The following is a 72089-nucleotide window of genomic DNA, read 5'->3' as shown; positions in this document are numbered from 1 at the left end:
AATTTTTCTGGGGCATGGCCTGAACATCAAGATTTTTAACAGCTCTCCAGGTGATTCTTGTGTTCAGCCAGGATCAAGAACCACCAATGTAAAGGGAAGAGACTAATGCCCACAGCTCCTTGGGTCTTCATCTAGCCAGGGTCCTATCAATGCTTTCCACTTAGAGAGGCAGGTAGGAGAACTGGCTAAACATTTGACCTGGCCCTTACAGAAACCAAAAACCAGAAAGCAAAGCTGCAACTTCAAAGTCCCTACTTTTCCTCATATTGTTGGGTGGACATCTGAGCAAGAGGGAGGTTTGGTTAAGCAAAACACCACTATGGCTTCCTACTTATGGACAGTGAGCAACATAATGGTTTGGAAGGCAAAAATTGCAAAAAAGGAAAATAAAATGACTCTGTACAATAATACAAGATGAATTTGGGAGCTGTCTTCCTATTGTTCTAGAGGATGGAATTGGCAGATCCAGAAAACTCAAGAAAGAAGGGAAAGAATAAAATTATCATCATAAGAAGAAGGGATGCAGGGAGATGGCAGAAGGCTGGAGCCTAAGAGGACCCAACAAAGAGAAATTTCTTGTATATCAGGCATGACTGGTGAATATTTAACATCAGTGAATGAGGTTGGACATTTGATTTAAAGTTGGTCCCTATACAGAATGTGATTGCCATTCATCCTATTCTCCTCCAATTGTCACTGAAGGTCATATATACAGCAAACTTGGATTATGGTGCCATGGAGGAATCAAAGGTTACAGATGTACATGCCTGGTGTAAGGAGTGAAGGGACGTGTATAACTCCGTCTTCTGAAGCCAAGGGGGTGGGACCGGCACAGCATCAGGGAAAGAAGGTGATCCTGGGGCTTCAGGAGGTGACTGCCCACAAATTAAGTGGAGGTCCAGGGTGGAGATGAAGGTGAGATGAGGAGAAAGTGGGTGCAGTGCTAACTGTCCAAAGATAGGAGGGAGACGACTCATTCATTCACTCAACAAATACTTTTGGGTGCTTATTATAGGCTAGATAGACACCATGCTGAATACCTAGGATACATCAGTGAGCAGAATAAAGATATTAACTCTTTTGGAGCTCACATTTCAGAGGAGGCAGACAGACAATAAATAACAAAGTCAAAATAAGCAAATTATATGGTAGGTGAGAAGGTGATAGTCAAACAAAGTGAGTTAACGGGGGTCGGCGACGTCATCATGGGCACGGGGGGGCAGGCAGTTTGCAATTTTACGTAAGGTCATCAGGAGGGGCCTTGTAGAGAAGGTGAGACTTGAGGAAAAGATGGGAAGGAGGTGAGGGAGCCCACCTGGAGGTTCTCTGGGGGACCAGCCAGAGAGCAGAGCAGTGCAGAGGTCCTAAGTGGGGGATGTGCTGGAGGGGCTTGAAGGATACAAGGAGATGAGTGTGGCAAGGGCACAGTGGGTGAGGAGACTACCCACCCCCATTTCTACCTAAATATATAAGAGAATGGTAGCTCTCACCAATGAGAGGGGAAAAAACCTATTCACACAGCTGAGATATGCATTATTTGGGGATTAAATAAAATGATGTGTGTGAAGTGCTTGGCACGTAGGAGCTTCTCAGCATACGTGAGTTTTCTTCTCCCCTTCAGACATTTCACATGTTACTTGTTAGAAATTTGACATTAGGGTTCTGTGCCCAAATATAACCCCTACTATCTTCTTTCAAGTGTCCTGAAGATGGACAATACTTCGAAAAACAGAGCAGCAACAACAGACAGTAGCGTGGGACCCGAAGCTGGGTTGGGGCTGATGGTGAGGTGGAGTCTCCTGCTCACATCCAGAATCTGGACCTTGGGAACTCCCTGGGGGCCCACAAGCTGCTTCTTCAGAGCAGGCTCCACGCTTGCTTCCCATGGAGGTGACTGCAGGAGGGCCTCACACCCAAGTCACCAAATGACAAAAGAGAATAAGAAGCGGGCTCATGGTGCTTTCAATGCAATGGCACGTCTACCAGTAGACTGTGTCCAGCGGATAGCCTGTCCTGAATGTTCATATTAGCTACTCTCCCTCTTTTGCAAGGGGAGTACCAGAGAGAGGAGAGAGAGACTGGGTCAGGGCAAGAATATGGTGGGCAAGGTTAAGAATTACGTCCCTAACATTGTTCGTCCCTGTGGCCTAATTAGTAGGTGATACCCAGCGGCTGGGAGGTAGGCATTTCAGTCTGAAAAATAGGATCTGGGAAAAGGAGTGGAACAGGTTTTAAATGGTGAGAGTTGGATAAATGTTTCCCTCCTTCCCTCTTTCTTTTCTATCTTCTTTCTTCCTTCCTTCCATTCTTTATTTCTCCAGTTTTCTTTTTTTCTTTGTTTACTTTAAGTTTGAGATATATTTGAGAGCTGTAAGTGGAGACGGTGGGTAGTAGCTATATGTACAAGACTGAAATTGAGAGCAGAGTTCCTGGCTAGAGACATAAATTTGGAACATATCCAACACAAAAGAGAAGAATACAGTTACTATGTATCCCCCACTCAGAGTTAACAATTGTTAACATTTCTCCCACTTAAAAATGTAGAGACCTCCCAAATTCAGTGTTCCAATCACTGGTTTGACTCCACTGCTGTTGGAGATTTCTTTGGCTTTATCAGTGATTACGGGAGAGGTCATGGGCACAAGAACCTCACTCGCTCTTTCTTCCTCTCTCTGTTTCCTGTTGCCCCTCACCAAGGAACCATATTAGAAATAAATTACAAATAATTGTTTTGTATCAAGAAATAACATTTTTGGAGAAAGAATTAAGAGTGTCAGTAAATGGACTGGTAATTTCTGCTGTCTGCCTGCCGGCCTGAAAAACACTTCTTTGCTTTGTAAAAACAAGGAAATTCAGATGAAACTCTTGATCTTGAAAAAAAACAGTCATTTGCCCAGTTTAACTGATGAGAAGAAAATGTTTCAGGAGGTAGAAGGTAACCTGGGTTATGACTTGGCTAACACCATATGAAACATAGCTGAACAATGGCATGAATCTTTCACTGCAGCCCTGGCTGGAGTGGAAATTGACACGCAGAAGGCTAAGAGCCGATGTGTCCAGCTTAAAAGGGAGCTAATAAGAAAGTGGACAAAGAAGGAAGCAGAGGGAGGGGACAGTCAACTGGTCCTAAGAAGTTCTGAGCCTGAAGAGAATTCAAAAGAGCAGCTAGTGGTGAAGGTCTTAATTGCTCTCTCCACAAAGTCACACAAAAGACTGAGTTAGAAGAACTTCTTCCTCTGAGGTTGAGAAAGTTCTGTGCACAAATCAGTGCACAAATCCTGGAACGATATGTCCTAGGTCAGACTCATGGCCTGACCTCACTACTTGTGTGAACTTGGTGAAGAATTTTAACCCCCGAGGCTGATTCCATTTATCAAAGTATATAGATCTCCATTTAATCAACACCACACACTGTTTCTAACCCAAATTCTTGCCAGAAAATGTACCATTGAACTTTATGCCATCTAATTCTTTCCAAAATCCTAGCAATAAGAAATCATATTTATGGATAATTTCCTAGGATATATAGTTCATCCATTCCTGTAGATTTGAGGTTGGCAAACTTCTTCTGCAAAGGGCCAGATAGTAAACATTTTTTATTTTGCAGACCATTTGGTTTTGCACATCTCTGGTGCAGAGACTCAGCCCTGATGTTGTAGCTAGAAAGCAGCCATAACTGATAAGTATACAAATGTGTGTGGCCATAGTTGGTCCTTTCTTGACTTAGACATAACATTTTGCTGCCAAGAAAATTGAGTTTTATGACTCTGCTTCCCATAATGGTGAAGCAGCTCACATCACCAATCCTCCCATAGATAATAACTATATCCTCTGGCGAGATAGGTAGATAGATAGGTAGGTAGGTAGATAGATAGATAGATAGATAGATAGATAGATAGATAGATAGATGGATGGATGGATGGATGGATGGATGGATGGATAGATAGATAGATAGATAGATAGACAAATAGATAGATGGATGAATGGATGGATGGATAGATAGATAGATGGATAGATAGATAGATAGATAGATAGATAGATAGATAGATACGTAGGTAGATAGAAAGATAAGTAGATAGATACAGATACAGATATAAGCAAAATATATATGAAACAACTGCCTGAAGGTACTGGAGAGTGACTAAAAGCAGGCAGAAACTAGACAGGAGTCTACACATGGAAAAAGAGAATGATGCTGGATGAGCTTCCCATTTTTATGGCTTTTTGCCTGAGGGCAGACCCAGTCGGTTCTTCATATGATGCCTGAACATTCAGCTTCATTCTTGCTCCTCTCTCAGAATCTGCCACATCCCTCAAGTACGTCTGTGGTAAGAAACTCGTCCAATTATTGCACTGTTTCCTGAACCAAGCTGGTCCAGAGGAAGTTCTGCAGTCTTGCTACTTTCCAAGAATTCACCTTGGGTGTGGGGCACAAGGCCTTCCTGTTCCTAGATTCCCTACACCTCCCTGGAATCAGTTTAGTTCTTTGGATTTGGATATAGGCTAAGTTGCTGCAGCAATGGCAACAACAAAAATCCAGAACTGCCATGGCTTCAACAAGATGGAAGTTTGTTTCTCTCTCATCCAAAGGTTAGGAAGGGCATGGCCCAAGGCTGGTAGGTCACTCTGCCATTCTCAACTCCTGTGTGAGACCAAAGCTGCTTCACATTTTCATCATCTCCCATCCAGCAGGAAGAAGGGAAATTGTCTACACCCAACGTTTTTAAGGGCAAAACCAGGAAGCAACACGCATCACTTCTATGTATATCCCATTGGCCAAAACTCAGTCACATGACCATACTTAACTGCAAGGAAAGCTCAGAAATATAATATGTAGCTGGGTACTCATGTGTCTGCCCAAAATGTTATCACTGAGGCAAAGGGAGAAGGGATATTGGGAGATGCCCAGCAGTCTGCCACATCTCTTCCAAGTCAACAAGACTGACCTCTGGGAGGTAGGGACAGGGCACAGGGACTTGGATCAGGGATCCACTGGAGCTCAAAGCATTTCCTCCCTTATTGTCTCCCTCTTCCAAATGGGAGCGTTTTAACCTAGGCTTACGAAGGGAGTAGGTGGCCTGGATCTTCCTCTATTTCTTTGATCTATTATCTATACCAAAGTTTTTTCCCATTCCGCAAAAGGCTTACTTTTTTTTACATTAAAATCCAAGAAAGGATTTCTTTTTCTTGGTGTTGTCCCTCCCCAGAGGTCATGGAAATCCCGGGGGTCACTTCCATTGATATTTAAAAATGTTATTTCACCATCTGTTAATTGACAGGATAGAATTGGAGATTGTGCCAAAGATGTGCTCTTTTACAAATCCTGACACAAGGAAGTAGAAGAAGAGGAAGAGAGAGAGACAGAGAGAGTTTCGGAGAGAAAGGTAGAGGAAAAGAGAAACGGACAGATAGAAACAGAGAGAGAGGGGAGAGGGAGAAAGAGAGGAGGGAAGGAGAGAGACGAAGAGTGAAGAAGGGAGGGAGGGAGGGAGAAAGACTCAGCAATGAGATTTGGTTTAATTGGTTACTTGATAAACCACTTCATCATGGATATCTGCAAGATCAGATGTTGTAGTGTGGGGGATAAACAAGATTGTCAATACCTTGGTTAGGTCATCACACACACTTTTAAGCCTGTTACAGTCTCCCAGTGATCCTATGAAAATCCATGCTCTCCGACACCTCTTTCATGAACAGCTTACTTCTTCTTTGAATCTTCTTCCTGGTGATCCAGGCTGGGACTGCATCATTAAGTGACTGATTCAGTCTTAGCAAAATGGCCAGTGGTTTGCAAAGAAGTTTCCAGTGCTTACCCACTTTTGACATCCTCAGTCGAGTCCTGCACCATCACCCTGCTGGATTCTTGTGCTCAGCCATCCCAGGAATCACCCGCATCACTGCTGCTCCCGCCCATGGCAGCATCTCACCTTTTATGTAATGATCTCCCCACCTCTGCCCCTGCCTGGGAGTCCACTCGGGATGGATTACCCCTGGTTGCCTTTTGGGGTCCAGAGCCCTCTCACCCAGCAAAATAGCCCCACCCCTGACTCACTCCCAAGCCTGGTAACAGGACCCACATACTTCCCGCTCCATCACTGGAGACATAATTGTTCGTGTCCTATAACACTGGCTATTGTCCTTTGTATATCAAATACATACAATTACCATGACTTTTATAAATTTGTTTTTACACCATTTGCTGTCATAGTTCTGACTGAGTGTTCCCTTCTTCCCTACTCTTAAATCAAATTCTCTAGGTTTACCTTGGATGTGTGTTTAACCAGATAATTCATTTCCAATTTCCTACCAGTGATACAGAGGGAGTGGCTGACATTTTGAAAGGGGAAAAATACCAACCGTACTGCCTGACATTAAGTTGACACTGACATTTAAATTAATTGACTTTTACCCTTAAAAAGGCAAAAGGTGTGACTTTCTTTCTAAGGATTCTTTGCTTCAGGGGATGAAGACAAAGAAATCAAGAGAAGACTCAATTGGTCAGTTGTATAAGCCAAATATTTATCTTTGGCAGAAAAGAAAAAAATAAAAGGAGAATTGGAACTAACATCTGTGCAGTATCTCTTCATTGTTTCTCGACTTTTCCACCAAAGTAAAAGAACATGGGAACACACATCCCCAGAGGGTCTCGACGGGAAGAGAGAAACTCCAGTGAAGTGCCTGTCAGGTAAAGTTGACTATAGAACACATTTATTTCTGTTCCCCTTCCAAAAAAAATAAAATAAAACCCACTAAAGGGAGAGTAAAAGGATTCCTAAAAGGCATAAACTCATATGCACAAAGAGAATGGGAGAAGAGACAGCAGGAAAAGAACTTAGGAGTTGCAGAGCAATGGGTGTCTATTCAAGCACAAAGGTGCCCCCAAAGCTATCAATGGTTAAAGTCAATGAGCATCCGGAGTGATACCCCAGAACCCACAGAATGCCTGGAATTGACAGTAAAGGTGAACTTGAACACCAGAAGGCTCACGGAATTCTGTTTTAGGATTTGTTGAGGTCCTAGATCCCCATGAGTGACTGTCCCTTGCCCTTCCTGACAGGAGACTGGAGCTCTAGACAGAGGCTTCTGGACTGGTAAACAGTGAAAGGGGAGCAATGAAAACAGGGACTTGAGTAAATGTTTGAAGATTGAATGGTCTCTGGTGAGACAGTTAGGCCTAAAGTCTCAAGGCAAGAGCTCAAAATACCCTTTTCTGGATAATCTGACCAGTTCAAGCAGAAAAAGTCAAAATACTGATAGCAGTGGGTTCCCCTAAGAAGTGGTCCAGTTACATCACCCCACAGTAACTCCCAAAGTCCACAAGCCCCACCGTTGGGTTCAGAACTTCCATTCAGCTCTTTAGGGTCCCTTTCTGATGCCAGATACACATTAAGAGAATCTTCTAACGTGAAAGACAGTAATCAGAACAAAGTAACTTAGAGAAAACATAAAAATAGAAACTATGCAAAGAGAAAAACTCCGCAAAATTTTCACTGGTATCTCTCGAAGAGATAAGGGAAGATAATTTTTTTGCAAAACAAAAGTAAGTTGCTATTTGTAGAAAGGAATATTCAGAGAACACAAAAGAACTAATAAAAATTAAGACTATGACAGGAGAAAGTAAAAACTCAATACAAGAATCGGACGATTAGGAAGTCTCCCCGAAAGCAGAACAAATATAGAAAATAGTCATATGTGTGTGTATATATATATATATATATATATATATATATATATATAAATATATGTAATAGAAATATAGTAATATATATATTTATAGAGAGACACACATTTGGAAAGCTAGCCCAGGAGGTTCAATGTCCAAACAGTAGGCATTCCAGAAAGAGAGAAAATAGAGGAGAGAAAATCATCCAAGAAATTATTTTTAAAAATTTCCTAGAACTGAATGTCTTGGTCTCTGGATTGAAATGACTCCATAGGAGCCCAGCTCAATGGGTAAAAAGAAACCCGACCAAGTTATGTCATCAGGAAACTTCAGAGCATTGGGGTCAAACCACCATCATATAAACTTCCAAAGAGAAAAACAAGACACGTCATGCATACAAAACACTTATAATCAAGATTAGTTTAGATTCTTCAATGGCAGTACTTAAAGCCAGAAGATGATGGAGAAACACTATCAAAATTCTCAAAGAAAATTGTGTCCAACTTAGAGTTATATACTTTCATGATAGTGTGAGAGTAGAACAAAGACATTTGCAAATATTTAAGTTCTCGAAAAGTTTATCTTGCCTGTACCCTTTGTTAGGAAGCTGCTGGAGGATGTGATGATTGACTAAAGTGAGGGAATAGATCAACAAAGAAAGGACAGGGATTATGGGAAGCAGAACAAGAGAGGCAAGAAACGTCCAGAAGGTGACAGTGAAGGAAGAGCCCAGAATGGCCTCTGGATACCGGATATGGGGCCAACACAGCCATATTGGCACAGCTAGGAAGACTTCAGAAGAGAGTGCTCCAAGAAGTGAAGTTGATAGAATACCCAGTGGTTTGAATATCTTAAGAGGAGACTGAGAATCCAGCAGCTCACCTGATGTCATCAGGATTTAGTTGCCCTCCATTTCTTAACTCAGCCTTCCCCTGTGTTGACTTTACCCCCAGGGCTCCATATGGTGGCCCCAGTCAGGCCTTACCTTCTCTCATCCTTACTGCCTGCTAATGGAGAGGGAAAGTGTGCATGCTTCTCTATTAGCAGTTCCAGCAAATGTCCCCTTGTGTCCAATTAGCCCTGACTCAGCCACGTGGCATTTTGAACCAATAATTCTGGCCAGTAGGACATGGAGGTGCAATTGGCCTGGCTTGATCACATACTCGCTCTTGCAGCCGGAAGTAGAGTCTACTCATCCAGACCATATGCACCAAGCCTGGGAGAGGAGTGATGCTCCAGAAGGAATTTGGGAAAGTGGTACCAAAAGAAAGGCAAATGGATGCCAGGAAGCAAAACCATATCAGAACTGAGCCTTGTCCAAAATTATCCAGTTAGAAATGAGAAGTTGGGATTCAGAGAGAGTGGGCGACCCCATGACCCTGCAGTGAGAGGTGATTGTCAGGGAAGGGAGCAGTGAGATAAGAGGGAAAGTGAGCACTGAGAGGATGTGCCCAAAGGGAACCCCTCTTGGGACTGTCCCAAGATAGCTCTTTCCAGGTTACATCCTCATGATGAGGGGTCTACAGAGAGGAAGGGGAGGGCAAGGCTGTGCGTGAGAGCAGGGCTGAGAGTATACTTGTTTCCTACGGCCGCTGTGACAGATTACCACAAATGCAGCAGCTTAAAGCAACACAGATTTATAATTGTACAATTCAGTAGTTGGGAAATCCAAAATGGATCTCACAGGGCTAAAATCAAGGTATCAGCAGGGCTGTGCTCCTTCTGGAGGTTCTAGGGGAGAATGCTTTTTCTTTGCCTTTTCCAGGGTCTGGAGGCCACTTGCCTTCCTTGGGTCATGGCCCCTTCCTCCATCTCAAAGCCAACAATGGTAGGTCCAGTTCTTCTCATATTGCATCTCTCACCCTCTCTTCTGCCTCCATTTTCCACTTTCAAGGACGCTTGTGTTTACATTGGGCCCACCCAGATAATCCAGGACAATCTCCCTATTTTAAGGTTGGCTAATTCACAAACTTAATTCCATCTGCAACTGAGTTCCTTTTTGCCTTTTAACCTGACATATTCACAGGTTCTGGAGACTAGGTATGGACATCTCTGCCTTCCAGAAAGAGAGTAGGAGAGGTGGTAAGCGAGGGAATGGTGCAGCAGGCAGGATGGGGAATGACTGCAAACTTTTGGGTGAGCAGAGCTGGGTTGGAACCCCAGTACGGCCACGCTCTCTGAGTTTTCTCTCGCAGTTCGCTGTACCACTCTGTGCCTCATTACCAAATGGGATGGTAGACACTCACAGGCTCTCTGCAAAATCTGGAAGAGAAGGCGTTCATAAGGCGTCCAGAACGGCCCTCTCCCTGGAGTTGAAGAGCATTGTGTGGTTCACTTGGTCCAACCACAGCATTTTACAGAGGAGGAAATCCAGCTCAGAAAGGCAAAAGGACTTGTCCAAGGTCACACCACTAGCAGGCGATAGAGCCAACTCAGTCCTTCCTTCCAGGACTGTGCTCCTCCCACCCTGCCCTGCTGACATTTTTCTTTCCCTCCTTTCAGTTGTCCTAGTGCGTGTTCCACTTTAACGGGTAATCAGGCATCTCTCGGCTGTGGGGCCCCTGAGGCCTCGGCTCTATCCAGCCACCTGGCTGAGGGGTCCAGGAAGGGGTGTGGCAGCAGGGCGAGACCCTTCCCCAAAGTGAGCATCAGACTTTAGGGCTCCTCAGAGGCAAGCTCTGTATCCTCCTAAAGCGCTTACCATAAACATAACGACCGCGTATCCCAGAGCGGGCAGAGGTGGAGAGAGGACACAGCCTCGTGAAGAGGGTGGGCAGACAACCAGAAGGGAAACACAACAAGGAAGAGCCTGAGATCTCCACTGTACCATGAATTACGAGAGAGAGAGAGAGAGAGAAAGAGAGAGAGAGTGTGTGTGTGTGTGTGTGTGTGGTTTAGCAAAGTCTTCCTCTCTTGTTGGCAGGCAGAATTCTGGGGAGAAGGGAGCCAATTGGTACAACGTGTCCTGGCATGGGTTAAACAAGACGCCTACCCCTCTTTCCCAAAATTCAAAGTTAAGGAGACCAGTTGAACGGACTCGGTAAATCCTGGCCCAGAGCCACGGAAGGAAAAAGCAGCCCCTGAAACAAAACTGCCCTGAAGGTTGAGAGAGCTGTGGACCAATACACCGACACTGGCCCTAGGTTAGCAGGAGGGACGAGGATGTGTGCCAAATATTTGTCTTTTCCTTGAGCTAGTTTGAATTCGACTTTTGTGGCTCACACTAGGAAGAATTCTGACCACATCCTCTCAGTGCAAACACCAGTGAGCGAAGGGTGTTAATCTTATTTCATGGATGCAGAAATGAAGGTGCAGAAAAGTGTTTACCCCCAAGATACACTGCGAGTCCTGTCCTCAGACATACACCGCGCTGACCTCATGTTCTGCACTTCAAGGGCTCCTGTGTTCCCCTAGCTAGACTGTGCTTCTTGTCCACGGCTCCTAAGCCAAGTATTTTTCCAGAGTCTGGTCAAGGACACTCCCCCTTTCTTCTCCCACCACTGATATCGCCATGGCTCGCCTGGCCAGAACCCACTATTAAAAACGTAGCTGAAAAAACAATATCTGAAGGTGGTCTTGTGGAGAATTAGTTCCATGGAATATTAATAGATGTTACAGAAACGCTTTCTAGAATCAATTAGTTTGAGACATTCTGCAGTAACAGTTAAGAGAGTGGATTTTGGCATCAGATTGAACCAGGTTTGAGCCCTGGCTTGGCTCTTTATTAGCTCTGTGACTTGGTGAGAACTACTTAAGCATTTGATGGCTCGGTTTCTTCATCCACTAAATTGGAATGATATTAGTACCCACCTGCGGCAGGCAGGTTTCAGCGCGGGAAGCAGACAACATTGCAAGCGCTCTAAGTGGGAAAGAATTCAGTAGAGGGAATTAAGTGCTGACAAAAATCCCTGGGAAGGTTGGAGGAGAAAATTCTAGGCTGGACCTCCAGGACTGATTCCTAGAACACCAAGAAAGTGGAGCTGACTTGCTGGGCAGCCACAACCTTGGCCACGATCAGAAAGGTAAAGAATCATAAGGCCATGCTCGAACAACCGTGGTGGCTGCCAGTCAGGGCTCAGGAAGCCGCCAACACCATCGCCGCACTGGTTTGACCATGAAAAAGTCCGTGCAGTCACTGTCACCACCAAAACTGCTTCTCTGTACCCAAGACAGCCACTGAACACTTGTCCCCGTGACCATACCCACCGGACAGTAAAAATGGCCAACACACAGGAACATGGCTCCATCCTCGCTTCCTCCTTCCCTGTCTCATAACAGGGCATCGTGTTGGTGGAATTTTTCCCCCAACTAGAATCTCACATGTAGGACAGTGTAGACCATGCCATTTCAGAGTCCCAACCAACGTATTTCAGGCAGATACACAAGAAGGAGGGGACAGCGGTACCAGATCTCATTGACTGTATCCCACGCTCTGTGTCATATGTCATTGTGAAATTAAATGAGACAATATGGGCAATGCACTTAGAACAGTGCCTGGAACATAGAGCCACAAATGGCAGTTATTTTTGTTGTTGTTGTTGTTAACTGCTGCAGGACTTCTCAGAGCCTTTACTGTGCCAACACAGAACTTTTTCTTCCCTGTTAGTGAGTATTGTATAACTGACCATGTCTTCTATTTTGTTTTCTCAGCCAAGAGACAAATTTTAGATTCAATTATAGCACTTATATGCATGCTTATGCCCTTCACATTTGTGTTATTTTTACTTCTCTGTAACTTTCTACCTTTATTTCTACTTGGTCCCGTTGAATTCTTCTTTATGCCTTAGCTCATAGTAAATGTGTTCTGGTGAGGTACTTAAAATTCTTTATGGTATGCAGTCTGGTATAAATAAACACATCTATTAAGTGAGTTGATAAATCATTCGGGCATCAAGGCATGACTTATAACGATGGAAATCCAGAATGAAGGTGATATTTTGAGTGGGTCCCTTCCCCACTTCACTCAAATAATATTACATGATTGCCCGTGGAGTTGGTCTCAGATCAACTCTGAATTGTCCTCTAAGTGGAGGAGAGGGAGCCACTGTCAAAGTTACACAGTTTTCCAGTTTTGCGCCCCCCCCCAGGCGGGCAGCCCCTACAGAGCACAGCCCCTGACTTTAGTTTTGTGGGTCAGTTCTTTCCTTGTCAGGCAGAGAAGGTCTTTATTTCTGCTTTGACTTTGGTGAAAAACTTAGCATCTTTTCCTGAGCTAGCAAAATGGCAGAGTTGCTGCCTTTAGATTATCAAAACTTGTCCTGGGAGACCAAAACTCCTGGCCCGCTGAGGCACCGGACAGCCTTGGGCTTTGATGTGCTCTCCGGCTGGCTTCCCTGTCCCCCCGTCACAGCAGGTGGGAACATTCTGAAAACCCTTCAAAGCATCGGCGCTCCCTGGGTTTTCTGCAAGGTGACATTTCCGCAGACTCAAGCCTGGGGAAGAACGAGGGAGTCACTCGCTGCTCCGCCAGTGCAGGGTTTCATTTAAAATCCGTCTAATCTGATTCCTGTGAGCACCACCTTATTCTTTCAGCTTTGGCCTCCATCTCGTTTAAAATTCTGCAGCACTTGTCAACCCTACCTCCACTATCTAGACTGCATTTTTTTCTCTTTATAAACAAGGATGATAAAAATGTAAAATTTTATTCTGGATATTCTATGCTGGGTGAATTGCTAGATCTCAGAGTAGTAGTCCACTTAGATATGAGGACCTACAGAAGAAGGCAGCAGACCGCAAGCGCTTATTAGCGCTGTGCTGAATACTTGAGATGTCTTGCCTAACGCTGATGAGAATGCCGCCAGGCGCGATCGTGCTCATGTTGCAGATGAGGAAACTGAGGCTCAGTGATTGTTAAAGAACTTTCCCAAGGTCAAAAACCTGATTGAAGCCCAGGTCGGTCTGGCTTTATAGCAATCTCAGGCACTCCTACCAATGGTGTGGTGTAGTTTGTGGCAGGCATTTTTATCTGGGCCCTATGGAGGAGAAAGGGCTTCCTCAAAAAGCTTACAATGGAGTTGAGAGCCAGAAGAGCAAAAGGCAGGAAAGATACTAAAGAAAGCATCGCAGAAAAAAACAACAGGGAAATGGGCTGGGGGTGGGGGGGGGGTGGTGGTGCTTCACGTGGCGAGAGGGGCCCACGCAAAGGTACAGTGATGGGAAGCCAGAGGAATTTTCCAGCCAACAGAACATCGGGTGGGTCTCCTTTGCCTATGTCCACACTCAGGTAAGGGATGGCAGGCAATTATGGCAGAAAACTAGGTGGTCAGACGTTGGGAGTCTTGAATGGGACTCTGAAGAGTTAGGACCTTATCGTTTGGACAAAGTGGAGTCACGGAAGGTCTTTGAGTGAGAGGGGTGATGCAAGAAAAGCCAGAAGATGTGTTGTGCTCAGATCATGCTGATGCAGGTTGGAGGCTGGAATTAGGGCTGAGACCCATTTGATGAAATGTTCCAATTAGTGAAGTCAAAGAGGAAACTGACCAATTTTTTTTCTAACTACAAAATACATGGTGTCGGAATGGAACTCAGAGAGGGTTCTGCCCTCGATTTATGGATTTATAACAAAAGTGAGTCCCCAAATAGAACTTGCCTCCATCCCCCAAGATTAGGATAAGTTCCCCGCCTCTAAAATCCTGCAGTTCTTAAAAGTGAAACATCCACTTTCCCCAATAATTTTATTAGGAAAATATCATGTTCCCTTGCACTGGAGATGAGCTATGTGAGTTTCCTCCTTGCATCTTTCATTAGTGAAGGAAGAGTCCCAAGAACTCCATAAATAATTGCGTACATATTCTCATAGATCATTTAGACTTTTTCCCCCACAATCAGTCATTCCTCTTTTCTGAAGCTGGTCTTTCTGCAAACACAGCTTTACTTTAAAACGGTATTTCACTCCAGTGTTTACTTCATTTCTAGGACAAAAAGCACATGAATTTAGGGTCACTAGAGACCTGTGCCCATTTCCCCTGCAGAGTGGAGCTGACCTCTGGCTTCATTTGTGGGTTGTCCGTTTACGGGGTTAATCTTTCCCAGAAATTCCTGGTGCATTGTGCTCTGGCATGGTTTCTGCGATCGCTCCTGTGCTCTTTCGTTCTCCTGACAGTTTACAGAGATGGAGATGTGAGGTCAGCGAGGGCAGGACTTTGCCTCTGCTGCTCACTGCTGGAACTCATGCACAAGACAGTGCTTGGCACTAGATGATGCCCAAGAAAGACGTTGAATGAATGAATGAACGTGAGAAGCTGAGTGGGGTCAGGACGAAACATTTTACTCAGCCACATCCAGCCATGAGCTTTACCAATCCTCTTATGGTTTGGGTTGAGCAAGTAGCTTGCGGAAGAGAGGGGGCCAGCACCAGGATTGCAGCATGAAGAGCATGTGCTGTGCATTCACACGCTCCTGTGTGCAGACACATTCATGGATGTCTGCTTTATTTCACTGTTTAACCAGCTGCACTGAGTCCATTTCATAGGATGGTTTAAAATAAAGAGCTCCACACAGTGCCTGGGGTGGAGTCAAGGCTAAATACATGTTAGCAAATTAAGGTAATTTGATGAATTATTTTGAGTTTTTATGTTCCTGTGTTGAAGAATTCCTATCCGTCCCCTTACAGATTGATACCTGGAGCATGTGGATTCCATTGACAATTGAAGGCAAGAGTTTGTACCCAGAGAGGGTAGACTAGGCTTTTTCCTGACTGTTATGGAATAAATGTTTATGTCCCCAAAAATTCATGTATTGAAGCCATGACCCCCAATATGATGGAATATGGAGGCGGAGCCTTTGGGATATAATTAGTTTTAGATGAAGTCATGAGGGTGGAGTCTTCATGATGGAGTTAGTGTCCTGATAAGAAGAGAAAGGGATTAGATTTACGGGTCTCTCTTTCTCCTATGTGAGGACACAGAAAAAAGTTGGCCATCTTCTAGCCAGGGAGAGGACCCTCACCAGACACTGAATCTGCCAGCACCTTGACCTTTTGCACGCCCAGCCTCCAGAACTGTGAGACATAAACTGTCTGCTTTTTAAGCCACCCAGCCTATGGTATTTTGTTACAGCAGCCTGAGCTGGCTAAAACACAAACCACGGACTTAATAACTGTATGAAATGTGCTCGGCTTCATTAGTCATCAGGAGATTCAAAGTAAAACCACAATCTACTACAATCTACAAGAATGGCTAAAACTACAATGACAGAAAATAGCAAGTGTTGGGAAGGCAGCTGAGCAATGGGAATGGTCATACGCCGCCAGTGGGAATATATTAGTCCAATGCTTTGTCTGGCAGTCTCTACTAAAGGTAAATATACGCCCACCCCATGACCCAGCAACCCGACTCTTAAGTATGAATCTCTCAGAGTGTGTATATATATTTACCCAAAGAAATATTACAATGTTCACAGTAGCACTATTTGTAATAGCCATAAACTGGAAACAACCCAAATGCCCATCAATGTAAAATGGATAAATTGTGGCATATTCATAGAATAGTACGCTATCAACAATGAGAATGAACAACCTACAACCACATGAAAGAAACTCACAAACATAACGTTGAGCAAAAGGGACTGCCTTACTCCATGTATCTAAGGCAAAAACTAATTTAGGCTGTTAGAAATCAGGACATGGTCACTCTGGCAGGGGACAAAGGCTTACATGTTGCAGCATGTTCAGTTTCTTGATCTGGGTGCTGGTTATGTAGGTATGGTCCGGTTGCTAAAATTCACCCAGCTTGTATTCTTATGACATATGCCTTCTTCTATATGTATATTTCAATAAGACGTCTTTAAAAAGACATATTCCTCTCTGGGGAAAAAATCATTCTGAGACCAATTGGCTCATTGATAATAAGTTGAAAAAGACTTCACTGGCCAACAGGAAAGGTGCATTCTACAAAGCATCTAGGTGCCCTTGGCTGGCTTACTTCACCTCTGTACCTTAGCTTCTTCATGGGGACAATATCCAAAAATATCAGTAAATGCTCCTTGGAAAAACCAAAATGAAAGTTGGTTATTGGGGGAGGAGGAGGAGTATTAAATAGAAGTAATGTTCATAAAGGAAAAAATGTAATTTCGACTCGAAATGCTCTCTCCTGGGGGACCTCCAGGGGCCTGTGAAGTCGAGAAACCCTCCCTCTTAAGGTATTCCCATTTCCCCTTCTTAACTTCATCAGGTGACCGCTGCTTTTGGCACGTGGGACCTGGAAGATGTACCCATCCCTATTCTCCTTGATTCCATGATCTCACTTGAGCTGATCCCAAGCCTTTTACTGACGACTATTCTAACCCTTTCATTATCTGCCATTCCCCTCAATCAATCCATTAATTCTCTTGTGAACACTTTCACTCATGAATATTTCTGCTTGCTTATCGGACCTCTGAAGTCTGGAAGTGAACAGAGTTCTTGCCAGCAATTAGCCTCCCGAGGTTTCTAGGGCTTTGACTCAATTAACGCCACGAGGCAGAGAGTGCTCAAACTTTGCATGGCTCATCCTGGGGAGGTTTCCAGAACCTCTCATCAGTGAATCCCAGGAGCTTCCAAATCACCCTGGCTACTGGGGCCTGTTCACATTGTTCTAGGTGAACGAGAATCAGCTGGAATTTCAGACCATCTTTTCTCTCCTTGAGCTGCCCATGAATGTTACCTTGTGTATTTTAAAGACACAAATTCAACTTTTCTACTTTGGTGTCTACTGGACCTGTGTGACATCATTATATGTGGAATAAAATTTAAAAAGTAGTAGCAGATTATATCAATACCACATATTACAAGTCAGCACCTATACTGTAAATGTGAGATTTCAATGGGTCAAGCTTCCTGATAGTCAGAGCTGGTTGGTGCTGGTAAAAAAAACTTTCAGAAAAACTGATCAAATCTCCCCTCATCCACCCATCCATCCATCCATTAGCTCATTTATTCATACCCCAAACATCCATAGTGTCTGTCCCGTGTCAAATGCTGGGATAGGCATGGGGATTCAGAAATGTGTGAGCTTCAGTCTCTGATATTAAGGAGCTCATGTTTTGCTTGAGACAGGCATTCATTCCCAGAGTGCACAGTGATGTGGGCTTTGTCAGGGATGGCACAGGCTGAGAGGAACTCAGGAAATGTGCAAATCGTCTTTTGATTTGCATGGGTTTAAGATAAGGGCAGCAGAGCTGGGGAAGCATCACAGGGCAGGTGACATTACAACTGGGCTCTGGTGCTTGAGAAGGAGATGGCTGGCTGGAGAAGGGTGGAAAGCACCTCAGACAGAGCGGACCAGACCGCCTCAGCAAGGTGTGGAAATGTGTCTGTGCATGGGGCTGGCGCGGAATGGAGAGCGATCTAGTCTCAGATGGGCTCAAGGGATGCATAGAAAAGGCTGTGTGCTGGGCAGCAGAGTTGAGGCCTAGTTGGCAGGGGAGGCATCTGAATAATATGCTGAGGCATCTGAGCTGTATTCTGAACATCACAGTGTTTTAAACAGGAGACGACACGGTCACATGTGCCTTTTCAAAAATTTGAGCAAGAGGCTGCATGGAGTATGAAAATAGACGAGGGAGAGGCTGTAGACTGAGTCTGGGCAGGAGCTTCTTGGAATCGTCCAGGTCCTGTATGATGGAGACAACAGACCAGAGGGAGAGAGGAAGGGCCGAGACTTCACTGCATCATTTCGGAGTGTTATGGGTTAAGTCGTGCCCCACTCCCCGAAAAGTTATGTTGAAATCCTAACCCTGAGTACCTATGAATGTGACCTTATTGGGAAATAGGGTCTTTGCGGATGTGATTACTTACCCTCATCCAGCATGGATTAAATCCAGTGGGCCTCATCCCGATGACTGTGTCCCATAGGAAGGCCACCTGAAGATCCACGGGGAAGAACACTACGTGGTGATGGAGGCAGAGTCTGGGATGATGCATCTAGGAGCCAAGGAAATGCCGAGGACTGCCGGCAGCCACCAGAAGCCAGGAGAGAGGCGTGGAACAGATCCTTCCCTCCCAGCCCTCCAAGAGGAACGAACCCTGCTAACACCTGGACCTTGGACTGCTGGTCTCCAGAACTGAAAAACAGTACCTTTCTGTTGTTTCAAGCCACCCAGTTTGTGATACTCTCAGGCAGCCACCGGAAACTAATGTGTGGAGAGAGTCCAGATGCAACCCAATACTCAATGGGGTGGGAGCTGGAGGTGGGGGGGGGAGGATCGGGAAGAGCAGGGAGGGAGGAGATGCCTAGGTTTATGGCTTGGGTGATGGTGCAGTCATTCCACTTGCCAAGATTTAAAAAAAAAAAAAAAACAGTCAGGGAGTTTGGTTGGAACTGGAAAAAAGTACATTTGGCTTTTTGTTGATGGAGTCAAGGTGCTCAGAAGGCCAAGGAGGGCAGGCTGGGCTGGGGTGTGTGGCAGGACTGAGGTTATTATGTTTTCCAGTGGATGGGATGAAGTTCTCTTGCCTTCCCCAACCCTCCTCCAAACTCTTCTTTAAGCAGAACACTAAGCACCTGCCTCCAAGCCCAGAGGGGAAGCTGGCCAGCACCAAGATAGGCTGATGGAACAAAGTCTCTAATAAGTCAGAGAAAAGACTCAGAAACTGTCACCATTATGTTGCCAGCTACACAGTAAGAGTGGGTCATTATGAGCAAGAGAAAGCTGCTCTGTTGGGTTGATGTTTCTCTCTGAGGCGGGACCAGCAAAGATCTCCTTCCTTCCTCTGATTTTTAGGTGGGCACAGACTGCCCAACTTGAAGTCTGCATTTCCCAGACCCTTGTGCCATGTGGCCTTGTGACTAAATTCTGACCACAGAGATGTCCTCTGGAACCTCCCAGAATGGTCTTCAAAGGAAGAGGGTATACCCTTCTGAGCCCTTCCTTCTTCCTGCCAGCTGGAATGCAAACATGATGGCTGGAGCCCAAGAATCCTCTTGAACCATGGAGCTGCAAGCCAAGCTTCAGACAAGAACCCAAGTCCCTGATAGTCAGGGAGCCACACACAAGCCCTGTAGTGGCCTCTGCAGGACACATTCAAATGAGAGAAAAGCGAGTTACCATCTCAGTGGAGCCACCATCCCCTTGGCTCTCTCATGTGTCCCTGAACCTAGTCCTGCCCAATATATCTTCCTCCTAGGAAGGAGCTGAGAGACTTGAATCTCTCTCTTGACTCACCAGCCACCAGCTCCACTGAAGGGACTGGAAAGAAGTGGCTGATGGAAACTGAGTGACAGGACGAAGAAGCAGGACTCAGGGGGAGGACAGAGGAATTGAATGAGTCAGGGGACTGTGGAGACGAGGGAGACAGAGGACAATGATCACAGAAGAGGACCCCCTGCTCCCCATCCAAACTCGGTCAGAGAGGTAGCATGAGGGAACAAATTAAGGACTCATTGCAGCATCCTCTGGACTGTATGTGTCCACCGGATCATCTAAAGATGACGTTTGCTCCAGCCACAGAACAAGCCATCCTTCTCTCCCAAAGCTTAGGGCACAGGTGAGGGTTGATATTCACAAGTGACATTCCGTTCAGAGGGGAAATTGCTCTGGAGAAAGAGCATGTGACAAGTACTGCTTCCTGCTGCTTTGAAACCTGTAGAGGAGAAGCAGCTTGTCCGTGGTCACAGAGGCGGGTGGTGGTTGAGTCAGGGATTCTGCAGAATAGAGAGCAGTAATCTGGTCCTTGGACATGCATCTCTGCCTCTGGTCAATTCTGAGCTGCCTTGTCTGTTCCCAGTTTCTTTCACACCTCCGTTTTTGCACTCACTGATTCCTCTATCTGGATTCCCTCCTTCCTTCTCTCCCTCTGAACTTGGTGGCAGGCAATGAAAGCTACATAACTGAGAGGAAAAGAGTTTATTCAAATGAATCATTGAGAGAGCCAAGGAAACAGACTCCAGGCTTGGCTTGCAGGAGCAGCCCCGTGACAGCCTAGGACTGGTCTGATGAGGAGACCGTGGCTGCTGCCAGCACGGCCAGAGAGAAAGACACCCCCTCCCTGCCTCCTGTGGCTCCTGCTCCTGGTGAAGGTCCAGCATGGGTGGGTCACATGAACTGGCCTCATCTAAGTTGTGTGCCTGGGGCCAGGCTTCAAGGAGACCTTGGAGGATGACCTCTGGTTTTGTCCTCGAAAAGATGGGACTCACAGTGTGGGAAATTCTAAAAATACACAGTTGGGAATACTAATCTTTGCCTCATAGGGTCTTTCCTCCAGGGGACATGAGTTATTCCCCAAGATGTGGCTATAAGGCCACCTCTTCTAAAAAGTTTTCCTTCCCTCATATTTGTGTATTTGGGTCTGCATGCTTGGGTGCATCTGCCTTAGGCTGGGTTCCCCTAAAGCAGAGCCTGAGATGAGGATTTGTGTGCAAGTAATCAATTATCAACATGCTCCCAAGGGAAACTGGAAGGAGGTGAGGGAAGCAGGGTGGGAGGGGAAGCAGCTGACCAATGGTGTGAGTTCAGAACCAAGTCCTGAGGAGGATGGATTCAGAGTTGTCCCAACCTACGACAAGAGAGCTGGGCTCTCATGCTCCCAAAGTCTCTGGTCATAGACTGAGCGCTGCTGATTGCCCAGGGCCCCTAGTACCCTGAGCCTGGGAAAGCAAAGTGGCCTCAGTAGCCCAAGGGCTGTTCTCTGAAGAGTGGCAGGTTCTGGATGAGGGAGGCATGCATGGCATGGAACTGGGATCCCGGGGTGTCCAGACTGAACACCCACCGTGTTGGCTCCAGTGCGTAAGAATGGCAGTGGATGTATTCACTCATGCCTGCGTTCATTCATTCCTTCACTCATGAGTCTTCTCCACTGGGCTGTGGATCCACAGAAGCAAAGACCACGTCTCTCTTGTCACTGAGCCTACTTTGCTGGGCCCATTGCAGGTGCCCCCTGAACTCCAAGGAAGGAGGGCGGAAGGGCGAATGCATGGAGGGTCCTGCACTCAGAGCCTCTCCATTTGAAGTTTTCCCTCTTTCACTGAATCACTCAGATGCAACCACCAAACTATAATGTGATTATGCTGGAGTCTTTAGTCCAAGGGACAGAGAAAAAAACTAATGAATCAACAACTTTAATAGACTTCTAGGCACCCACCCAATTCATTCATTACTAAGAGAAGCAGACCCTGTAAGCAAAGGTACTTTTCCCAGAACCCAGCACTCTGCTGACAGTGAAGAAGAGCCCGGGGCTTTTGCCATGAAGAGGTGGCCGAGGTTGGGAGAGGCAGGGCTTCTGGAAGCCAAATGGCAGGGGAGATGCCCAGGAAGTCTGCCCTGCCTTCCAGGAGCTCAGAGGACCTGGAGACTGCGTGTTCCTGCCACCCTCACTCAGGAACCTTGGCTGGAACAGGTTAGCTGCCGGGAAAGGCAGCCTTGAGAAAGGCTTAGAAGGAGTGGGAGGGAATAAGGACAGGAAGAAGGACAGAAGCAGAGGACACATCAGTGTAAAGTCCAGGGTTGTGGGCAGTCTCTCTTTAGCTGGGGTGGTTCTTGTTAAGAATCTTTGTCACTATTAAGTCTAAGCTGACTATCTTGAAGACTGACTGAGCCTAGTATACAAAGAGCAAAGCATGGAATAAGTGCCCCCCAAATTTTCTTTCTCTTTTCCTTTATTTCATCCTCTTTACACAAACTAGCCCTGGGAGCAAGTATTCATACTCCCAACTTTCTATCTCCTGTAATGACATTTAATTCAGTGAGCCCCTCACCTCCTCAGGTTCCTAGAGCTTCTCACATCCAGTGGGGACTATCACAGCTGCTGTGCCCCCTCAAAAGTTAATATGGATCAGGACACAGCTATTTACTGAGCACTGTCTGTGTGCCACTTACTGTCACTGAATTCCTAAAATTACCCTAGAAGGTAGACATCGCTATTCCCAAATGAAGGGTGCTGCTCATTTAGAAAATGACTGAGGTCCCCAGCTTTTCTAACTTCATGAGGATTTTTTTAAAATTGTCTTCTTAAAATACCTTCTACGACTTCCAGTTGCCTGTAAGATAAAGCCAAAACTTGTCATCGTGGACCCCAATGCCTGCAATCAAAATCTAGATTCTATCACCTTCCAGCATTTTCAATCCACGCCACCCACAGCTTGCCCCAATCCTATACACCCTATTATCTGGTTAGCAAAGTTTTCTCCCTCCCTAAACATACCCTGTGCTTTGGCACTCTGTGGTTGTTGTTTTTTATTTTTAATGCTCTATTTCTATCTCGAACGTCTAGTCTGACTCTCAATGTCTTCTCACCTCTTAAGGCCACTAGACATCAATTAGAGCAATGCTCTGGAAAGTGTCATCTACCTGAATTCATCTGGGTTGCTCCACAATAGTGAAGGTTCTGAAGCTGCTCTCCAGATTAAATTACGCAGATTTTTAGAAGTGAGTTTGGGAATCTGCATTGTCAATAAATTCCCTAGGTGACTACTATTAACGTTCAGCACAATTAGGGACCTGACTTCAGGAGACTCTAAGTTCTAAGAGGATGAGCTCACTCCCACACCTGTGCCTGGAACAGAGGTTGACCCACAGAAGACCCTAAATATTTGGGAAACCGTTATATCCAGCAGTCGGAACTCATTAGGGACGAATGAATTTAAGCACAATTGTTGGATGGATAGACTGATGGGTCATGGGAGGATAAATGGATGTAACTGTCCAATAATGTTACCTCTTTGTCCAAAAAAATGTCACTGACCCTCCATGCCCAGGTGGCAATAGCCATGCCCTTCTCATGCTCCCAAAAATTCGTTGATTGGATAATGGGAGCTGGGAGCCTCCCACAGGGGTCTGTGAGCTCATGGAAAACAGAAAATGTGTGCCTTATTCTTCTCTTAATCCCAACACTTGACAGAGGACCTGGCTCAGAGCTATTGTTCAAAAAATGTTCAGTGAACTAAAGCAGTGATTAAAAAACTGTTAACAAAACAGATGAACATATGAACGCATGAGGAAGGACCTGGGTGAAGGAGGAACAGATATGGGACAGTTTAGACAGGAATAAGAATCCTGAGACCTGCAAAGTTTCCTCCATTTGGCAAAAAGAAAGTACATCTTTTTCTGCCCGGTCCCCAGGGCTGGGAGCAGAGGGAGCCTCCATATGGGGAAGCGAGGACACGACGTCTCCAGGAATAACAGATTTAAGAGGGTGGTGTCCCTAACGTGCTGGCAGTGGGGTGCTGTTGGCAATGCCCAGAGCTGCCCACCAGCCCCCGCAGGGAGCTGTACTTTGAAGAAGTGCAATTCAAGGGCTTCAGAAGGCAAGAAGTTGTAATGCAAAAGGAGGGCGGGAACTCTGGAACCATACAGGCCTGGGGGAGAGTCCCAGCTACTCTGTTCACCAGCTTTGTGATTTGGGTCCTCTGCTTTCTCATCTGTAAAAATGAGCCCAAGACAGCCCTCCTATGTCTTTCGTGCTCTTGCCTTTGGTTAGAATGACCATGAACCCCAGTTTTGCTCATGAGAGTCTCAGTAGATGCCTCTTATCCTGGTAAAATTATGAATAGCACCCACTTTCAGTTCCAAAGCTGTCCCGGCATAGGGAGGAAATTATACAGTCAGCCCACCTTCAACCCATGCTTCTCCATCCCGTCTTCGGGTTTCTGAAGTTAGCAAGTGCCTTTTTGTTGCGTCTTCTCTTCTAGCTAAGCATCTCCCATTTAGGCAGGAAAGTGGTGGATCAGAGCACAGGCTTCAGTGTCAACGGATCCAAGTTCATGTCCACACTTTTCTACAAAGTGGTTAATCCAGTTTACTCGACTGCAAAATGGAGATGGCATTGCTTTCCTCTCACAGTCACCAGGAGGGTTATATGAAAAAGCACCTGGCACACAGCCTGACAATGGAAAACACTCAATCTCTCTCTCTCTCTCTCGCACTCTCTCCCTCTCTCTCTCTCTCTCCCTCTCTCTCTCTCTCTCCACTCCCCCACCAACCCCTTCCTCCTTCTCCTTTTCTTTCTTTCTTAATCTCTCTCTCTCTTTCTTTCTCTCTTTCCTTGGAGGAAGGAGCTCAAACTAGAAAGCCTCTTGAGATCTCTAACTGAATGATACCATATTCAGAAATTCTCGAACGTTTTAGGTAGGGTTCTAGCCATAGCTTGAAGCAAATTCAAATACTTTCCAAAATGTCCATGAACTCATAGAGAACATCTATGCTCCCGTAACACAAGTTCTCACTACCAAAGAAAGTAAGTTAACTCTGATTTTGTTAAGGGCTTAAAACACTTCTGTTTTTCCTGCTGGATTCAGAGCCGAAAGGACTTAAGCCACCTTGCCCCCCACAACAGGCAACCTAGAGTTGGAACCAACAGAGAAGAAGGCAGAACAAATCCATGAGAAAGGTCCTGATAATATTGTCTGATATTCTGGATCCAGCCATGCCTGAAGCCAGCCCTTATACTTTACTGTTATGTAGGCTACTAAGTTCCTTGTTGGGTTAAGCTAATTTGGGTTGGGTTTTTTTTTTTGGTCACTTTTAGCAAAAAGAGTACTGACTAATAAAGCAATTGGAGAGGGAGGGTTCAGAATCAAAATCATTAGAGAGTAGGTATAGGCCCACCTACCCTGGGACTGTCCTGAACACCTGGGGCAATTGCTTTTGCGTCCAGGTGAATTTTGTCCCTGATTCAAGTATAAGGGTGAAGAAAGGCCAGTTATATTTTAAAGACCAGGGACAACAGACACCAGCAGGTGACAAAGGCACATCAAAGCTACTGTCTGGGCCCTGAGCGATCCAGAAAATTTCTAAGCATTTCTATACTTAAACTTTCAAGAGCAACTCTCAGAAAAGAAATAATCATCAAGGTATCATGCTGTTGAATCAGCAGCAGTAACTAGCATTAACTGAGCTTCAATTTTCGATACAGGAGGAAGAAAAGGAAAGTCTGAAAGCAATGCTCCTTTCTGGAATTTGTCCAGGGGGAATGTAGAAGGATCAAAGGGCTGCTGGCCAGGGAATCCAGGTGGGGCTGTTCTCTGGAATTCTATAAAACCTGGTTTCCAGCGTGCTCTACCCAATCTGCACCATGAGACTCCGTGTACAATAGGCCACAGCAGGGAGGGTCAGCGGGGACTGAGCACTCGTGGTCTCCATCAGACAGACCTTTCTCCATACCCTGCTCCGCCACTTGCGTGCTGTGAAACTGTGGCTTCATCGACTCCAAAATACAAATAACGCCCACCTAGACTTCGTAGGATGACTTTGATACTAGATGAGATCACTGATGTAATAATATTCTTAAGGTACTTCCTGGCCAGTAGTGAGCATCTCATAAGTATTTGGTACTATCACTATCAAATACAAAGAAATGCTGATCTTATAATGTTAAATGAAAACCAAAATCAGGGCTAACTTTCTTTAGACAGTTTGATCATCACTATTGGAAACTAAAAAATAAAACAGGAAAATAAAAGTCCATGCGTTAAAAAACCACTAGAAATAATGCAGCCCACATCTTAACCATGGTTATCTTTTGCAGGCAGGATCATGGGTTGCTTTTTTGTGTCTTTCTTTGACTTTTTAAAGGTTTCAAAGATTTTAATGATGGCACTATATTACTTCTATAGTAGATAAAACTGAATTTTATTTTTAAGAATTGCTGTTTTCCTTCCTTCCTTTTATGGAAATAAGAAGCTTATCTAGCACCTGACTACTATGTGACCCCATATGGCATCCCAGTTGAACAGAGGCGTTGGCTTAGGGTTTCATGGCAGAGTTGAAGAAGCACCAGATAATTAATAACAATACCAATATCAGCTACCCTTTCTGGATCCCTCTGCACAGCAAGCTAAGCCGTTTCTAGACATTGTCCCCTCTAAGCTTCACAGCAGCCCATGAGGTAAGGCCTTTGACAACTTTCATTTCAGTGACAAGGAAATTAAAACACCAGGAGGCTAGGTAATTTGAGAGTGTGATTGCACTCACCTCCAGCATCTGTTCCCACATGTGCCCGTGTAGGGGCTGCAGGGGGAGAACAGAGAGCTGGGGAGGAGGAACGGGGAGGCTGGAAGTGCATTCTAAGAGAAAGATGTACCTGACCGCATGGGCTTATTGGCCAGGAAGGGAGTTTGGCCCTCATCTGCCACACAAGGAGAAGTCACTGAAGGGTTTTCAGCAGCGCACAGATATGATCGTGTTGATATTTCTAGAAGATCGTTCCTGCTTCTGTTTGGAGACTGAGCAAGAATGTGAGCAGAGCGCTGAGTGAGAGAGAAGTCAGAGCCCCAGGGGTAAGAAGAGGGAAAGGATGAGCCCCTTGGTCGGTGGCACGAACTCTTCTAAATTTTGGATCCAAGTCCTGTGTATTTCCAACGGGCTTGTGCTCTCCTGGTCACCTCTGCCACACGCCCCTGGTCTACGCAGTTAACTCACTTTAGGGTTTGGGTCTTTCACAATGGACAGACTCAGAATGGGAAACACAGCGTTCTCCTAAATTTCTCAAGTAAAAATGCCCACAGCTGTACACAGAGCCACGCCCAGGCATGCCAGGTATGGGCTAAAGGTTTGGTGGAGTTACAAAGATCTGCACTCTAACAGCCCAAATCCTTTAAAATTTAATATCTGACATGCTCTGTCATGTCACGTGACATGCTCTGAGACGCCTCCTCAGACGAGCCTCCCTGCTGTGAATCTCTCCCTCCTATAATCCTCTGTCACTGCACCTGATGAGTTTCCTTCATTACACTTACCTTGATTTGGAATTATGCAGGTACTCACTTCTCCTCAGTCTGACTCTCTGGACCAGTGGCTCTCAACATTGCCTGCAGATGAGCATCACTTGGGAGCTCCGAAAAGCACTGGTTCCTGGATGCCCCTCCCTCTCCTCAAGACCTGGTGGGTCCGGGATAAGACCTGGGTATCAGGGTCTTTTAAACCTCCCCGGGTGATTCCAAGGCACAGCCAAGAACTGGAGGACTTGACTGTGAGTTTCACGAAAGCAAGGACTAAATCTTACTTATTCCCAGATGTATCTCTAGCATCCAGCCAGTATTTGGCACTGAGTCCTTAACAAATATTTGTTGAATGAGTGAATGAATGAATGAATGACTAGGTCACTGCCTGTCTCCTGTGCTCACATAGCATCCAACTGTCATCTCCATATCTCAGTGCCCAGGAAAGTGCTGCCTCATACTTGGTGCCTATTAAATTTTTGGCTAAATGGATGAATAAATTTGAACCTCGTTTTCTTCGTCTGTAAAATGGGGATGTTCTTTGCTTCCGCATAGACAAGGCAGCTGGTGCTTTGTGAACTTTCAGCCCAGCGAGACAAAAAGATTATCTACCTGTTGGTAGAAACTTTGACATTATGAGAACAGCATGGTGCAAATCAGAGATCTTAGCCCACGCCAGAGCAGAGGCAGCCATAAATGACTCCTCCTGTGGTCAGATTTAAAAACCATCTGTTGGGGCCAATATTTCCTCTGTTCTTCTTTGTTGGTACAGCTTTGCTAGCTGTTGCATTTTAGCACACTTGTTTTCTAATCACTCAGCCCTCAGTAGGTCATAAAGAAGAAAAACAGCATCATTAAGGTGGTACCTGAATTTGCTCTATTATCACAAGCCCAAATCCTCTGCCTTCCTACAGGCCAGCAGCCAAAAGGGAAGGACAGGGACAAAACTATGAGAGCAGCTCCGCCATCTTTCTTTCTCGCCCTTCTTCACTGGCCCAGCTACTAGAACAACTTGTCAGGTTACTGTGTTTACTGCCAATACAGATGGGGGGCAGAAAGTGCTGAGGAACTGTCTAGAAGGTGTGCCTATATCTTCTGAAATATCCACAGATAAGTGAACGCCTGTGACGGAACTGAGCCTGTCTCCCAAATGTATCTGAACGGCAAAAAATTGCCTCCAGGTTCTTCCTTTCAATTATTTAAATTTATTTTTCTTTATCAATGTCATACACGTTCATGGTTTAAAATGTCAAAATTCATAAAAGACTGACAGTCTAATCAGCAGTTGACTGCCCCATATCTCCCTGTCCTCAAAAGCAACCGACTTCAACATTTTTAGCTACATACTCTGCACTTACCACCATACCAGAATTTTACCTAAAATGTTTGTGCTACGATTCTTGATTCCTTGATTTTGGACCTTATCCAAATCCGTTATATAAAATGCAAGCCAGCACCTTAAATTTCCCCTACACGCACTCTCCATTTTCATTCTCCCCTCTCTCCCATTATATTTTTATCACATTTTTTATTAAATCCCTTGTTTATTATAATGATGTAAGAAGGTTCATGGCTTAGCCAAGTTGAACTAAGAATGCAGTTTTTTCATTATACAGTTTCTTATTTTTCAAGGGAGTTATTGATTTCTTCATTTTTAGTTGTTGGTGTTGGAATTTGCTTAGTTAGTTTTCTATGTCCCAAATTTTCTAATAAAATTTTATAACCACTTTTAATAATAATTCCTCACAAACAAAACACTTCACAGATCTCACTGATTAATTTATTTCCTGAAGGCACACTTCCTGAGGGCCCCGCCCACCTGCTGTGATCTGAACTGCTTAACCTTTGGGCTCACAGCACTGCTGCCACCCAAGGACCCGCCTTCAACTCACTTGGGTGTGGATCCCCTGTTTCTGGATCTTACATCTTCTCTCTTGATTTGCTCCCTTATTTTGATGGAGGACACCTTTCAGTAGCTTCCTATAAAAAGCTAAATTGAAAGTAAAAATTTTAAGGACTTGCATGTCTGAAAATATCTTTATCCTAATCTCATGCTTGATCGGAAGAGCTGGAAAATTTTAGGTTAAAGATCTTTTTCTTCAGAATTTTGAATGCATTGATCCATTTTCTTCTAGCTTCCGGTGCTGCTGTTAAGAAGATCACTCGTATATCCTGTCCTTTCCATACGAACTGGTTTCGCTCCCTCCCTCCCTCTCCTTCTTCCCCATCCGCTCTTCCTCCCTCTCCCCCCCTCCTGCCTTCTCTGTGGCTCCTCCTCACCTCCTCTTCTTCCTCTCTCTGCATCACATGTGTGCTTTTAGGATCTTTCCTTTCTTTACTCTATTCTAGAATTTCACATAAAGTTGAATCTTGGTATGAGTCTATTTTGGATAATCAGGTGGACCTCTGAAATTTGGGAACTTTTGTTCAGCAGTCCTGGGAAATATTCTTATAATATTTTTTAAACTTAAATTTTAACTTTGAGATAATTGTAAATCCAACACATTAGTAAGAAGGAATATAGAGAGAGACTGTTACCATTTACACTTGCCTTCAATGCTAACGTCTTACAAAACTATAAACCAATATTAAAGCAAGGATATTAATATTGATGCAGTAAAAATCACCACAGAGATCCTCCACGTGGCCCTTTTATAGCCACCCCCAATTTTCTCCCACACCCAGTCCCCCCTTAAACCCTAGCAACCACTAATTTGTTCTCCATTTCTATATTTTTGTTTTTTCAAGAATGGTATATAAATGGAATCATATGATATGTAACCTCTGGAGATTGGCTTTTCTCATTCAGCATAATTCTCTGGAGATTCATCCAGGCTGTTGTGTGTATCAATAGTCAGTTCCTTTTTACTGCTGAGCAGTATTCCATGGTATACATGCACCAAAATTTGTTTAACTGTGTATTCTGACTCAATCATTTTCTTTCAGCACTCAAAGAATGTTGTGCCACTTCTCTATGGCCTCCATGGTTTGATGATGAGAAATCCACTGTCATTTACAGTGTTTTCTGCTATATGAAAGGTGTCATTTTTTTCTGGCTGCTTTCAAGATTTTTTTTCTTTGTCTTTAGTTTTTAGAAGTTCAATTATGATGTGTCTTGATGTAGATTTCTTAGATTTATCCTGGATTCACTCAACTTCTTGATTCTATAGGTTTATGTCTCTTGCCAATTTGGGAATTTTTTAGCCACTATTTCTTCAAGTACCTTCTCAGTCCCTGCCCCTTTCTTTTCATCATGATATGAACATTATATATTTTCTTACAGTCCCACATGTCCCTGAGACTCAGTTCCTTCTTTCTTTCAATCAGTCCATTTTCTCTCTGTTGTTCGGATTGGACAATTTCTATTCTATCTTCCATGTCATTGATTCATTCCTCTGTCCCTTCTCTTCTGCCACTGAGCCCATCCACTGAGTTGTTTATCTGGGTTATTTTATTCTTTCACCTCTAAAATTTCCATTTGGTCCTTCTTTGTATCTTCTATGTCTTTGCTAAAACTTCTCACTTTATTTGAGTTTTTGCTGATACTTTCTATCATTGATTTCAAGCATGTTTGTAATTGCTTGTTGAAGCATTTTTATTATGACTGCTTGAAAATCTTCATCAGCTATTTCTAATATTTCTGCCATCTCACTGTCCGAGGCGTGCTATACTTTCATTGCCAGTCTCACAAGTCCATTTAAGTGTGGTACAATGCACTAGAGGAATGATTTTTATACCTACTTTACAAGATGTGGAATTTCAGGATTAAAGAGGTTAGTGACTTACCAAAGGTCACACACCTCCCAAACATCTGCCCTCCACTAGCCCACAATGCTTTAAAGGGCCACCTTCTGCAGATCCTGTGACCCTAGAAATTATCAAACTATTTTTTAAAACACACCAAATATAAAATTCGTTTTCCTGATATCCCAAAAGTTTTCCCCTCTGCAAAATGAACATACTAATCACAGCCCTGCTATCCTTGTCGAGGGTTGGGAGGATCCAAAATGAAGCTGGTTTGGGTGGGCTTTTGTCAAAAGTAAAGCAATACGTTTTGCAGGGGTCATGGGTGTGTTTTCCTGTGGCCCTGATCATTGCTGTTGGGCGATTGTTCAGCCCACGGTTGGCGAGCTTTGGGCAGCAACAAGTCACTTGAACGTGTATCAGCTTTCATTGGACAAATGAAAGAGAGTCAGCAAGATTTGAAAAGGAGAACCTGAGCTCTGAGGCCACACAGGCAAGGGTCCAGACCCCAGCTTTGCCTCTTGCTCGCAATGTGACCTTGGGAAAAATCACATAAACTTTCCTGAGCCTGTATTTGCTTTTCTGCAAACTGGGGAGAGTAATACCTACCTTTCAGAGATGCTGGCAGGGTTATAGAAAGTCACACATTCCAAGTACCTTGCCTGGAGCCCAGCAGATGAGTTTCCCTTTCCTCAAGTCTCCCTCTCCCTGATTCAGTCAAGGAAGTCTCCTAACACCCCCTCAGGCAGACCTTTCATGTTGGAGATGAGAATAAAACCTTGTGGCAGAAAGAGTCACAAGGTCCAGGGAAGAGGACGTTTGCATTCTTTAAAAACCATATTTTTTCATTAATTTTTCTAATAAAACCTAAGCCCCCAGGAAAAGTGAAAGAAATTGGCTTTACTTAACCCAATAGAGAGAGGTCTTCAGTGGGTTTCATAACTGCCTGAAAGTGTAGGAAGGAGTATTAGACGGAAGCTGATCATCAGCAGTACTGTGCATCAAGAACCGATAGACTCAGTTACAGCAAGAAAACTCAGAGACCAAAGGGAAAGAAAGGTACACTGACCGCAGGAGTTGGAAGATAGGTGGGAAGGAAGCCAGGCGCAGCCGTGTGCTGTCCTTTCTGCCTGCTCCTGATTTATTCCCAAACTCATGAGTCGATCTCCATCTCTTCCTGCCAGAATCACTGAGCTTATTATTCTCACAACACACTGTGCTCTTTCACGCCTCCATGTCTTTGCCCACAGTGTCCCCTGCCTGTGATGCCTTCTCTTTACCCCTTTACTCCTGCTGGCACATCCTGTTTCATCTTGCAAGTGTTCTCTGCCTATCACTTCCTCCTGGATTTCTCCAATAACACTCCCATGTTGGCTTCTCCCACAGCAATTTGTGCTCCTCTCTATTATAAGACTTACTACAATGCATTTTACTGTTTGTTCGCGTGTTTCCCCCTCTTGACTTTGGGCTCCCTGGGGGAAAGACCTGCATCCTTTTAGTTGGTTTTATATATTCTCAGTATGCTAGACAATGACCTAGTAATAATAGGGGCTCAAAACTGAATGTTGAGAGAATAAATGAATGAAAGAATAAGTGAATTCAGCAAGCATGACCATCAAACTCAACAAAGTCATCTTTCATTAAAATGATTCCTCCTAGACTCTTCTCTCTGGTTTCCTAGATTGCAGGGGTGATAGAGGGGAGAGAGTTGGAGGTTTGGTTTAATCATTCAACAAGTTGTTACCTCCCTTGAAGAATTTCCCACCATTCCATGCTCACACTCCCCGTCTGCCATGCAGCCCCCAGAATAACCCATGGAATTTCCCACCTCAGCACATGCTGACTCGTCTTCCTAGAAAACTCATTCCACTCCTCTCTGCCTACATAACACCTTCTCATCCTTCAGGACTCAGCTCAAGGATCAATTTCTCTGGGAAGGCTTCACTGTCCCCCTGGTTCTATTTAGACATCCTTCCTAAGTCAACTATACAGGCTAGCTTGCCTTTACCCACCTATTGAGAGGTTATTGCAAGAGGAGGGTGAATTGGATTAGAGCAGCAGCAGCAGAGATGGAGTGGAGAGATATTTAGGTGATCAAGTCAACAGGATTTGATCATGAATTGGGCATGGGCAGGTGAGGGAAAAGAGTCATCAAGAACAAACACTTTGCCCAAGTTTACACAGAAGTGATGGGTAGCACAGCCTATACTTGCAAGTCTGATTCCAAAACCCTGGGTCTATATCATCCTGCTGTTAGTTACCAATTATTTCGTTAGCAATATTTATTGATTCATTTCATAAGTTGACATTGAGCTCCTACTCTTACCAGATACTGTTCTTGGAATTCGTCAGGGAGCACAATACAGGAAGATCCTCTCCTGTGAGGAGCTCAGGTGCTGAGATCTTCTTTCCCTGTTGGCCTGACCACCTCTCACTCCACTTGTTTCCACACTGTTCAGCCTCCCTGCTTACTCAAATCTAATTGGTCCTTGAGTGCTCCAAGTTTAAGTTCCTTTTCGAACTAATCCAGCCATTACTGACTTCCTCAGGGCACCTTGATGCTAGCTCTAATTTATGTTTGTTGCCTAGAGAATTGATGAACACTACAATATTAGGACTGAGCACAGTTTTCTCACAGAATTTGAAGCCACAGAGAGCTGTATCTAAGTACTGGCTCCACCACCCCTGAACTCTGGGTTTCCTCAATCTTAAAACCGAATATGGAAGCTTAGTTGCTCAACAACTCCTTTTCCCCCACTGCCCCATGGAAAGAGAGTACCTCTTGCCCCTTTGATATGGGGCTTGGCTACGTAAGTTACTTTGGCCAATGAATCATGGGCAGAAATGGCGGTGTGCCAACTCCAAGGCCAGCTGTTAAGGGTCCTCTTGTGCTTCCTCTTGCCCTTCTGGCAACTTCAAATTCCTACTGTGGAAGAACATGCCCCGGGTAGCCACCACCCAGTCAGCCTGGCCCAAGAATGAGACACACAAGGGAAGTCATCTTTCCTGAGTAACCACTGGTTCCAGGAGGATGAGAGAAACATGGAGAAGACCCAGATGCAGCTGCAGTGTGAAGCTTGGAGCCCGGCACCTACGGTCCAGCTGAACCCAGCACAGCACAGCCAAGTTATAGCTGAGTAGCTTCTAGTACACAGTTGGTTCCCCTCACTTTGGCCCTTCTCACAGGCCAATGACCCCAGCTAAGTCTCACTCATAGAAATGGAGCTCAGATGTATGAGCCCCTGGACCCAGTGCCCTAACTTCTCTGTGTGTCTGTCCCCCCTCTACAAGATGTGGATACCTAACAGCATTGTTGAGAGGCTAGCATGATTTACTGCACGTAAAGCACTTAGAATGTGCTTCTGCATTGAAAAATTTAAAAGTCATGGCCATTGTTACATCAGTATTAGTATTAGGAGTATTTTGTAAATGATATATTAGCTATCTATTGTTGTATAACAGATTACCCCAAAACTTAGTGACTGTAGATAATATGCATTTATTATTTCACAGATTCTATGAATCAGGAATCTGGGCACGGCTTAGCTGGATGGTTTTGACTCTGGGACTCTCACAAGACTGCCATCAAATGGTCAGCTGTGGCTGCTTTCATCTCAAGGCTCTCATGGGGGAGGACCTGCTTCTCAGCTCACTCTTATGGCTATTGGCAGGTTATGTCCTCACCAGCTGTTTGTTTGAAGCATCAGTTACTTGTCACATGGGCCTCTCCAACATGTATCTTGCTTCTCCCAGAGTGGAGACAGGGGGAAGAAGCAAGGACTCATGACAGAAGCTGCAGTCTCTATGTAACCTAATCTCAGAAGTGACAGCTTATAATTTTGCAATATCCCATTTGTTACAAGTGAGTCACTAGGTCCAGCGCACACTCACCATGAGGCAGAGATGATTGGGGTCATCTTAGAGGCTGCCTATCACAAATGATAAGGTACTAACAATTGCTACTAATAATAATAGTGGTGAAGGGAAAGAGTGCTACTTTTGGTATCAGACAGAATATGGATTCAAATCTCAACCCTACCACCTGTCTAACCTATGACCCTAGGGCAAGTCACTCACCCTCTCAAAGGCTCTATTCTTCATTTATAAACACAGGGAAATACTGCATTTTGCATAGAAATTATGCAACCTAAGTGAAATAATAGATATGAAATGCACATATGGTATTTGGCACAAAGGAAGAGGAAAAATAAATGATGGCATCATTATTGTATTGTGCAGGGTTTTTAGCTCCAGCTAAATGTAATTGCATTTTCTTGGCATATTTTTTCCTAAAGAATTGGCTTGTCTGAGATACTGGCCAATCTGTTAGAAGATGAAATAAATGCTGCATCTGTTCTCAGTTCCCTGGATCTTTGCAGTAGAGATAAAATGCCAATGGATGAGGTCAGGAGTGCTCCAAAAACACTAAATATGAGCGGTCTCAGGTCCTGGGATCAAAAGCTTCCTGGAAGGCTCTGGGTCTGCACAACCTCTCTCCTTCCTCCAAGGGAAAGAAGGACTCCATTAGCCCAAGGTGGCACAACAGCATCCAGCAAGGAGGCCAGGAGAGTGAGGAGGTCTTCTCCCCCGCAGTCCTGGCTACTTCAGCTTTAACATTTGGAGATACACTTGCCGTGCCTTTGATATTTGTGAAGGCATTTCTCATACTCTGGTAGCCTGAGCCCTCTGCAAAGGTTTAAGGATGGAGTCAATTTATTGAATCAGACATTAGGAGGGACTTTACATTCAGCTCCAAATAAAGATCAAGTATTGATTTTTGAGGGAAAAAAATAAAATGTTTTGCCTTTTACCTAAGAAAAAATAGAAGTTGTGTAGCTTTCTCATAACTGGAAGGAATTCATCCGGCCCCAAGACCTTGGAGTTTAGTGTTGAAGTGGAACCAGTTCTTGGGATTTTTATCTACTTCCGCATCGGCAACAGCAGAAGACCTGGGTCACATGGAGTGACCACAGGAGCATTAGAAAGGCCACAAGACCCTTAAGTGTCTGCCCTGATGTCTGAGTTTCTGCCACTTGAGAATCCTTCCTAGGAGAGACAGCACTGTTCTAGAGACGGAGCACATGAATCAAAAGACAGAGGGATGAATTATCTCTCTGCCGCTAGCTGGCTATACCGACTGGGCCTCTTGGATTTGATTTCTTCATCTGGAAAGCAGAGAGTGATAATAACACACGCATCACAGAACCTGATTATGTGGACATGAAAGTGCATAGGGAAGCATTTTGTCAATGGTGAAAAATTGATTTGGCTGTTTGTTAGCCAGCATTTTGAATTTTATCTTTGATATTCACAGCAGTTCTGGAAAAGTAAAGTTCCCATTATTCCCCTTGAACAAAAAATGAAACTGAGGCTCAGAGAGAGAATTAACCTGCCCTTTGTCACCCTTCTAATTTTTGTGGTTGTTTCTGTTGCTGATTTACTGGATTCAATCATTACATTTCTGGGAATTATCTATAAAATACAAATGCTTCCATTTTAGTTATCTTGGTTTTTTTCTTCAGTCCTTGTCTCTCTGGTTTAAGTTACTTTTTCTCAATTTTTATTGATAATTGAACCAAAAGAATCATGTAAAGTCACTTCTGTATCTACTATGAAAGTACTATTTAGTGTGTTGTTTATTATAAAGATATAATAAAGGCAGATAAAAGAAACAAAAAGTGTCAGAATAAGGGAGAGGAAGTAATAGGTTCCCATTTTTACAAGGTGTCAGGAAAGGTGTCATAAAGGAGGTGACGTTTCTCCCATTTCCAGCTGTAGCCTGGCTAGCTTAGATCAGACCAACTTTTCCCCCAAGGGCAACCAGAAAAAAACAGATAAACGTTTTTCAAATGTTCTGCTTTAAAGAACTAGAGGGCTACTTCTTTTGAAGGGCCAAGATCCCAGAGAGAAGAAAATCACAGAGAAATGGGCCCCACATTCTGTCTCCACTTGAGGTATCTGCTGATTAGTAAATGGTGACGAAGAGGCTAAGAAACCAAGAAGAAACTGCGTGAAGAGGCTGAGATTTTAACCCTCTCAAAGGGCTGGGGAGACAAAAATTGCAATTGAGGGCATGTCAAGGAGGAGGGGGACATGTAAATACCACAGGCTTTCAGTTGGGATTGCTGAAGTTCCACATCCCAGGAACTTCCAGTTTACCAACTTCCACAAAGGCTGAAGACACAGCTTCAACTCAGCTCAGTCTCAGACTGGATCTTTATTATCCTCCTAAACCCTAAGTTCCTGTGAGAAGAAGATAACTTCATCCCAGAGTCTCATATTAGCCCTGGAGTTTTTTCATGTGTAATGGCTAGAATTCAGTGAAATTGGCTAGGCATATCAGGAGCCAGAACCAAAGAACCAAAACTAAGAGAAAAAAGCAGGCAGTAGAAACAGACCCAAAGGAGACCCAAAACTGAATTTTTAAATAACTATGATTAACACGTGCAAGAAAATAAATGACCAAGCAGGTGATTTGACCAGAAAACTGGAAAGTATAAAAAAAGGGATCAAATAGAAACTCTAATACCAAAAGTACAGTATTTGAATTTAAGAACTTAATAGATTGGTTTAACAGCAGACTCAGCACAATGGAAGAAAGGATTAATAAACTGGAAGAGAGGTCAGTAGAAAATATTCAAATTAAATCATGTGAGATAAAAGGGAGTAAGGAACAGAAAAAAAAAAAAAGAATAGGATACATTTGACACATGACCAAAATATTTAACAGTAATTAAAATCTCAGAAAGAGTGGAGAGGGAAAAACGAGTTAAAGGCAATATTTGAAGAGGTTGTGACTGAAGAATTTCTACAACAAATGAGCTAATGAAACATATATCGAACCACAGATTCTTGAGCAAAAAGCTGAGATAGCTGAGCGAGAAATTATGAAGATAACTGGAGAAAGAAATTCTGGTATCCCTGGAAATAGGCAAGTGCAGACATCCTGAGGCAAGGATTACGATTTGTCTGGAGATAAGTGAACAAGAGGGAAGGCAGTGAATTAAGTCAAAGAGGTAAAAGGGCAAGATCAAGTAGCGTCTTGAAGAACCTTTTCATGTTTTCAGCTTTTATTCAATATAATATGATAAACCATTTTCTCAAAAGAAGAAGAAAGACATAGTCTGATTTATCTTTGAAAATTAGCAATTACCATGAAAGGAACAAATTTCTGATTATTCCTAGCATTAGTTTTCTGTTGTTGCATAACAACTGCTACAAACTTAGTGGCTTAAAACAACACACCTTTGTTATCGCACAGTTAGTTCTGTAGGTCAGAATTCCAGGCAGGCTCATCTGGGCTCTCTGCTTAGGGTCTCACAAGGCTGAAATCAAGGCACGGGCCACCCTGGGATCTTATCTGGAGGCTCTAGAAAAGTATTTGCTTCCAAGTTCCTTCAGGTTATTGGCCGAATTCAGTTCCTTGCGGTTGTAGGACTAAGGCCCTTGTTTCCTTACTAGCTGACTCTCAGCTCCTAAAGGCTGCAGGCATTCCTTGTTTTTCAGCCCCCTCCAACTTCAAAGCCAGCAATGACACATCAAATTCCATCATGTTTAAAATCTCTGAATAACTCCTCTGCCACCAGCTGGAGAAAACTTTCTGCTCTTCAAGGGCTTAACTGATTCAAGTAAGGCCTGCCCAGTTAACATCCATATCTTAAGGTCACCTGACTTGGGACATTAATTGTCTATGTAAAATCCCCTCACAACAGTACCTAAATTAATGTTTGATTAAATAACCAGGGAACAGAAATTTGGGAGGGATGGCTCTAGAATTGTGCCTTTATTCCTATTTTGAAAATAAGAAAAACGAGACATAGGGAAGTTGTGACCTGCTCAATATTACATTACTAATTATGATGGCTATTACTTTTTTGTTACCGACTAAAGTATTGAGAATTATGATGGCTATTACTTTTTTGTTACCGACTAAAGTATTGAGAATAGTCTGGATAGGGAAGGAATGCAGAAGTAGAGAAATCAGTTAGAATTCTATTACAATAATCCAGGCCAAAGATGATCGCAGCTTTAATGAGGGTAGTGATAGCAGAGACCATGAGAAGCAAGTAGTTCTGGATATATTTGAAGGTATAGTCAACCAGATTTGCTGATGAATTGGATGTGGGATCTGAAGAAGGTGCAAAGATGACTCCTAGGTTTTTGGTCTGAGCAAATAGGAGGACTTTTACTGAGAATACATTTACTAAGTTTGGGAAGTCTGAAGGATGAACAGGTTTGTTGGAGGAAGATCTGGTTTTAGACATGTTAAATTAAGATGTCTCTTAGGCATTCAAATGAGATGTCTAGTAGTATATAAATTTAGAGTTAAGGGGAGGTTGTCGGTGGATAGATGATATTTAAAACTCTTAGACTAGAGGAGATCACGAAAAGACTATAAGTATGGTTAGGGAAGAAAAGAGGTCCAGAAACCGAGACCTAGATACTCAATGTTTAGAGGTCAGGAAAAGAAAAGGAAGCAAAAAAGCTGATCAAGAAGGATAAGCCACTGATGTAGGAGGAAATCCAAGAAAGTGTGGTGTCCTAGAAGCCAAGTTAAAGTATTTCAATGGGAAAGAGTGAGAGAGCATCTGTGCAAAACGATGCTGACAGGGGAGGTAAGATGAGGACTAAGAACTAACCATTATATTTAACAAAGTTCACTGTAACCTTGAAGAGAACAATTTGTGATGGAAAGATGATGGTACGAGCTTGATTGGAGTAGATTCAAGAAAGAAGGGAGAGTGATACTTTAGAGATGGTGAATATAGACACCTTTCACTAATTGCTTTGGTATAAGAAACAGTCAGAGAATTCAGGCCCAGGATGTAAAATGCTGGGAAGAGCATCACCTCAATCCTAACAACAAGAAAAAGTGGAGTAAAATACAAAATTATTACTATCAGACAGCTGAAGTTACTTGTTAGTCAAGTTACTAACATGTAACTTGAAATCCAAGGAAAGACAGATCTTGAGAGCTGGCTCATCTGTGGCAGACCACAGAAGAAAGAGATGCTGGACACCAAACAAGCAGCTGAAAAGTGTAACAAACTGCTAAAGGCTGAATGTGGGCTAGCACCAGAGTATAAAATGCTGGGAGCCACAAACAAAAGAGGAGTTTGTACTGCTCTCAGGACTTTCTCCATAGACCTCCACTGGGTGTTCACAAGAAAGATTGAAGGAAGGTCAACAGACAGGCAAGAGCCTCCTTCCATGGTGCCAGCAGGAGAAATGAGGCAGCCACCCTGTGGGAAAGGCGTGAAACTCCATGCAGACTCTGATCTTCGAGGAACAAAAGATGCTGGGGAAAAAGACAGCACAGGTCAAAACCATTTGCTGCTTGAGGAAGATTAAAGAATAAACTCTACCCTGGGAAAGGGGCAGAAAAAAGCCCTTGGTCCAGGATCCCAAACCAATACAATTAGAGCTCACTAACCACTGAGGAGAAGCAGAAAACTCACACATAAAAATCACCAAAGACGCAAAGCAGAGTTTGGCTGCCATAGGGAGGAAGGGCAGGCTCAATGAGAAAACCCAACCCTGAAAGTCAGGCACACATGGCCTAAGATTGAGACTGGACCTGAATGATAGAAAATCCCTTCACCACCCACCAACAGCCTAACAAACACTGAGTAACAAACAGCAGAAATGTAGCACCATGGAAAAGGCAGGAGCATGGAAAAAGACTCCCCTTTATGTCTTAAGCATGCAGGGAAGCCAGCACCTGAGGATATAGCGGGAACATTGAGAAAAACCCTCCAGCATCCCAGCAGCCATCCTAAGCACAAACTAACACCAGAGAAATTTGAAACCGCTAGTGCACTGAAGGTAACTATAGCAACAACTCCCCAGTAGATTGACTCGAGCCCACAGGCCAATGGCTTAGCAGAAGAGGCGTGCCCGTTTCCAGGCAGAAATACCATTTACCTTTGTCCTTGCTGTTCTACAAAGAATGCGTTCAATCAAAACTTGAGACACACCAAAAAAGGACATGAAAACAACCAGCCATCAGGAGACAAATTAATGAACGTAACTAGACTCAGAGGTGGCCCAGATGTTGTAACTATAAAACAAAATTTTTTTAATTATTTGATTAATGTGTCAAAAGCTCTAATGAAAAAATTGGACAATATATGCATGATAGATGGGGAATTTCAGCAGAGAGAATGAAACTATAAAAAAGAGTCAAATTGAAATTCTAGAAATAAAAAGAAAATGCTGTAACATATATGAAGAAAGTCTTTTATGGTCTCTTTATTAGACTTGACATAGCTAAGGAAAAAAAAAAATCAGTGAACCTGAAAAATAGGTCAATAGAAATTACCCAAACAGAAATACAAAGAAAAAAAGGAATAAAAAGTAAAGACTGGGGCCGGCCCCCTGGCCAAGTGGTTAAGTTCGCATGCTCCGCTTTGGTGGCCCAGGGTTTCACCGGTTCGGATTCTGGGCACGGACATGGCACAACTTGTCAGGCCACTGACAGGCAGTGTCTCACATAGCACAACCAGAGGCACTCACAGCTAGAATATACAACTATGTACTGGGGATCTTTGGGGAGAAGAAAAAGAAAAAAAAGAAGAAGACTGGCAACAGATGTTAGCTCAGGCGCCAATCTTTAAAAGAATAAATAAATAAAATAAAAAATAAAATCAAAGCTGCTCACCCAAGATCTGTGGGACAACACCAAATGGCCTAAAGTTAGTATAGTAAAATTTCTGAAGTAGAAGAGTGAGAGAACAAGATACTTGAAATATTTGGAGAGATAATCACAAGTATTTTTCCAAAACAGTGAAAGACATCAAACCACAGATCTAACAAGCTCAAAAAAGCTCCAAAAGATAAATTTACAAACCACACATGTATCCAAACTGCTAAAAATCAAAGGGAAAGAGAAAGAGAAAGGACAGAGAGGAATAGGTACCAATTACAGTAGACTTCTCACCAGAAACTACGAAAACTAGAAGACAATGAAGTGACGTATTTAAAGTACTAAATAAAAAGAAACGCTGCTAACCCGGAATTCTATACCCAGCAAAAATGTTTTTCAAAAGTCAATTGAAGACTTCAAAAAATAAAAGCTAAAAATTAATTACCAGGAGACTTGTGCCACAAGAAATGTTAAAGGAAATTCATCATACAGAAGGAATATGGACCAGACATAAATTTGGGTATGTGTTAAAAAATGAACATCTCTAGGGATGTTAAAATGAAGGTAAGTGAAAGAATATTTTTTCCAATTTTGACAGCTCTAAAAGATGCCTGATCGTCTAAAGCAGAATTAGTAGCAGTGTATTGTGTGTTTATAGCATACGTAAAAGTAAAATATATGACAAACAGCACAAAATATGAGAGGGAGAAATTATAAATCTATTGTTTTAAGATTTTGGTACTGTATGTGAAGCAATGTATTATTATTTGAAGGTATACTGTGACAAATTAAGAATGTATATTTTAAAAACTAGAGAAATCACTAAAACATTTTTAAAGAGGTTTAAATAATAAGCCAATAGCTTATTATTATTATTATTTTAGGAAAGACAAAAAATTCACCCAAAAGAACACAGAAAAAGAGGGAAAAGAGAACAAAGAATAGATAGAACTAATAGAAAACTATTAGACTTAAATCCAACCATATCAATAATTACATTAAACATAAATAGTCTAAACACACAAATTAAAAGACAGATATTGTCAGATTGATTCTAAGAGCAAGACCCAACTATATGCTATCTGTAGGAAACTTTCTTTAAAAATGAATATGTTAAAAGTAAAAGGATAAAAATATATATATATACCATACAAATACGAAAGAAAGCTATAGTGGCCATTTTAATGCTGGACAAATATCAGATAAATATCTTACAAATATCAGATAATTTCAAAACACAAAAGAAATATCAGGGATAAAAATGGACATTGTACAATGCTAAATGGCTGAATCCTAAGAGTGTATACAGGAGTTTTTTTGTGTGTTTTTTTAAACAGAAAGAAGGTTCAGTCACTGGAAGAGAATATAGGTTTAAGACAGAATTTTTTTTAAGGTGGCAAAATTATAGTATATTTACATGCTGGTGGGAGGGCTACAATTGAAAGGGGGAAATTGATCACTTAGGAAAGAAGAGGGAGAATTTGTGAGAAGATGTCCTTGAACATCGAAGAGGAATGATGTCTAGTGAACAAAAACATTCATAAATAGTTCATCCACAGTAACGGGAGAAAAGGGCAGAGGTCGTTCTGTCAGGATTAGCATTTCATCTTTCTCTTCTACCTTGTCCAAGAGTGTCCTCACTATGTTTAGTTTTAGCATCGTTATTGTGGAAGGAACTTTAGTTTTAAACCACCTCAAATGTTTTTTAGGGGAAAGAGCTTGGAAAATATAAATATATGAAATTTTCAGTTTAACAACTCTCCCTTAAAATTCTGGAGGAGCTGTGCACGGATCAGGTAATTTTGGTGAAGGAAAGAGGAGAAGCATGGATCTAAAGCACAGTGCACTCCTCAGAAGGTAGACTCCTTCCCTAGGTGAAGAGAAGGGCTGTATTAGAGGGTCCTGGGCAACCAGAAAGCAGTTTAAAACCCCTGGGCTCCTCTTCAGCAAACAGCCACTGAGTTCCCACTATGTGCCTGGCACAATAAATAAGCATAGACTCGACCCTCTGGGTAAGGACTTGTAAGAGCAAAGAACGGCCCTAAAAGAAGCAATGGTTAGGGGAGGAGAATCTCTCTGTTTGTGCTTTGTTAGCTGAAAACTTGTGGCAAGATTACATGCTTTCCTACCTCACAAGGCCTTTCTGAATATCATATAACAATTGTTAATTGCAAAGCCGTGCACAGAAATTTGACATTTTGTGGGATGAAATGTCAGCGAAGACTTCTCCTAACCCTGACTTCTAAATTTTCACGATTATAGGAGAGCTAGTGATCAGATTGCAAAGAGAGCCTTTGTGTCTCCATATGAGTGTGGCTTTTGGGTCATCTGGATCTCTGCTCTCAGATCTTCTCTTGGGCTGAGTACTCTCTCACTTATGTGTCAACTCAAATACCAACTCCTTACAGAAGCTTTCCTGAATTACGCAGTCTGAAATACCCCCACCCCACCTCAGTCTTTTTATCTTCATGAAATGTATCGCTATATAAAATGATACATTTGTATCTCTTTCTTGTTTTATGTCTGTGTACCTTTCCTATTATGAAGAGAGCTCCAGCCAGCAAGGGCATGTGTCTTCCTCACCTCTGTGAGTGAATAAATGAATTAACAAATGAATTTAAAAAGGGCACAGGCTTTGGAGTAAGACAGACTTGCGTTCAAACCTGGCTAACTGGGTGAGCTTGGGAGAGTTACTGAATTTCTGTTAGCCTCAATTTCCTTATTGGTAAAATGCAAACAAAAATTCCTACTTCAGGGATATTTCAAAGGTGAAAACAAATGCAATCAGAACGTGTAAAGAGGCTGATACTCTTCACAAACAACAGCTCTGACTTCCATTATGAGGGGATGTGCAGTTGGCCAAGGAAAGGAAATCAAAGTGGGGTTTCAGTTGTGCCCTCCTGTCGGAAAGCATGCTCTTGAAGAGCATGTGTGACAGTGGGGTTTGACATGGCAGTTCTGATGCAGCCCAGCTATCCTACCAGTTCCTTGCCATTTCTCTTCTTTGAGTGACTGGGATTCCATCTGTGGGCCTTCCTGAACCGTGCTATGTCTTGGGGGTGGCATAAGAAGGACTTGCCATTTTAGGACATCTGCAGTGAGATTCTTGGCCAAGCTTCACCCACCTCTGAGAATCAGCGCGCCCAGACTGTCTGACCATCCTCTCTCCTCTCCCCTCCCTCATCTGCTTTTCCCAGCTGGCCTTTCTGTCCCCAGCCAGCTGGCATCTCCAGCCAGGCAAGAAGATGATGCCGTCTAAATTTCTTCAAACTCTTTTCCAAAGGGATGAAGGCAAAGAGGGAAGGAAGCAGAGTTCCACGGGCTTACTCAATGTCTTGCTCATTGCTAAATAACTTGTCCAGTGTTACAGAGCTGTGAATGGAGGGAACCAGAATTCTAACTCAGGTGCAACTGGCCCCAAGACCGGTAGTCTTTGGCCATATCATGCTGCCTTTCACAATGGAGAAACACGTAAATTCCTGGCATGCGGTACAGGTGCAGTGAATGTTTAATGGCAGGAAATGGTGGATGGATGGCTGGATGGAAATAAAGAAGGGGGGAAAAGAGGGAAAAACGAAGGAAGAGTCAGAAGAGTTAGAGATATCTCAGCCCAAGATCTGAGAAGAATATTGAATCCTTATCACCAAATCGGGATGTTTCCTCAGGACTGAAATGTGATTGATGGGTGTGGGATGGCTCTATCTTAAACAACTGGGTCACCAGAGGGGTAGAGAGAAGTCTTCACGTGTAGCCAGCCAGCCACATTGTCGGAAAACTCTCTCCCTCATCAGTCCTACCTCCTGCATTGAGCATGGTTACCCTGGGGCCCCAGAGCAAACGTCTCTTTGCCTCACTCTCCTTCGTCCTGGTCAGTCCCGACAGCAGCCCAAGCCCTCACCTATGGCAGGTTTTCATGACATGTGGACTTCATCCCAGAGGCACGTTTCTCTTGTCGTCGGTCTTTAAAGGTTCTTATAAATGACCAAATTTCAAAGTGAGGCATGAGGAGGATGCTTTCCCAGAGGTCCTAGATGTGTCCCTTAAAGAACTCTTTTTTTTTAACTTAAGGAAGAATTAAAAAGGGCAGTTTGTCATTGGACTGGCTCTCATTGGCTTGTTGACAATAACACAGAGAGAAGTTGAGTTACACCCTGTCTTTTGCTGCTCTTTTTCAGGAGGTTGAGGAAGTAAGGTGAGACCATCCAGCCCCTGATCAAGCAGTGATGGCAGATGGAGGGAGGCAGATGGTAGAAAGAAGCAGGCACACCCTTCACTCCAGATCTGTGGATGAAGAGATGAGCCTGATTTTTTCTTTAGAATTACCCCCAAAGGCTTGAAAGAAGCTCAGTAATTCCAGTGATACAAAGAGTGGGACAGAAAGACCATTAACCTGAGAATTGGGAGACCTGGGTCCCCCGTGCCGCATGAGTTGGGGTAAGTCACTTCTTTTGTCTGAGACTCAGTTTCCATTTATGAAAAGTGAATAGTTTTCTAAGATTGCTCCCTGCTCTTGAATCCTGTTATGCACCGATTGGTCTTTGAAATTTCCTGGGACCACTGTCAATCCTGGGATGGGGCAGAGTGGTGAGCCAAACACTGAATCTGGAATCTCCAGCCCAGAGGTGACTTCTAGCTCCACTGAGGTCCCTGCACCCCTGTGGGTGTGGGTCTGTGCCAGGATAGAGGCTGACAGACACTTATCCAGACATGGGAGCTGCCAGCTCGCTCTAGTCTCTGTAGGGGTCACCCAGTAGATGGAAACTCAGCACATGGGACCCTCCTGATCTTTCCCCTTCCTGCTCCACAGGCTCCTCTCCCACTATTTCTGCCTTCCCCTTTACACTCTAATACTCCTGAACTCATAGGAAATACTCATGCTCCATGTTCTCTGCCAGTTCTCAGTGTTGGCTCATTCATCCTCCTCTGCCCACAACATCTTTCCACCTTCTTCCCCTGGCCAGTGCCTACTCAACCATCCAGGATCTGCTCACATCTCACTTCCCCCATGAAGCCTTCCCTTTCCCCATCCTTCCATCCAGGCTACACGGCATGCCTCCCTCCTTCAGAGTCTAGCTGTAACAGAACCAGTCTAGGTATCTTGAGAGACAGTAGGTTGTCCTTGGAGGATCACTGGGAGTGTTAGAGGAGGAAGCTCCAGGGATCATACCACCGCTGAGCTGACCCCGCTCTGAAGAGAAGGAGGTGAGAGGAAGCTGCCATGCTCTTTGTGTCTTCCCAGCCCAGACCTCAAAGTCACCTCAGAAATCATCAGTGAGCTCTCACCAGGAGCATTCTCTGTGCTCGACATGCTGGGGACCAAAACAAGGAGGAGAGGATGCCCCATACCTCCATCAATAATACTTCCTGGGAACATTTGCCCTTCCTAAGAACCTCCTGCTAGCCCCAAACCCCTCTCGACCTTAAAGGAGAATACAATAATGGTAATATTTCTAGAAACTTGGCAGAGAAATAGAGATATTACCAAACAAAAGATTCTTACTGGGGATTCCTTCCTAGACACTCACTTACCCAACTCCTAGAGTGATTTGAAACAAAAACCAAAGACTGAGGAATACGTGTCTTCAAATATCTGCTTATGCCTGAATCCCCTGTGTGACGTCCAGGACAGGGTTCCAGTGCCTCCTGAGAAATTCCAGGTCACTAGAGGACAGCTCTTAGGCTACGAGCATCCTTCAAAACGCTAAGCTGTAAGTTCTGTGAAAGAAGAGTCCTTCCTTGTTCACCATTATATTCCCAGAATTTAGAACAGCAAATGATACATAGTAACTGCTCAGTAAATAATTGTTGAATAAAGGGATGGATGAGTGAAAACTGTACTCCTGTTATTTCCATCCATTTGTCCGTAAGAGCACGCCAAACTATGTGCAATCAGTCTTCTGTGGTCCATTTGAGAACTTTCTCCTCGGCCTAAATGTCATGGGGTGGGCTCCCGGCACAGCCTGAGACAAAGGCTTATGTGCGTGTGGTTTATGAGTGGGGTGCCATTCCAGGGGGAATGAATGAGAGACAAGGGGGACGTAGTGGGTTGAATTGTGTCCTCCAAAAAGATGTGTCTAGGTCCTCCTAATCCCCGGTGCCTGTGCATGTGACCTGATTTGGAAATAGTCTTTGCGGATGTGACCAAGTTAAGAGTCTCAACATGAGATCATCTTGGGTTGTAGGTGGGCTTTAAATCTAATGACTAGGGTCTTACAAAAGGAAGGGAAGGGAGAGTTGAGAGACACAGGGTGAACACCACGTGCAGAGGGAGGCTGAGAATGAAATGATGTTGCCACAAGAAAAGGAACACCAGGTACCAACAGACGCAGGAAAATAAAAAGGAAGATCCACCCCAGAGCCTTCAGAGGGAGCGTGGCCCTGCCGATGCCTTGATCTGGGACTTCTGGCCTCCAGAACTGTGCAGAAACAACTTTCCATTGTTTTAAGCTACCCAGTTTGTACTCTGGCACAGTTTGTTACAGCAGCCCCCAGAAACTAATACTGGGGATGAAACAGGCTAGGAGGAAAAGCTATTATAAAGTGCATTACGAAAATGACCTTGGCTGAGGGCAACTGCTGCTTGGTCTCCATTGGCCTCCATCCTTTCATCATCACTGATGTCCCCGTGAGGTGTCAGCCCCCGGTACTGCTGGGTTGCCCACACGTGAGCTTGAGCGGGTTACTGCGGGCATCCCAGAGAAGCCCCAGGAAGGGAAACAAGAGGCAGAAGCCCAAGCCTGAGAGAAAGCTCTGTCAGGTTGCAACTGCTTGAAACAAAACTGGTCAGAGTTTGTGCAGAGTATTGGCTGGGATGTGGGACAGAGGGGCAGGAGGATTTGAAGGGGTGCACAGGTGGTGTCCAACACCAAATAACTCCAGAACTACCATGTATTTAGGTTGTATGAGGTTTCCCGTCAGCAGCCTTATGAAACGAGCATCTGCTCCTTTCTACAGGAGACGAAACTGGAGCTCAGAGAGGTGAAGTAACTTGCCCCTGGTCGCATAGCTTGTAAATGGAAGAGCTGGAATTTAAGCCCAGTTGCTGGGACAGCAAAGCCTGTGTTCTTTCCACCGCACCATGCTGCCCCACTGGCTCTGGGATAGAAACAAGTCTGTTCCCCAAGTGTAAAGCTCACCCCACTCTGTGGGTCATTGGTGTCTCCCATTTGATCCAGTCCTTCCTGCTCATCCAGGGGTTCCACGTCCAACCCCAACTGCAGATCGGGGGCTGCTGTAAGGCCACCTCACGTCCAGCCATCAGGGTCTCTGTAGACTGGCCAGGACCTAGGGGGACACAACTCCTTACATGTGGGATGTACTTCATAGTTGAAAAAAACCTTACAAGGGGCCAGCCCAGTGGCGCAGTGGTTAAACGTGCACGTTCCATTTCCGCGGCCCCGGGGTTCACCAGTTCAGGTCCCGGGTGTGGACATGGAACCACTTGGCAAGTCATGCTGTGCTTGGTGTCCCACACATAAAGTAGAGGGAGGTGGGCATGGATGTTGGCTCAGGGCCAGTCTTCCTCAACAAGAAGAGGAGGATTGGCAGCAGTTAGCTCAGGGCTAATCTTCCTCAAAAAAAAAAAAAAAAAAAAACCTTACATAACCACAACAAGTATCTATTGAGTATTCCTCTTATACCCAGCCCTGAGCTAGAGAAAAAAAATGGTGAATAAGGCGTATAAAAACCCCCTTGTGGAGGTCATAGACTAGTAGGGGAAATAATAAATTAACTCTCCATGAGAATTATTCGTCTGCTCAAAACCCCCCAGTGGCGCCCATTACACTCAGGAGAAACCACATCCCAGCCAAGGCTCAGAGGCCCCACGTGACCTGCCCCCACTTCCTCTCCAACCCATGCCAGCCTCTCTCTTGCTGGCTCTCACTAGCCTCCTGCTGCCCCTGGAATATGCCAGACGTCCTCCTGCCTCAGCGCTTTGGCACTGGCTGTTCCCTCTGTCTGGAGCACTGTTCCTCCAGGCGGCCCCAGGGCTGATTCCCTCACCTCATTCCAGGCTCTTCAACCATCTTCTTCCGACCGTCTGTCCTCCTTCCACCCCACTCTCCCCTTCCTCCCAACCCTGCTCTATTTTAAATACAGCATTTAACAGTTTCTCCAATAATATAGCATGCATTTATCTATTATACTTGTTGTTTATTCTGTCTCCCCTATCAGAATATAAGCTCCACGGGGGTGGGGACTTTTGTCTCTTTCACTCCCTGAGGGTGTGCCAAGCCTTAGAACAGCTCCTAGCATATGGCAGGTGCTCACCACGCTTGTGAAGTGAAGGATGAGCTGGAGGAAGGAGGAAGGCGGGGTGATGGGAGAGCCATTTACAAAGGGGACCTCTTGTCACCCGGGCAGGTCACAATCAGGTTAAGGAGTGATAGATGAAGGGGAGGTGGAGAAGGGAACAGAGACAGTGATGCTAAAGAACAGCACAGCACAAGCAAAGGTCTGAGGTGGGAAGGGGTTTGTTAGACTGCAAAATAAGAAATGAAAAAAATAATAGTGTGGCTGGAGCATAGTGAGGGGGATAAGTGTGACATGAGATGGTGTTAGTGAAACAGTTAGTAAAACACCACCAGCCAGTGGTGGACCTGAGATCTTCCCCCACCTGTGGGTTCACCTGCGGCATCCTTACTCGAGACCTGCAGCGTGCAGAGTAGGAACCACCGGCCATGTGTGGCCAGGGAGCGCTTGAAATGTGGCTGGTGCCGCTGACGAATGGCACTTTTTATTTTAATTTAAGTATAAATTTAAAGACTGATGCTCAATTCAGTTATTGGAAAACTTGCAAGAATGTTTGAAACAACCTGGGTTGTTGTGAATTCACTTTTTCCACTGCAAATTTTGTGAAATTTAAGTGCAAATCAAGTCATTCCAGTGAAAAGATAGAGTTCGAATAGAGATGTGCTGAAGGCGGAAAATACACACCTTTCAAAGACTCAACATAACACAGCAATGTAAACTATCCCATCTTTTTATAGTGACTATATGTTGAAATGATGTTTTGGATCTAGCGTGTTAAAGACCAGACATTAGTAAAGTGAGTTTTGCCTGTTTCTGTTTACTTTTGCAATATGGCTGCTGGAAAATTTTAAATTATATCCATGGCTTGCGTTGTACTTCTGTTGCTCAGTGCCGCTCTCCACTATGAGATGCTGAAAATCTCCAGCTTGTCTTATGCATACTGGTCTCCCCGGTGCCCTGCTCAGGGGGCTGGCACAGAGAAGGGGCTCCCTGTGATTTTCTCCAAGCCCCGACTCCCGGGCCGGCTTTCTCACTCCCAGAATCCTCCTGCGGCATTCCATCTTCCCTGGAATAATACAAACCCAGGCTTTGCCAGCCAGCAGCTCACTACCTGGAAGGCACTGCTATTTATAGATGATGCCATCCGTGGGAAGTAATAGTTCCTCAGAATTCTCAAGAGTTTGCCTTTCGATTAGAGCCCAGCCTGGTTGGGAAAGTGAAGACCAATTTGTGAGTATTTTTAGGCCATCCAATATACAGTCGGGGGCGCTGAAATTCAGATCTGCTCTCCCCCAGGAGGCTGAGCACAGCTGCAAAGTCAAAAATGGGCTTTTGCACGAGGAAAAATCATTAGCTTCTCTGTAAACAGGCTCCATGGAGAAAGTGGGCGCACAGGTCTGTCTGAGGGAGGGAGGGATGGATGGTGCAGGCGCTGGGGAGGCATCTCTCAGGAGGAAGAGCAGCAGCCCTTTCCAGGAAGTTTGGTAGGAGCTGCTTGGAGATTGCATTCCCAGCTCATTCTCTTATTCTCTCGCTGGTGATTTCTGAACATTGCTTAGTGCTGATTGAGAAAAATTACAAAAATAAAATTCATCTTTGAGATCACCTGCTGCCCCTCCCCCCCCACTCCAGGATCAGAGGGTTCAGAGGCACTGATGTGTAATTCTGGGTCTCCGTGCAAAGACATAGAGATAGGTAGCCTCCTGTCTCTTCCTTTTCTTCGAAATTATGTTGAGTATATTTCACTGGAAGAAGCAAGTTGACAGGAAGTGACTCATCCTCCACTTTGCTCAGTGATGGGCAGCTCCTTCCACGTTGACCGATCTCACTATGAGCCACAGCCAATGGGAAAACACCGAACTGCAAGTCTGGAGACTGTGGCACCGATTAGCTGTTCTTGGGCACAAAGGTCTGGGTTATCACTCTGGAAAAACTGGGCCCCAAATAGTTTCCCTTCCTCCTCACCATACCATCTGTGAGGAGAGCACTGTTGACCACTTCCTTCTTCACCTCATACCTCCACTTCACACACAACTTCTGAGGGGTTCTTTCTAACTGAAAACATCCAGTGACCCCTCCCCATCCAAAGGATCTCTGGTTAGGAACTGGGGATTCTTCAAGCATGATAGCTAAAATGCAGAAAGCTGAAAAATATGAAAGAAAAGAGACATGGCGATGTGGTCTAATACGTTACTAAGTCGTTATCACATTTTAAAACACCGCACTAAAGAAAAGTCTCTAAAAAGCTGCTAGAGAAGACTTCACATATGACGATGGCAGAGTAAATATATTTCTGCTACCTTCTCCTTCCAAAAATTTCCCCCAGTAACAAGAAGAACTACAAAAAAGCAATGCATTCCATCTTCAATGAAACTAAGAGACTTCTTAACGCACTCTTTGGGAAAATGGACCACAGAAGGAGGAAAGCAAACGACTTAGCAGCGAGAACATTTCCAAGCCAAGCGTTAGCAAAGAGAGGAATCAACACAATTCGCCCCTCCAGGAACAGAGAAAGGCTTAGCAACTGAGAGTACTGGCTATCGAAAGAGGCAGAAGGGAGAATGGTGGAGCGGGCAGCTGAATACAGAAGAGCAGTTGAAAAATGTGAATGACAACAATTGAGATCAATGGGTGCCCATCCCCACCCCTGTCGTACCCTCCACAGGTTTGAGTTCCTGGTGTTTGAACTGAGTATTGAGTCTACACTTTGCTGAAAGCAACTTCAAAGTAAAGGCCTGTATATGTAAGGGGGGAAGTGTCCACAGCCCCTTGATTTGAGGATCTTTCTACAGAAAACTTAACCTTCACCAGGAAAAGACCCACAAATCGCTAACGAAATGTCATCTGGCCCTCTGTTGCCCTGCAGTGGAGCCCCCAGTACACTCAAGGCTTGCATCCAGTCTTAAGCATCTTACTCATTACTATGAACAGACAATTGAGAATTATTGAAAATTGAAGAAATCATCCTACTCGAGAAAAGAGGGTTGAACAAAGAGCAAAGAATGCAGAGGCAAGAGAATTCAGGCAGAGAGCATAGAAAATGTCAAAGAATATAAAATTAATATCCTCAGAGAAATAAAGGGAGATATTATAATCTATAAAATAAGAAAAATGCAATCATAAAAAGGTACATTCAGAGAATAAGACTTCTTGGAAATTAAAAATATGATGACTCACATTTAAAAAAAAAATCAAAATAAGAACTTGACAATAAAATTTCCCAGAAAGTAGAATAAAAAGATAAGTAATGAACAATAGAAAAGGAAAGACAAGAAAATTAGAAGATCAATCCAAGAGCTTGAACATCCCACTAATAAGAGATTCCGGAGAGTTTGGAGAAAATAGAAGGGAGGACATTGTCACAGAAAAAAAATGCAAGAACACTTCCTAGAATGGAGGTGCACAAGTTCTCTCTGAGTAATAAGTAAAAAAGGAATTACAAAAGTCCAAGTCCCAAACTAAAATATATCACTGTGAAATTTCAGAACAAAAGAAGATCCTAACTGTTCTTGTAGAGAAAAATTACGTTAAAACATATGGGAATGTGAATGGCATTGACTTCTCCACTGGAACACAGGGAGCTAAGAAAATAGAGCAGTTGCTTCAAAATTCTAAGGGAAAATAAGTTACACCTTAAACATCCATAGGTACCCAGATTGCAAATCAAGTGTGAGCATAAAATAAAGTTTTAATATGTCAAGTCTCAAAAATGCAATTACCACTCACACTTTCTCAGGAAGCTACTGGAGGATGTGTTCCAACAAAACAGGGAAGTAAACCAGAGAATGGAAAACCCACTGCAGGGAATGGTGAAGGCAGCCACAAGGACTGTGGGTGGTGGAGGTCTGGGAACACAGCTAAGGAGTACATTTAGAGAGTGATGAGTCCCAGATGTGAACAGGAGGCTGGAGGCACCAGGAGACCCTAGGAGAAAAAGACAATGGATAGAGTGTTTAACAGGTTTGACCATGTGGAAAGTTGACCCAGCTCTATGTGGTTTAACAGAGCTGTTATAGGGTATGAGAAAACTTAGCCAAATGACAAGAACAAACACATAAACAGTGCTTACTCTTTTCCAGGCACTGTTCCAACCATTTTACATATGTGAAACTAAGTAAATGACAAAATAGGCAGTTATTAACTCCAGGAAAAATTTAAAACTTTGTAAAAAAAAAAAAAGAAAAGAAATGTAGTCATTGTACATAGCCAGGACCAGGGTTGGATAATGTGTATATAACTATAGTAATAAACACAACACGAATTTGAATTTAAAATGTGGCATGACTATTTTGAGAGAATAAAGTAGAAAAAGTTAGAAATAACACAATTCCTTATTTACCATAAGTGGAAATCAGTAGAAAATGCCTAAAATTTGACCTCATAAAAAAACGTAGAGGCTGGCCTGGTGGCGTAGTGGTTAAGTTCCCATGCTCCGCTTCAGTGGCCTGGAGTCTGTGGATTCAGCTTCTGGGCACAGACCTACACATGCTCATCAAGCCATGCTGTGGCAGCACCTCACATACAAAACATAGAGGGAGATTGGCACAGATGTTAGTTCAGGGCTAATCTTCGTCACCAAAAAAAATTGTTTTTAAAGAAAATTTAGGATTATAAAGTTACCTATTAGAAGAAACAACTAAAAGAGGTGGCCTGTGGAGATGGGGACAACGGTGAGTTCTGTCATACACTTTTAGCCCCGTGGTGGATACTGTTGGTCCTTTGCCTGGATCCACATTGGGGGTGCATCTGCTCCCCAGCTGTTGTAAGGAGAGGTTGTTAATGCTCACAACTGCACCCTTTGTCAGAGACTTCCATTCAGCCAACAGGAACAACCACATCTGGCAATGTCTAGGAAGTTATGCCTTCCCTCTGAGGACAACCACTAGCCAATGACTGCCTGATATGGAGTACAAAAACCTGTCTCCCTTCCCTCACGGTGGGAGAATCCCAGGTTCCGATCATCCTTAAGAGCTTCCTGCGGGATGAGGCTGTGCTTAGACTTCAGCTGAAGCCACCCTTTTAGCTCAGCTTCTTCCTCCACCTGTCCTGCTTCTTTCACTTTCTAGAAGATTTCTCGACAAATCACTTGCACGAGAATCCTTGCCTCGGGCTCTGTGCTTCGAAAGTACCCAAGCTCAAAGAGTTGGTGCTAGGGGCTCTATGAAGCCAAGGATAGAGTTGGATCACTTGAGAGCTGTTAGCAGTGAGGACCTCATCACTGGCTTTAGGTGGCTTATTGCTAGCAGACACATTTTTAAATCTTGAACTGAAAGATTTCCCTTAATCCACTAGGCCTGCAGAAGTGGCCTACCCTCCTTTTTAGAAGACAGAGCCCCTACTTGATTGACCATTATACTGAAATATCAATTGAGTCTGGTGTGTTTATAAGATAATGCTTGCTCTCCTCAAGACCTGTCACCACCCCCCCTCCTGGTCACTGGACCAATAACTAGGATCGAATTCCATCTTGACTCCAATGGATGGATGTGCTGTAGCTACTAAGTGAGAAAGGTGTTATATACCAAAGAAGCTGCAGGACCTGTTCATCCACTAAGCCAGGAGATAAAAGTGTCCAGAGGAAGGATATACATAAGTATAGAGGCAGGGGCAAATGGTTTGACTGGTTTGTCAAGGGCCTAAAAGGAGCAAAATTAGAAGACTGGGGACAAAGAGTTCTGGGGATAAAGCATGTGAATGAATCTGTGGGACAGAATCTCTGTGAGGCACATAGTAGGCCCTCTAGAAAGCATCCTGCAGAAGCAGCATTAACCAACTGTGGGAGAGGATGATTTGCCAGGACAGGTCACCTGGCCTCTGCCATTGGCCACCCCAGTTCTATGCAACATATGCATGAATAGAGTAGTCACAATGGCAGAGCTGGAGGCCGTGCACGGGCCAACAGCACAGGCTTCTTCTCGCTGAGCCTGATCTAGCTACTGACACACTGAAAATCTGACTTGCAAACAACAGAGATTCATGCTGAGTGCCTGATACAGGGCCAACCACAAGGAGACCCACCAAACTCTTCATGGTAGTTTACATCTCAGTCCTCTCCAGTCTGGAAAGGGTAGCAACTTGGCCTATCCTTTTTCCATTCATGTCATACGGGATGGACATGTGTGCTGGGTAAGAGTTTGCCTTTCCCACCACAGGGGCTTGGTTAGTATCACTAGCTGAGGACCCACAGGGGTCTGATCTGCTGACAAGGGGTCCTCTGCATAACAGTGCCTCAGACCAAGGGACACACTGTGTAGCAAAGGAATTATGGTCCTCACATGACGTGGAATCCACCAGACCTACTGTATACCATATACCACACCATCCAGAAGCTGCAAGCCGCATATGCTGGTGGAATGGCCTCTCAAAGGAGCAGGTGAAGCACCAGCTTAGAGATGACCTCCTGTGAGGATGAGAGATACACTCAAACCAACGGCCATTGCATGGACGTGTGTTCCCAATGGTTAATACATATTCACTGGGAACCAAGTGGAGGAAGTAGGAGTGGCCACATCCAGAGATGACCCACTGTGAGGATGGGAGAAACACTCAAACCAACGGCCAATGCATGGACATGTGTTCCCAGTGGTTAACATATATTCACTGGGAACCAAGTGGAGGAAGTAGGAGTGGCCACATCCAGCACCACTCTCTGTCACTCATTTGAGGAATCTGACTTTCAATCCCTGCAACTTTAGGCTCTGTGGGATTGGTTTGGTCCTGGTTCCCAAAGTGGAGGAGGGGACGCGTCTAGCTGAGGACAGAGTAAGATCCCCCTAAATCTAAAGCTGGGGCTATTGAGTGGTCAGTTTGAGCTCCTTATAACAGTAGACCCGTAGACCAGTATGGCATTACCGTACTAGTGCGGGTCATTAGCCCTGACCACCGTTAAGACGAAGTAGTCCGCTGCTACAAGGCAGGGGCAGAGAGGAGGGTGCATGGCACTCAGGCGGTCCGCTGGGCAACTCTTGGCTCTCCCATGTCCTCTTTTAACTGTAAACGTGAAAATATAAAACCACGACCTGGTGAGTTATAGAGACCAGGAGTTCAGCCCCCTTAAGAATGAGCGTCTGGATGACCCCATTGAGAAAGTCACTTAGCCCAGCAGAACTGCCACCTGAGTGACAGGAGATCTAGAATGGGCAGAGGAGGAGGTGATGAGTGATTGATATGGCCTGGATCCAATTGCAGCAGGGGGACTGTCGTCCGTCCCATTGACCTTCCTCATCTAAATTTCCTCAGAAATCATGACCAATCGGAATACCGGAAAAGTTGTGCACGGATGAAGTAAATTTATTGTGAAAAGTCAATATATCTGGGCAGAGGAAGATCAGACTATAATAGACGCGGGTAGTGCTCTGTCCAGATCCTCTTTACTAGCCAGTACACCCGTCTCCCAGTGGTTAACAGTTCACATCTGCACCTTCTAGAGAGAATCATCTTCAGCTGGTAAGAGCTACTTCACCTGGAAATACCTCAGAGACTCCGTTGTGTCCCCCAGTACAAGGGCCAGGCCCTAGCCAACAACTGATGGATACAGAAATGCTTGCCTCCAGGAGGAAGAGCTCCAGGAGTTCAGGCTGAGGCTAAACTTCACCTGAACCCACCTGCCTAGCTCCTCCCCCTGCCCCATCCTGCTTCTCTCACTTCCTGGTGGTTTTTTCTGGAGACCACTTTCTCAATAAATCACTGTCGTAAGAATTCCTTTCTCAGGCTCAGCTTCCAGAAAATTCTAGGGGACTTGACCTAAATCAAGGACTATTTTACTTTTACAACTATCCATGTGTATACTTTGATAACAATAATACATTTCTAAAATAAAAACTTCTGAAGAGCTAAAAAAACAAAGGCCCCATATTAGTTTCCCTAGGGCTGCCATAACGAAATACCACAAACTGAGTGGCTTAAAACAATATAAATTTATTGTCTCACAGTTCTGGAGGCTAGAAGTCTAAAATCAAGGTGTTGGCAGAGCCACGCTCCCTCCAAAGTCTCCAGGATAAGATCCTTCCTCGCCTCTCCCAGCTTTTGGTATAACTCCAGTCCATACCTCCATCTTCACAGTGCCATCTTCCCTCTGTGTCTATGTCTAAATTTCCCTCTTCTTATAAGGACACCAGTCATATTGCATCAAAGGCCCACTCTACTCCAGCCCTCATCTTAAGTTAACTAATTACATCGGCAACAACTATGTTCCCAAATAAGGCCCATTCTCAGGTGCCAGGATTAAGACTTCAGCATATCTTTTTGGGGGACACAATCCAACCCAAAATGGTCACCTATAAAAGAATGATACTCAGAATAGTAATGATGTTTTGCCAGCAACACAGAAAGACAGAAGACCAGGGCGCATGTTCTAAATAATGAAGTCAAATCACCTCCAACCTTTACCTAACCCAACTAGGAAATAAATTCATGTTCAGACATTCAAGTGCTCTGAACATGGACCTACCTTTTAGGAAGCAAAGAAGGATGTGCTCTAGCGAAATAACGGTGTAACCTGAAAAAGAGGAAAACGTGGAATGCAGGAAACAGAGGTCCCCACCCAGGTGAGGGTACAGGGATGTCCGGGATGGTGGCCCTGCCTCCCAGAAGGAAAACTGGGTCAACCTGGAAAGGAAGATAGCAACTTTAATAAAAAGTCTCAGTAGAATATTTGATTGGATGGAGCCCTTGGGAAAAAAAAATATGGAGGAAAATTATACAAGATATTGCAGAACAATAACCAGAAATTTTAGGAAAAAAGAAACAAGACACAAAAATTATACAAGAAAGGAAATAAAATGATAGGGTACCACCTGGCTCTGGAGCAAACTTTAAATTGTCATAATACTGAAAACCCTGTTCAAAAGTCAAATAAATGTTGTGATATAAATTTGTTGAGAGAGTATATAAATATATAAAAGAGATAAATCCTAATTAATTATAGCAATACATCAATAGATAATATCTAAATGTGCAAAGCTAAAAGAGTAATAAAAGCACGTTATTTATAAATACAGAGATAACCACTGAAGGAACAGCTCACAGAGTTAAAAGCAATTGCCTCTAAGAAGCAGGACAGAGGTGGAGAGAGCAAGCAACAGCTGCTCTTTTCATTATAAAAATGTTTTATTCTATCTAATGTTTTAAAGCCATGTGACCTATTCACATTATTAGAGAAGGCCTGGGTAATTCACACATAACTCCCCAATCAGGAAGTGTCAATACTGGGATTTGACCGTGGAACTATTTGATGCTTAAGCCTGACTCTTTCTGATATACTTTGCTGCCTACTAATTAATAGGCTCTGTGACTTACCCTCAAGACACAGAGGTGGGGGCCGGCTCCGTGGCCGAGTGGTTAAGTTCCTGCGCTCCGCTGTGGCGGCCCAGGGTTCGGATCCTGGGCGCGGACATGGCACTGCTCGTCAGGCCACATTGAGGCGGTGTCCCACATCCCACAACTAGAAGGACCTGCAACTAGATATACAACTATGTACAGGGGCAGGGTTGGGAAATAAAGCAGAAAAAAAAAAAAAAGATTGGCAACAGTTGTTAGCCCAGGTGCCAATCCTTAAAAAAAAAAAAAGACACAGAGGTGAACAAAACTGTCCCAGTCCTAAAGGACCTTCCAGTCTGTGCGGGAGCATGGAGACAAGATACAGATACAATTAAAATGTGAGGCAAGTAAGGCCAAACCGGAGGTATATATACGGCTTTATAATTTTACAAAGAAATAACCTTGAACGTAGCTTTGAAGACTTTCATGATCTTTCCGGAGAGACAGATTGCCCAGGGAGAGTGGGCAGTTCTGCCAGACCAGGAAAATAAATTCCTGTCTCCTAAGATTGTTTACCCCCCAGGGCCTCTTTGAACGTAGATTCAGGTAGCTCTGCAGCTTCAGCTTTACGGGTAAATGGAAAGACCAAAGGTCCAGAGCCTGGAGCACGGTGGAATCCGAGGTGTAGGCTGTAGCCAAGGCTTACCTGCGAGCCGAGACTTCCGGTGTTGGATGTTGCTAAGACACGCTGGTAACGAACATGTCATAAAACAAATGGAGGGGGGCTTTCTGAGTCAGTCTGCTCCCACACTGAGCTGAGGGAGGAGGGCAGGGCTGCTTTTCCAGGAGCAAGCTAGGAAGAAAGGGGGATGGGGCTGTAAACTCTCCGTATGTAAATACAGAAGGATGAGCAAAGGCTGGCAGAATGCTGGATAATTCTCTGCTGTAGGTATACATATTCTGAAGGCAGAAAGCAACCATTACAGCAGAGTAAAAACTGGAATGTGGAACAGTGGGGAAGAACGTCAGCAAGTAGAACCAGGTCAACGGAAGAGCAGAACAATCCAGCAGAACTGGAGCTAAGATGGAAAACAGCTTTTATCTCATCCCAAAGCTCACCATTTGGTCTGCACCACCTGGAACAAAGGCTTGAGAAAGATTTCAAAGGTGCTCGCTCTGGGCTTCCGGTGAGCTCTGTGACCGATGAGCAGCACCTGCTGCTGATCGCAAAGAGGGAGATGTTGGCACATTCGCCCTATGTTGCCCGTCCTGCCTTTAGAGTTTCTCAGAAGATGGGTTCACTCCTCCCCAGGATCAACATTCTAAGTGTTGGGAAAGATGTATTTTAAGACACAGAAAACAAATGACCCTATTATATTCTTTTCACATGGCCACAGTGCATCCTGTGTTACCTATACAAAATGGACAGGCCAAACTCAAGTGACACTTTTCATTAAAAAAAAAAAAAACCTCCTTGTTGACATTTGTGTCAATTTCCATCCAGTTTTATGTACGTGAATACACTCTCAAACTTAGGGTCATGTTTAGGTGAGAAAACTGTGACATGCATAGTTTTCATTCCACAGTTTGAGTTTAGTTAGTCTCAACCCAGCTGAGGATTTTCTTTTATCAGTAACCTCTCAAATTGGTAAAGATCTATTTAGAAGCTATAGCTGAATGTTGGAAAAGCCAATGAATTAAATGTGCCCATAAGAAGAGTGAGCTGCCGTCAACTCTGAACTTTGGAATAATTAAACATTTCTTGAAATGCTGCCCTGAGACAAAATGGAGATCGGTCAACCAAAGTTCTACAAAACAAGCTTTTGAACCACCCAAACACACACACACATGCACACCACAACTGCAACAAACTGACAAATCGTTAAAACCAGTGGTTGGTCAATCAAGATATTTGATCATTTACTAAAACGGTCCTTCAGCAAATGGGCCAACCATCAAGTTGGGTTTCAGTGAATGAACTTTCATCGAGGTGAACAAGAGACCCCTTTAAACGTTTTGGAGTTTGCAGAGATCTGGGGTGGATGTGACCATTTTGCAGAGGAACTGAAGGATTCTAGAAGGAAAACACCTGAAACTCTCATCCCATTTAGTTAAAGAAAACTGCTGGGTTGAAATGGGATAGTCCCAGACAAAGTCTTCTAACAGGTAAGGACACCAAGGTCCCCAGAAAAGATACTCACTCTGAGGGTGAGGCAGAAAGGGACTGGACTAGTGTCCTGAACAGAGCCCAGAGAGGGGAGATGAGAGATGCTTGTCTGGAGCCAAGTTATAGCTAAACATGGAAGCCACTCCAGATGCTGTCATCACTATCAGTCTCCATCAACATCAGTCTTCAGCTCCCCTGGCGTGGACATACCAATGGCTCCCATGGAGATCTGGACCAACCAGACAGCCAGCATAACAGGGGATGCAAGTTCCCATTGGACAGCACCTTCTGCCAGTGACAGAAGAAGCTGTTGGAGCTCTGACTTTCCAGTTCTCCCTCTACCTGGAGTTTACAAGCAGACCTGGCCCCATGGGATAATGCAAATCCCCAGAGTTGACTCTAGAGACCTCTAATGGGAGCTATAGACTTTGTGAGAAGTATGGGGAATTCTGTGCTTAAGCTATTTGCAAAAATAAGGGGAGGTATTTGCACCCCAGCTGGTGACACAAACCAAACCCTATAAAGAATGGAGCCTGCATAAAGGTTTGTCCTGCCGGGGTGTGCTGAATGTGACAGATGAGTAGAGAAGAGATGCTCAAGGGACTTCTGTCATGTTGCTTTGGAAACACAAGTAGAAATGATAACTGAGTCCTTATACTTCATTTTTATTGAAGAGAGAAGATAAGCCAGTAAACAGAAGAATAGTATGGTGAGATCCTTGGACTTTGGGGAAAAAAATGATTCAGTGGCAAAATTATAATACTCCTGCGATACTCATCAAACTTCAGTCTTTTGCAAACGACCTTCACAATTTTTGTCATATCTATGTGCTACACCACCTACACTATGATTTACGTGATATATATTAATTGGCTAGCTTTTTCCCAGTTACAATCTTTGTATGAAAAATTCTACTTTATGGGTTTTATGTGGTGGCTATTATTTTTCTAATATAGATTCAATTTAAAATGTCCATTTGTGTAGCACCAAAAATCTTCTCAAATACCCACCTTTGGCATGTGTCCCATACTGTAAGAAACACTGGGACAATGCAAAGAAAACATGCTGAGGATCAGCTAGTCACGTATTCAAATCCCCATCCTGCCAACAGACCCTCCATATGACATTATTAACTTGACCTCTCCAACCCTCAGTTTCCTCACCTGTGAAGAAGAGTGTAATGGACACCTATTGCCATTTCTGCCTGGTGCATTCTTCGAGAATCACTGCATGCGTGCATGCTCCTCCCTTCCTGCCATCACCTCCCCACAAGGGATTTACAGCAGTCATATCTTTGTTGAAATATCTTTTCCCTCCAGCTGCAGCTGATCCATCCCTTTTCCTGGGTATTTTGAATTGAAACAGAGAAAATGGTTGTTGAGTTATTAAATCCATGACATGAAAGCTCAGGACAGCCATGTTGCTGCCATGGTTTTTTTTAGTGGGGTGCAGAGCAACTCTTTGAGAGAGAGAGAGAAAGAGAGAGAGAAAGAAAGGCATAAGGTGCGCATTGAGACACTCAAAGAGGAGCAGAGACGGGGCAACAGTGAGGAAGTCCAGCCAGTTTTGCATACTGGGTTTGAAAACCCCCCTGAAGTTTGCTAATTCTCACTCTTGGGATGCATGAGACACTCCTTTACCTTCAAAATAAATCCCCACATTTTCTGGGATTTAAATTAGTTTGACTTAATGTCTACTTCTTTCATGAAGAGGAGATAAAGTTAACGCATCGGCTTAGTAACTTCCCATCCAGGTTCTTTGCAGATTCAGCAGGAAGAAATGGTTAAGGGGACTCATAATGGGCTCTCAGGAAAGGACAGTTATTATTATCTCTGTGACATCTTCATCCCCCTCCACCCTTTCTGACTCCTGAGGACCAAAGAGAAAACAGCTCTCAGGGGTGAGAGAAGATAGTAACAGGAGAGCAGGCTGTGGGTAAGAAACACAGGACCCTGGTGAAGAGGCAGGTAGGATGTGCAACAAAGCCCATGAGGAGAAGCTACTAATGAGCCTCACGGTATTATTAGACAGGAAGTGCCAAGTCTTTGTGTCTGTGATGTCCCCATCTCACTTTCTAGGGCAAGCGTAAGGGTAAGAAGGACACAGAACCAAAGACAAATTTTGTTTCCCATGCCCACCAGCTCTGTCACCCTTGCATCCGGGCTGAGTTTGCTTTATAAGCAAACAAACTGGGAAATTGCCACCCAGGTCCTGGGTCATGGTGAATATAAGTGAAAGAAACAATGAATCTCCAAGCAGCAAATACAAAGCAAGTGCCCAGGAAATGTTTGCTTCCTTCTCTCCCTCCCTTCTTTCCCCCTGTTGTGTGTTGCAGAAAAGTCTGGGCTTTGGAGTGGTCACTTAGAGGAGACAGAGGGGACTGGAAGGCACCCTCTGCTTTCTCCACCTCGGTAAGCAGCTGTCTCGACAAGGTGGCAAAGATGGCCACAGCCTCTCTTCTCCGTGGGGCCACCTGACTTGTTCCGTCTGCTCCCACCCTCCGCCCTAGCTCCGTCTGGATGGCTCCTTCTTACCCATCCTGCTGCAGCTCCATCTTAACCTCCTTGGTGAAGCTCCCCAGTCTTGTTCACAGACTGTATCATGATTCGTAGTTACAGATTGATTGGTTTGCTCACTTGTTTAATTGGTGCTTCTCCCTCCTCCTGCACATCTGTTTAGACATTTCTTGGATTGCTCTCCCCTCCCAGCTCCCAGAGAAGCGTTTTCTGCCCTCCTTCCTCTTTGCCCTGTTGGCCCTGATGTCCGACTTGGTTCTTCTCTCTTTCCGGTGGCCGGCTGGGCCGAGATCCCAGCATGTCTTGCAGCTGCACCTGTCCCAGTTAGGACAGAGGGAGAAGGAGGTGCAGAGAGGGTGGCTGGATCTCTCCCGGGCCCCTGACCACCTCCACTCCTCCACTCACCCTCTCAGGAGGTTATTCTCAGCACACGTTGTCCCGTGGCCAAGCCAAGAGCTTAGTCCCTGTGATGAGTTGTCCCAGAGCCGCCACCTCAGAGAGGAAGGATTCGAGTCACTCAGCCAAAGGCTCACTGGACACTTCCTCTCTGTTGCTCGGGACTCGCCATCACCAGTGAACCCTCTGGAGAGGGTGCCTCAATGTAAAGAACATGGTCTAAGGAGGCTGAGCAAGAAGTCCAAGACCTCCTGGCAAGATGGGGATGGAGCAGAGAGGCAGAGCCCGTGTCCTTTGTGGTCTTTCTCCTGCACTCACACCAGGCCTTGAAACCAAGTCAAGACACCATTGGTGCTGCCCTTTAACTACACATTTGCTGTTACTGATGCCTGAGGCTCCACCATTAGAACTTAAACCCTTTGGCATCAATAACAATGATAACTGATGTTAGCGTAGCATTCGTTACTGTTCACAAAGCTCTCCCACAGGCTCGCCTTCTGCTTTACTCATAACTAATTAACAAAAATCTGGAAGGTATCATGATATCCAATGAATTAGTCTCCTGTGGCTGCTCTAACAAGCTACCGTAAACTTGGTGGCTTAAAACAATACGCATTTATTATCTTCCAGCTCTGGAAGTCAGAGGTCCAAAATGTGCCTCATTGGACTAAAGTCAAAGTGTCAGGAGGGCTGCATTCCTTCTGGAGGCTCCAGGGGACAATCCGCTCATTGTCTCTTCTAGCTTCTAGAAGCTGCCTTCATTCCTTGGTTTGTGGCCCCTTCTTTGATCTTCAAAGCCAGCAGTGTAGCCTCTTCCACTATCTCTCTCTCTCTCACCTCTGCTTCCATCATCAATCTCCTTCTCCCACTCCTCTCTCATCTCCTGGCTCTCTCTTTTAAGGACCTTTGTGATAACATTGGGCCCACTCCAATGATCCGGGATAATCTCCGCATCTCAAGATCCTTAATTTAACTACATCTGCAAAGTCCCTTTTGCCGTGTAAGGTCACATACTCACACTTCTAAGGATTAAGATACAGGCATCTTTGAGGGGGACTGAATGCTGCCTACCACACCTAACTATTAGACGCGAAAATGGAGACCTAACCTCACAGCTCACATCTGGACCAGTCTAGAACCCAGCTGTTTCCATTTCAAGTCTGTGCCCTTGTTCCTGCTTCCTAGAGTTCACAGAACGTATTCCTCACAGTAACTCTGCAAATCATTGTAGGAGGGACAAAGATGAGCTGTATCTAGCCATTTGTACTTCAGTGTGAAATGGCTTCGAATCCATCTTGAAGTACACTTTTCCCATAGAGGGATGGAGCAGGGCTGAGAGATGGGGAGGGGGTGGTGGGGAAGACGAGAGAGAAGCCTGGAAAGGAATGTAAGGAAGTGCCAATGAACTGGGAATCTCTGAAGCACGCTGGGGCTGAGAGCACCTAGCCACCTCCATCCTCCTTTATCTGATTTCCTAACAAACATTTATTGACCATTTACAATATGCTAAACCTAGCGTGGTAGACCCAGCCTCATGCCAGGAGATAAGGGGAAAATTCAAGTTCAGAACATCTCAGACTCACACAGTTAATAAAGATTTGTGTTATGAATTAATGAATTACCAATTTTCTACTACAATTCAACAACTTTCATAAACAAGAAAGATCAACCTGACCAAGTCCCCATTTTCCTAAGATTGAGTGGCCTCAAGTTTATTTCTGGAGAGAACCTACGGTTTCCTCCAAACAACTGAGCATGTGCATTTCATAGCTCTGACTTGAAGCTAAAGGGTTTTTTTCCTTTATCTTATTGCTTTTTTTTTTTTAGCAGATCATTTTCTGCCAGTGCACAGACATCTGGAGAAAGGAAAAAGTCAAGAGGATATTCTCACCTGGGAGACAAAAGTGAGTGGTCCCATCCCCCACCCCAATCATTTCCCCACATCCCTTGTCCTTGCTTCACTCTACCTGCAAATAGAGAAAAAATCTATTTGTAAGAAAATCATCTTGACTCTCAAAATCTCATCTCCCTCTTTTCCTTTTTCCCAGAGCTCCCTGGTAGTTCAACACCTGGGCATCAGGAGAAAAAAGGAGATCTTCTGGAGGATTTGGGAGAAGCACTGAGAAAGCGGGTGGCCGAACGACCAACAGGCTGCACCAGAGGCCAGGCCACTCTAGTCCAGGCTCTGCCCTGCCGGTCACGTGGCAGCGAGCATGTTTCTTAATTTTCCAGTCCTCACTCTCCTCATCTGTAAAATGATGAAATGACTCTCCATTTTCAGAATGTTGCAAAGCCCCCTCATCCAGGCTCTCCATGTACCTTATTCACTACTGTGAACCCAGGATCACTTTTCAGGGCCTCAGTAAAAACGTGTTGAATGAAAAGCAAGGATGTCTATGACATATTATTAATATTATAATATATCAGATAATATTAAGGTCTGATGCCAAAAGGTGAAATTAAAAGGTTTAGGAAGCAGTGGAGTCCAGACACTGACTGACTCCCTGAGTGTTTGAGTCAGAATAAAGCTGGCCAATTGTTAACCCGGGCATAAATAGTAACAGTGTCACTGCTCTGGGCATTGCTGCTACTATTTTATTAGTATTTCCCAACTACTTCATGCTTTTCAAAACGTTTTCACAGATTTTGTGCATTTCACCCTGCCTAACCACATCAAGGCGTTGGCCACATGGCTACACCGTTTGTGCTTATAAGGGGTCAGAAGCCCAAAGGACCGAGATGCTGACTGTGAGCTCACGCCAACAGTGAGCGACCCAATAGAGACCACCTCGAGCCTCTACCGTCTCCAGACTGCTGGATGGTGGGAGCTCTTGCCCCCACCCACCCCACCCTCCCTTAGTCCAGGGCTTCCAGAGAGGAGACTGAGGCAGCTGGAATTCCTAACAAGCAATTCTCCTCCAAAGTGCTCAGTGGCCGTGAGGATCAACCGCTCAGTTCCAGGACTGTGCCCAGCCAGCTGCCAACTCTCCTAGAACTGTGAGTTCTCAAATGTGGGGCGCAGTTGACCACTTACAAGGGCCAAGGACCCTGCTGGCGGGAGGTCCAGTCCGATGCCTTGGAGGGAGGAGCTGGACCTGTCTCCTGGCAAAGCACAAAAATGGTGTAGAATTTATGACATTCAACCCTGGTGTGTTTAGACTAGCAAAAGGAGGGTTGTCATTCTCTTGCTCTGTCTCCCTGTCTCCCCATCTCTCTGTCTCTGTCTCTCTCTCACACATATACACAGAGCCTTCGAGGCTGATTCTTTCAGATATTGCTCACCTTTTACTGTAGAAGCAGATGCTCACAGTCGGCTGAGAGGATGGTGAAATGCAAAAGTGACATAAGATTTTCCAACATCCAGTTATCAAAACCACTTGGATCAAGAGGGCTGAAATGGGGGCAAGTTTATGTTGTGAAGAGGGCTGCCACCAGGCAGGGAATTCATAACTACCATTGGCTGACTGCTTTCTATGTGCGAGAGCTTTCATTACCACTTTCTCATTCGCTCCACAGAGAGTCATAGAAGATAGACATGACCAGCCCCGTTTTATAGCGGAGAAAACCAAGGCTCAGAGAAGCTAAGTCAATCGGTCAAGGCTACAGAGCTAGTAAGGGCAGAGCAAGATTCAAACATGGGCTGATCTGATCCCCACGCTCATAGTCTCCCCACTACAGTATGCAGTGAGCATAGAAAAAGCTTCATCAGAAATAAGGAGGTTAGATAAGGCATTCACCCACCCTCCTCCCCGGGCCCCAAAGCAAGAATTTGTGCTATCTTCTTCATTCCACAAGTGTGTGTGGAACATCCACTCTATGTTCAGGCTACAAAGGTAAGAAGCGGGTCTATGAAGGACATGGCGAGGAACGGCAAATGCCCAAAGAGGTCAGGGGTGAGAAGGGGTCTGTGGGCCACAGAGGAGAGGCCCACCCACAGAAGAGGTGACACATTGTGTGTTAAAGGATGGGTAGAAATGTGTCCAATAGTCAAGGAGACATGGCATTCTGGAGGGGACACAACTCGGGCAAAGTCGTGGTGGTGTGGAAGAGCATGGAAAGTTCTGGAAGCCATGTGCAGTTTGTTGTTGAGGGCAAGTGATGTGAGACAGAGCTGTAAGGTGGTTGAATCAGTCACTATAGCTCACCCCACAACAAACCTTTCATCCCAAGAGATCAGCGCAAGCAGATTCTTCACAAATTAGCCTCAGAGTCACCAGTATAACTAAGAACTATGCAGATTTGGGAGGGGCTGATCCCAGAGATTCTGATTCCATAGGTCCCAGCTGGAACCTACGAATCTGAATTTCTAATTAGCACCCTGGCAATGCTGGTGCTTCTGGTCCCTGGGGACTAACCTTCGAGCAAAGCTGGCCTAAGCCATCTTGATCACTTCATCCCCCCTTGCCAGTGATTGGTGCAGGGATGAGCATGTGACCCAGTTCTGGCCATGGAGAAATGAAGGGTCCATTGGGAAGGTTTCTGGGAAAGCTTCCTCTTTTGTTGGAGAGAGCCATGGGAACAATCTTTCTTGTTCCTCTAAATAGTATCTTGTCCAAATGTGACACTTGAAACTTCTGTAGCCGTCTGGCTCCTAATGTGAGGATGAGCTAGCACCAGGGACAGAGGACAGAGAAGAGTGAGCACCTGGATCTCTGACACCATCATCAAGCCAGCGGGAGCCCACCCCAATGGCAGGGGATTCTGTGGCTCTGACTAGTCAGGGAGGGGAAGGGAATGTATCTCAGCCATGATGGAGGCACAGAGTTAAGAAGGAACTTGGTGGCCCCTTGGAGAAAGAGGAGGCGGGCTCTCTTGCCTTGATCAGAGGAGGGAAAGCGGGGTGGTTACAGAGGGATCTGGCTGGTCACAGAGTGTCCTGAAATCCGGCTGGAGGACAAAGTCTTGACCAGCAAAGAAGGAGGTGCCATCGAGGTTCTGCATTGGGCCAAGTGCATGATGAAATGGGTGTTGGGGATGCTTGCTCACTGAGATGATGTCCCCTGTGGGGGAAAGAGTAGAGAAAGAACTGATAGAATAATTATTACAGTGACAGTTGACAAGCACCTATGGGTGTCAGGCAATATACTCACCGTAAATTCCAACTCGGGATGGTGCATCTAGTGAAGGGCATGTGCCATACTGGACGTGAAGGGTAAGTTACGCCATGTAGTACGGCTGGGCTGTGTCACACCCAGAAGGAGTACACCATGGAAGGGGTGAGTGGTGGGAGGAAGTGTCAGAAAAGGAAATTTTTAGAAGGGAAAGCTACCTCGCACTGAGTCTTGAAAGATAGGTGGGTGTCAGCCAGGTGAAATAGTATAAGAAATCGTGAGGGCATTCCTGGCAGAGGGTACCACTTAAGCAAAGGCATGGAGATGTGAGATGGCTGGATGTCTGGAAGCACCAGAAGCTCTGGAGCGGGTGAGGTTGGGGCTAGGAGACGGGGAGGCCAGGTAAGCCCTCCATAGCATGTGGGCTTTCTCCTCTGGACCCTGGCACCATTAGATGATATCAGACTTGAAAATGACTAGCCTAGACTCGGGTCTTAGAAAGATCGCGCTAGCAGCAGCATGGAAGGTGGAACAAGGGTGCGAAAGGGGAGGATGAGAGAGATGCTTGAAATTAGACAAATTCTTAGACGAGAGGCTAGGACCGTGTGGCCTCTGGGCTTTGTGTCATCTAGTCACCTGTCTACAGACATCCCAGAGTGGACTGTAAGCTCTTGAAGAGCAGGGAGCAGGTCCATTTATTTATCACTGTGTTCTTCACACTTAGTAGTTGCTCAATAAATATTTTGTGGATTAATGAGGAGACAAGCACTGCAGAGGGCATCTCATCAAGTTCCTGGTGCATGTTAGTCCCTGTGCCTGGTGCCGGGCACAGAGATGGCCCTGAGCAGGGATTCTTGACCTTTTTGTTCCATCAACCCCTTTGGCAGTCCAAGAAACTGATGAATGCCTTCGCGGAACGGTATTTTTAAAAGAGTAAAATTTAAGATTAAGAGGGAAACCAATTAGACTAAAATGTAGTTACCAAAATATTAAAAACGAAAGCGGAGGTATAATAATATATGTGCATCTTTATTAACACATTAAATATGAGATTGAGCAGCTGTCTCATAACAACTATAATTTCCAGGTAGTGCCAGTAAATGATATTTTGAGATATCTATAATGTGACAGGAAAATATATAAGATTTCTGTTGGTGGTGAAGTCTCCAGTATTACAAACACGACTGTAGTCGTTGCTACATTCAGAGAAGCAGTGCATGAGTTTTCGGGCAGAGCACTTCTCAGCATGTCCAGCAACGTCAGCATCATCTAGGAGCCGTATGAAGGGGAGATTATCCACTCAGACCTACTGAGTCAGAGACTCTGGGGTTGGAGCTAGAGTGACTAGCTCACCCCAATTTACCCAGCAGGCTCCTCATTTTAGCACTGGAAGTCCCACATCCTTCAAACCATTTAGTCTCGGGCAAACCAGGATGGCCAATCACCCTGTGGAGGCCCATCAGTCTGTGCTTAAGGAAGCCTCCAGGTCATTCTGCACATTTGAGAACGAGTGACACAGAAATTAGTGAAATAAAGACGAAACTTCCATCCAACTTAATGGAAGCCCTGAGTTCTACCAATCCAGGGAAAGAATCTCCAATTGAAACAATGTCTCTGCCCTCCAGGAATACAGTTTTCAGAAGAGGAAGCAATAATTAGACAGACAACTGCCATTCAGTGTGAAAATAGCCGGGAAAAATAAGCCCAGGGGGTGCCGGGAGCTAGAAGCAAGGGCATCTTTCCAATAAGATGCCTCTGTCTAGGGAGTAAAGAGGAGGGCTGGAGGAGGAGAAGGAGGAAGAGGAAGAGAAGGAGAAGAAAATAAGCCGATATTCATTGAGTGCTTAACTCTCTAAGGCTCTGTTCCTAAAGCCTTACAGGGTGTTCAAGCCTAACAACCTAGGAGGCAGGAGTCCTTAGATCCCCATTTAACAGACCAGCAAGGGCTGGGGACGGTGCCATAACACAGCCTCACCCAAATAGAAACACCCAAACATTGTTAGGACCCATCATGTCTGCTTGACAGAAATCCTCTTATTATTCCCCATAAAATGTCACCCACCTGACCTCCTTTCTCTCCTGCCTTTGAGGGAGCCAAGAACCAGTGGCAGAATCTACAGGCTCTCTCCCTTTGAGCGAGGTGATTTTTTTTCTTTGCTAAGTCCTTGGAGGCAGTTGGATATTTCCAGACAGCAGAAAGAGTAGATTGAGCGTGAGGGCGAAATCGTAAAGGAGGAAGACGAGGGTAGGCAAAGGGAGCAGGGCAAGGGACCCTCAAGAGGAATAATGATAAAGAACTTTTGTATTTTAGGCAATCTCTGGGGCGTGCCCTGTACTAGACACCTGAAACACGTATTCAAACAGAGCTCACATCCACAATAAAAATCCCTTCAGGAGTTTCCTGCGGCGTTCAGCATATGGTGGTGTAATGACCCCTACCATGGCCAAGAAAGCCTACGCGAACCAGCCCTGACCCCCTCTGCACAGCGCCCCCTCTAGGGCCACTTGTCCCCTCGCACCCTACACTCCAGGCCCATGTGACTCTGCAGGTCCCTGTTGGTGCCACACAGTCTCCAGACAGTCACGGAATATCTCCTGCTCCCTCTCTGCCCTGACTTTCCTCCTTACACACTCTGCCTCGCCCAGACCCACACACACTCTCTTTGCTGGGCCAATATCTTCCTGATTTTCAGGTCTCACCTTAGAACCACTTCCTCCAGAAAGCCTTCCTTAGTGCCCCAAGAGAGGTCCCAGCACCCCTCCTTTAT

The 72089-nt window shown here is 44.6% G+C and overlaps 1 long non-coding RNA gene across 1 annotated transcript; it reads right to left on the bottom strand.

Annotated features, from left to right (window-relative positions):
• Window positions 1-50645: 50645 nt before the first annotated feature.
• On the bottom strand, window positions 50646-54447 carry LOC138915475 (uncharacterized). Its single transcript, XR_011421462.1, has 3 exons — window positions 54273-54447; window positions 53660-53857; window positions 50646-52077 (listed from the first exon to the last, which is right to left on the bottom strand). It is a non-coding gene; the product is annotated as an uncharacterized lncRNA (long non-coding RNA).
• Between the last annotated feature and the right edge of the window lie 17642 nt (window positions 54448-72089).

The sequence above is a fragment of the Equus caballus genome, chromosome 9 (genome assembly GCF_041296265.1).
Source record: "Equus caballus isolate H_3958 breed thoroughbred chromosome 9, TB-T2T, whole genome shotgun sequence".
In the NCBI taxonomy this organism is placed as follows: Eukaryota; Metazoa; Chordata; class Mammalia; order Perissodactyla; family Equidae; genus Equus; species Equus caballus.
Note: the sequence above shows the minus strand (reverse complement) of the source record. Positions and strands in the feature narration are given on the sequence as shown.